This window comes from Solea senegalensis, linkage group LG13 (assembly GCF_019176455.1).
Source record: "Solea senegalensis isolate Sse05_10M linkage group LG13, IFAPA_SoseM_1, whole genome shotgun sequence".
Classification (NCBI taxonomy): domain Eukaryota; kingdom Metazoa; phylum Chordata; class Actinopteri; order Pleuronectiformes; family Soleidae; genus Solea; species Solea senegalensis.
Window position 1 is genome coordinate 8461897 of NC_058033.1, and position 60948 is coordinate 8522844.

General features: G+C 42.0%; 1 protein-coding gene across 1 annotated transcript; it reads left to right on the plus strand.

Annotated features, from left to right (window-relative positions):
* The first annotated feature begins 3983 nt into the window (after positions 1 to 3983).
* Positions 3984 to 56684, plus strand: cblb (Cbl proto-oncogene B, E3 ubiquitin protein ligase). The gene is made up of 19 exons (XM_044042730.1): positions 3984 to 4285; positions 5720 to 5897; positions 6964 to 7214; positions 21304 to 21450; positions 29734 to 29890; positions 33052 to 33173; positions 38641 to 38778; positions 40512 to 40599; positions 41004 to 41135; positions 44627 to 44827; positions 45207 to 45401; positions 45615 to 46001; positions 49685 to 49776; positions 52511 to 52645; positions 52737 to 52801; positions 53791 to 53904; positions 55236 to 55439; positions 55589 to 55699; positions 56343 to 56684. Exons 2-19 carry the CDS (start codon positions 5730 to 5732, stop codon positions 56591 to 56593), a joined length of 2958 nt encoding a protein of 985 aa, XP_043898665.1. The 5' UTR covers positions 3984 to 4285; positions 5720 to 5729; the 3' UTR covers positions 56594 to 56684.
* Positions 56685 to 60948: the final 4264 nt, after the last annotated feature.

The following is a 60948-nucleotide window of genomic DNA, read 5'->3' on the forward strand; positions in this document are numbered from 1 at the left end:
GACCTAAAAATGTAGTGTTCCACTACAAACGAGGCTCTCTTTTCAGTACTCAATGCTGAAACACTGATCTCTTGTCTTACATCTTTGATGTTTCTGGTGTACGGCAAAAAAGAAAGGATTTGGCCTTACTCTCCCCGATACTTTTAGAGAGGACGGTAAATGTTTGAACAGCAGCGATAGCATCTTGTATTAAGTCTCAGTGAGGTATCTTCAAAATAGTTTTTTGGCTGTAATGGTAAAAAAATTAAGTACTCAAATTCAAGCCATAAAACCATCAGAGATGTCTTTTATTACTGAGATGCGCTAAATGATCTCACTTATAACACTTGGACTTCTTATCACGACCACCAGTTTGAGGAAAGTAAGTCACAATTTATACTAAAATACTGTGCTCCACACAGTATGTGGTAATACCTTGAGATTTACCAGAGAATTTTACCCATTCCTGAATGACTGTACTGTACAATAACCTGGATCAGTGAAAAAGCTCCTTTTCAGAGCACACATCCTTGAAGCTTGTTACCACAGAGACGCAGCAGTCCGACCCTGACTGTGAACTGCACGTCACCGAAAACACAGTAAAAAACAAAACAAACCCCCCCCCAGAAAAACCAGCCCTGTCTTAGTCATTCTCTTCACACTCCAGAGCAAACGTAGACATTTTTACTGCAGCATCAAAGGCTTTGCAACATCCCTGACACTGACACACAGCGTTGAATGTTACATTCACACATTAGCAATAAAAGTATAATGGATGTCAATCGAGGGGCCGTTTCTTTTCTTTTTGTTTTTTTTATCCAAGGTTTAGGAGAAAAAAAAAGAAAGAAATTGTACTGACTTATTTGGGGAGGTCGTTCTGTGTTTCACGTTCATTCATAAAACATCGTCCTCTGTCTTCATGACCTGTGTGAAGCAGATAAAAAACACACAATTTGCAAATTACAAAATATATACATTAAGAGCAACTGCATGTATTTACCCATACTTGACACACAGAATACTGTACTGTGGGTCATGAGGGCCACACTGACATAAAGTGCCACAACTACACGTTTTTAATGAAATAACAATCATTAAACCCAAACTTGTATGCAACATGTGTCAAATTTACATTTTAAAAGTAAAAATGCTGTAAAAATGTTTGCTAAATGTGACATGTAACCAGTTTTTAAATAATTAAATGCTATAAATGTGAAGTTGCCAAATAGTTTGGGCTGTATTTTGTAGTGACCGTTGTCTCTTCTTCAACGTGTCCAGAACACTGCTGCTCGGCTTTTAACTGGAACCCACAGACGTGAGCACATTTCTCCCGTACTTCCCACTCTTCATTGGCTCCCTGTGTGTTTTAGAATTGATTTTATATTTCTATATAAATATCTGAATGGTCTGGCTGCACCCTACCCCTCTGATCTGCTTTAGCCATATGTTCCCTCTTGGGGCCCTGAGGTCGCCTGACCTCGGTTGTCCCTAAGACCAGGCTGAAGCTCAGAGAGGATCGGGCATTTGCAGTCACAGCTCCCAAAGCTCTGGAATAAGTTGCCATTAGCTGTTAGGCAGGCTTCTTCTCTTCCTGTTTTGATATCTCTTTTAAAAACACATTTGTTTTCATTAGCTTTTAATCGTGTTTTCATGTTTGTGTTGTTTTATTGTATGTTTTTATTTCACCAGGTCAGATTTTGAAGCAATGTTTGTGTAAAATATGTCCACTCCGGTTCAAATATCACAACCTTGGTCTTTCATTGAGTTGAGTATGAGTCAACTTGGGTTAACCTGTGAGGACGTCGCAGGCCGGATAAAACTGGCTTGAGGGCCACATCTGGCCCCAGGGCCTTATGTGTGCCCAAAGTAGACTAATACATCCATGTTAGGATCAGTTAATACAATGATATCTGTTACACAGTGAATGGTAAACAAATGTTTGGCTAAAATGATGTTGCAAAACAATGACAGAAATATTTTAACAGATTTTCTCACTGTTACTCTACACTCCCTTTGACTCCCTCAGGCCTGGGAGTTTTCATATTTACTATAATTGCATTCCTCCGTCTCTCTCAAAACTCCATCACTGGTGTATTGTGGTTGTGTTGTTGTTGTGATCACTGGTGCCCTAATAACTGTCTGACTCTGCTTCTGCTGCACATTTCTCTGCTTCCTGAGTTATTTCCGCTATTACACTGCAGGTTCTGTCCTCAGTGAGAGAGCTGTGTGGATTTGTTTTGGGAGTGGCCCTTCTCCTGTCACTCTGCCCTGTGGCTGCATCAAGACACTGTGACAGCCAGAAGTGAGAGCCTTCAAAATAAGAGCATGGACTCTGTGGGGTGACGAGTGATTGGCAGAATAGTTCAACTCTGTCTGACAAAAGGACCAAAACACAAACGGTTTTGGAGACGGTCTTAGTTGAACAATACTCATAATACATAAGAAAACAACATAAATCCTCTCCCATGCATGACAACGGGCCGCAAATGTGACAATAAATGTCAGGGACCTGTTTTCTTGTGCACTTCTGATTTTCATTCAAAAATAAAACCCAGTTATCAAACTGAAAACTTTGAAAAGTTCCAAAAAAAGGGAAATATTGCACAAACGTTTTGAGGTAGAGAATGTTGTGTGTTGGTTAAAGGTTGCAAAAAATAGCAGAAACAGAATTCAAGAGGAGATTCAAGTCGAGCAAACATCCTTCCTCGACTTAGTGCAAGAAGGAAATATTACTACTATAATAGATGGAAAGCAGCAATGAAACGTGATCGGTATCAACAGCTACTCTCCATACACTCTTGGATCAAGTTGTGACCCTGAACTTCAGTTTTGCCCCACCTTCTGTTTATCTCGGGGAACAGCAGTCCATGGAAACACACATAAATGCAAACAATAATAATAAAGTGGTTATAATTTGTGATACCTCTTAATGGAGGGCCACACGGTTGGTGTAGTGGTTAGCAACTCTTGCCTTTGTTTGCATGTTCTCCGGGTTCTCTGGTTATGGTTGTTTGTCTTTATATGTGTCCCTGGATCTGTCCAGGGCATGACCCCGCCTTTTGTCAACTGAGATTGGCACCAGTGACTCCTGCGACACTCATGTGGATGATGAAGCGGTAGAAGATGGATGGACGGACCCCTTAATGGAAAATAAGTTAAAGAAACGTACAACATATTTGAGAGCACATGAGAGAAAACAATCCTAAACCCTACACAGAAATAAACACAGATAATAATGAGAAGTGAGACTAAAGACTAAAGAGGATACAAGCAAATATCATGGTGTATGAAGAAGCTAGAGCCACACCCTGATTAGTGAGGGGTTCCCACAAATGTGGACTAAGAGACACTCAACTTAGGGACAAGTTCCACATTGTTATGGAGGTCTATCAAGTTAAAAACAATGTACAGCACATTTTTATATCATTATAAAAGAATAGCAAGCTAAAACAGGTTTATTTTGAAATCATTTGAACGATGGGACTTTCTTTCAGCAGGAGGAGGGCGTTAGTAAAGTGTAGTAAAGGCCGTGACCATCACCAGCGTGGGTCACCACACACCTTATCCTGACACCGGGGCTCATTGTCCTCCTTCAGTGCGTGGAGCTTGACACGGCTGACATCCTCACGGGGAACCAGTGGGCGTCTGCTGGTCACGTCTGTCATTAACTTGGTCGGTTCCTGGAAAATATTGCTTCACACTCCCATTGACCCTCCTACCACTGGAGCAGCTGCGTCAAACTAGCCAGCGAGAACAGGAAAGGACTTTGTGCCTTCAGAGTAAAAGCACTCAACGTAGGACGACTACGTGGAACGGATAACGTACTGAGCAGGTTTATAATAGCGTTATTAAAATTTCATTAGAGAGAAAACACTCGTTAAAAAAGTATGAGTCAAATTTGAAAAGCAATATGATAAATGTATATTGTGGGTAGATTTTTGTTTTATGTTGAAACGTTAAACCGGATGTGGCTTTGTGTGCACAATTTAGCTTTACTGGGGCTGATATCGGCGTAGAAAACACACATACGGCGTAGAGTCAGAGCTGCCAGCTTGGTGTTCACACTTCTGACCAGCTCCTGATTCTCAGCGTGTCCAACATCTGTGGGGACATGGACAGGTCTCTGTGAAGGAGGGACAGGGACAAGGAGGACACTTCAGCGACACTGCGCGCCTCTGGACCCTGTGAGACACTCCTTGGTTTTGTTTTTTTTTCTTCTTTTTCCTCCTCATGTTGATCGCTGGATGTGGATCACAGTGAGCAGGGATCCCAGCAGCAGACTGACACTTTAGTCCCTGGTGCTTTGGTAAGTTTCGCCTCTGGTCGTGGATTCACGTGAGTTCCTGTGTTTAATACACCACAGTAGTCGGTACAGGACTCTGCCCCCAACTGTTACTTGTTCAGGCAGCTGAAAACACTGCTGGATGTTAGTTTTTGTTTTGTTTTGTTCCCCTCCAACACTTTTATGAGAGTAAAACTGGAGCAGAAGTCACACAAAGGACACAGGAACAGATTTTAATGATCTGATATGCATACAGTATAAACCTCAGCATGTGCAGTGTTCAACACATGTGTTAGACTTTATTTAACTTGTGTAAAAACTAAAGTTTTTATTTGTTTGGTAAATAAAAAAGGCAGAAATTAATAAAGCATAACAATCAACCACTGAAACTACTTTTTCTGTTCAGTAATGCAAGTAAATAACTATAATTTGACATCTTAATCCAGTGAATGTGTTTTACTATTTTTTACATTTGAATGTACATGGCTAACATAATAATTATATCCTTGCGTTAAAAATATAATTTCAGTTAAAGAGCTGGTGTATTAACCATGACAGAAACATGAAACTTAATTAATGGCAGCTGTGGCATAAACCTTATATTCAGTAATACAGGGGATAAAAATTATAGATCATTATATTTACTTTAGAGAATATAGAACCAATTTGGTAGCTAAATTCAAAGTGGGGCCCACTTTGAATGTTTAATCGCAAAAATTATAATAAACCATATTGAAGTAAGATGAAGATCAGTCAAAAAACACACAAAGAAAATAGATTTAAAAAGTTATATTAAATAAAATAATAAAATAAAATGTGAGCGTGTCTTCTTGTCCCTGATCAAACGAGTACAACCAGCCATTAGTATAATGTGTGGTCTGCTTATGGTTTCACCACTGAGAGTTGCAACATGAATTTGATCCATGAGGGATGATGAAGATCACAGCATCATGTCAGAGAGGGAGCAGAGCCAGAACAATGAAGCGGCAACCTTTTGTCAGGAGGCGTCCGTTGCCGTCGCGGTGGCAGGATGACGGAGACTGATGAGAACAGTTGGAGTTCAGTGTTGAAACGGGAGCCTCGGAACACCTCAGGCTTCAGTCAAACACACAAAGGCATGTTCAGGTAGCAGCTGAGCAGAAACATCAGGGACCAGCAGGACTAATAACATCGGCATGTGAGGGACTATTTTTGCTAATGAATCACAGAGATGCATCCTCTTCTTCATCGTGTTCTCGCTGGGATCATGTACAAGTATCTGTGAAGATGTGGGAGCCAGAGATTTGGACTTGAGTCATGAGTTTGGCATCAATTTTGTAGGAGCCACAAAAAAGGACAACCATAAGTGATTATTTATTCAAACTGAAAGGAAAAAGAAGTTTCAGGATAATTGTATCATAACAAATGTTTTCCAGTGTATTCAATGCCAGTAATTCCTTTTTTTCCCCCCCCCTTAAGTGTATAGGAAATGGCAACTGCTCTCAGTGGACGGAACCCTGGCGGACGTGGGCCGCAGCGGAGCAAGGGTCGGATTTTGGGCATCATCGACGCCATCCAGGATGCCGTGGGGCCTCCGAAACAAGCGGCTGCTGACCGGCGCACTGTGGAGAAGACGTGGAAGCTCATGGACAAAGTTGTAAGTTTGTTAGTGTGTTAATGCTCGCACGCACGCCTTTCTGCCAGATGGTAGCAGAGGCACATGGGGGGAGGTGGAGCTAAAGCAGAGCGAGCGCATGTGTTCCCCTCCTCGTCTTGTCTAATGGTGTGTTTGATTAATTGGAGCCTCTGTTGTTATGCAGCATGGCTGAGCCATGTTTTTGTCACACTAGAGCAAACTGATTTATTAATCAAATTCACTTCCCCTCAGTAAAAGTACACATGGAGCTCAATGGTGTCTGTTACAGATCTGATTTTGCTGTATTGTTGTGCCAAATGTAGATTCACTCTCTGAGATGTGGTGAACGTGACTAAATGTCCAACCTTGTCTCCCAGAAAATGACTTAGTTGCCACACGACTAATCTGTTTTCGCGATTATATTTGAGAAGCATTGTTGTTGTATTTTCGGAACCAAAATGACTTAACTTATTGCTTGTGGGACTTGTGGCTTCAATGAAATGAGGGTGGTCATAGTGGTTAGTTTTAGGCACAAAAAGCACCTAAGGAAAGGATCAAAAACACACTAGAACAGGGGTGTCAAACATACGGCCCGGGGGCCAGAACCGGCCCGCCAGAGGGTCCAATCCGGCCCACAAGATGAATTTGTTAAAATTTCACACTAACCTAAACATAATGTCAAATGCTCCAGATACCCGTGACTAAATGTTTGTGCCTTTATAGATCCAGTGTGCTGTGTAAATAGTAAATTTAGGCATGATATTGTTGAAATTGCACAATTTCTCAAGAAATTTCATTAAATGTAAAACAAAGGAGAAAAAACAAAGGGGTTCTTGTTGTTCATAGGTTATTATGCTATTATTTTACTATTTTTACTGGTCCGGCCCCCTTGAGATCAAATTGTGCTGTATGTGGGCCCCTGAACAAAAATGAGTTTGACACCCCTGCACTAGAATGTCTTCATAACACTGTGAAAGTCTGCATCAAAACATCTCCTCAGGGTGGGAATGTGAACTTGTGCCATAATCTAAAGGAGAAGATACGATCCTCAGGAAACGCTCATCGCCGGATTTTGTGCGTCTCACAGGTGCGGCTGTGCCAAAACCCCCGACTCCAGCTGAAGAACAGTCCACCGTACATCCTGGATATCTTACCTGACGCCTACCAGCACCTGCGGCTCATACTGGGCAAATACGAGGAGAACCAGAGACTGGCGCAGCTCAGTGACAATGAGTACTTTAAAATCTACATCGACAGCCTTATGAAGAAATCCAAACGGGCCATCCGGCTCTTCAAAGAGGGGAAGGAGAGGATGTATGAGGAGCAGTCACAGGACAGGTAAGGACTTCTCTTTTTACTCGATATAGACTAGTACGTGTACTCATGTTGCACAGAAGTCTAACAGACGTCTTCACCTGTCACCTGATAATGCTGTGAAGCTTTATTTTCACTTTAAAACGCTCACATTTTTGGATCACAGCTGTCTGTCTGTCTGTCTGTCAGATGATCATGGACAGATGCACTTGTTCAGGCAGGATAGATGCCCCGAGGCAGTCTGACAATCTCCCTTCAACCTAGATTAAGATGTTTTCTTGTGATTTTTTTTTTGTCCAATTACTCTGGTGTCTTTTCATGTCTGGATGTCTTTGCAGCACAGGTAGTTGTTGTGGGTGTTCGAGGAGCGATCTTTGCCGAGTAGTTACAGAACTGTACTGTGATTATTCAAAAGTCTTATCTAACGAGCCAAAATGAGTGTAGGCCGTAAAGAGAGTCGGAGGAGGTGCAGAGTTGTTGTTGTCCCTCTCTGGGATCACTTGATCTATATTGCTCTGAAAGGTTATTATTCAATTATTCATCATTAAGAGAGGGGAAAGAAAAGAAAAGAAAAAAAAAATCTTAAAATGGACCATGTGACAGACGTTTAATATATCAGAGTTTTGTTGTTTTAAGCACTAACGCAAGAGCGTTTCCTCACAGTTTTGAGGTCACACCCCGTTCAGGCCACCTAGTTCCAGTTAAAGCTGCGTGCAGGGGATAGATATATACACTGTACTGTAGACGCCGTCGACTCGAGTTGCCACTTCTCTTTTAAAGTGACATAAATCAAACGGATTTTCTCATTTTTCTGCCGGCGACCGCAGTCACTGAGGCAAGACAAGCAATTACAGAAGTGTGCTCACTTAAATCTGGAGATTTTATGTTCTTTTTGTATATATATATATACACATATATATGTCTCCCATGTCTCTCTGTCCTATAGCTCAAATGTATCATCTTTAAAGGCTTGAAACTTACTTCTACAGCATTGATGAAATCCTTTTCTTCTTTTATTTTTAGTCCCACACAATGTTGGAGCCAAAACATACTGTGAGCTCCATATCTTCCACTACATCTTAAACCTTTCACACCTAAGCCTCAAAATGTCCATCTTGTTTTGCTTATTTTAACCAGAAAATGTTCACAAAAGTGTTTTTGCCATTTGTCCAGAATAGCTTTCAACAGCAGATTTTACGTGTTGAAATTTGAACCGTGTGAAACACATTTTAAATAACATTTGTTGGAGTTCAAAAACTGGAAACTACGTAGAGGCGTTTTTCCGACAAAGCCGGCAAAGACGCTGATTTGCCGGCTTCCTGCACCAGTGCGAGTGAAATTACCGTAATAACCAGGTTTTTTTTTTCAGATACGCGTAATTGCAGTGATGCTGTCTGCGATGCGCTCGGTGATGTCAGTGACCCAACTTGAACATCTCTAATTCTGATTTCAGATATTATTACTCATAACTTACTCCCTGACTCAGCCGCGTCATGTTGCTTGAGTTCACATTTTGAGTGTGACGGCTAATAACCTCGATGACAGTGACGATGCTGATCTGTGGCCAGCACTCCTGTCCGTTCCACTCTCCCAGTTTCCTACCTGTGACATTACAAACACATGTTTAAATTCAGTACCTTTTGAATAAGCCCACTGCGGCGGCGGCGGCGGCGATGTGTTCAATACGAGCCTGGCTGACTCAGATTGTGGAGTGAGTGGGAGGCGGAGAGAGAGATGGAGAAGTGAAAGAGAGCAGATTCAGAGGGAGAAGAGAAAGCAGGGACACATTTAGCAGAAAATAAATATTGCAGTGACTCTGGATTATCTGCGTACGGCAGCCGCTGCGGTTGCCTTTTTTTTCCCCATGTATGCTTTATCTCGCCGTGCACTCGACTGAAAATTGAATTCATGTTGAAATGTCACATTGCTGTCACAGCTGCGAGAGAACGCGGTGACATTGCCAGCAAGCGCGGTTGCTATGCTTAGGTCAACTGTGACGTTAAAAGAAAAAGGGGCTTATTTTGGCGATGATGATTGTGAAATGTTCTTTGAGCTGGGAACAGTTTTCCTCTCCTTTAACGTTGACCTCAGGCATTATGATCACTCAGCAGGGCTTATTGACTGCAGCGGCGGATGTGAGGAGAGCGAGACACCGTGTGCAGTCTGGGTTCCACTTAGCAGTAAACTTGTTGTGTGTGTGTGTGTGTGTGTGTTTGTGGATAACTTTTAAGTAAAGGGAGTATAGGCAAATCGATTTGGTGACCAAAACAGACAGAGACGACGTGCTTCTTCTGATAATTAAGGGGTGATTCTCAGGAGATCTCTGTTTGTCATGTGCAGAGCAGAGGGAAAATCCCCCCGGCAACTTAACATCCTGTTATATATTTCCTCTCTGTTTAAACTCTGAAAAAGTCACAGAGCAGAGGTTTTGATCTGTCTATCTGACACCCACTCTTTTCTCTTTTTTCTTCTTCTTCTTTCTCTCTCTGTTTCTCAAACATGATTCTTTTGTGTTGCTTTGAACTTTTATTGTCTCAATCTTTACAGGCCTCAGCCTGGGTCGGCTTCATGTGTCAAATTGTCAACGCCGCTTACAATAAAAGCATTCGTGCAGTAAATAGGAGGGAAGCACGCTCACCTGAGTCTGTATTTGTAATTTAGCAGTTGGGTTGCTGTCCACTTTGATATTTTTATATTTTTTCAGTTTTTTTAACAGAGGTTTTTAGCTAATGCAGAAAAAGATGAGGAGGAAGAAGGAGAAGCAAACCCTGACAGTGCTACAGTCATTTAATATTAGCACAAGCAACAGTGAGCGTAATGACAATAAATTGCCTTTCTCTCTGCAGCCTTTTAGAGGTCTAACCCCAACAGTTTCAATTTTTATGAATAGACTTGGGGCAAAACATTTCTGACATCGTACCACGTCAATTTAGACTCGCACTTGTGAGTTCATACTGTTCCCCCTCACAGCCACTTGCTTTTTCTTTGGAATATTTGACTATTTTTCTGTGTTCCATGTCTGCCACGCTGTACAGCGTTGACTTTCCCCTGCACTGGATGTAATAGAGACTGTGCGGCGGTAAAGATGAGCAGTCAGCACAAAGTACATTCTGACGTGGGAGGATGTGAAGAACCCCCTCAGTGCTTGTTTTTGTTTTTTTGTTTTTTATCAGCAACGCTGCCAGTGAATAAATGTTGTTTTACACACCAGTCATTATCCTCTGACAAACACGCGTGGAAAGGCACACAGTCTCTCTCTCTCTCTTTGAGGAACCAGCAAAGTGATCTCACATCTGGTGTCACATCTGTCCCCAGAGACGCGTGCACAGGCCGCCATATGTGGCTCGCTGCTGGGCCTTTGTTGTGAGCGGCAAGTCTGTTTTCACATGGTTGATTAACTGCGGCGATCGGCCCTCAAATCTTTGCTCAGGGCTGCACTCTGATGTCTGATGTCCATACATCACACCCAACCCCACCCCCCAGTCTCGTTACCCTGTCTCCATTGTCCCAGACACCAAGTCTGACCACCTGATCCCCTCCCACACTCCTTTCTCTTCCATGTTCTGAGCAAGCCACGGATGTGATAGGAATATAAATGAGGAAATTATAAGACAGTTGCAATCAGCTGGTCTGACGGCACAGGAACTTTTCTCTTCCTATTAAAACACTCATGTATTTTTTAAGTTAATTAACGTGACCCTGAAGTCACATAGACTGAAAACAAATTCACCTTTATAGCCTCTTTTGAATGAAGAAAAGACCCAAGAGCCCCTTTCATGTGAGTCTCCAGGTTGTTATACTTAATTAGGCACATTAATCAAGATTCTTTTTTTTTTAATGAAGTCTTTGTGGGTTTTGTTTTTTTTTTCTTTTAGAACAAACGTTTGGCACTGTTACGCTGGCAGTGACAAAATGCCTCCTCTCTGCATTAGTAGAAGAGCAATCAGAGTAGAAGTGGAGTGTCGGGAGGGAGACGTGAGACGGAGGCGCGTGTTGCCAGTTAATGTTCGAGGAAGTGGACATAATTCTGTATTCAGTCAGATTCATAAAAACTGGCCTCAGCAGCGAGACCTGCAGCCACAGCATAAAGTGACATTGACAAACACGGGAGCCGCTGCTTTCATAACTCACGCCGCATTAGGCTGAGCTGAACGTAACGTGGCTCAGAGGCTACTGTACGTCCATACTTTCATTTAAAAACTGCATTTTCAGAGGAAAAACAATCTGCATCCAGATAACTTTCACCTCTGTATCAGACAGGGTATATGTATTGTACATTATGTAAATATCCTGATTACATTTCGGTAATATCTTCGCTTATATTTGATATATTGTTGTTTCTTATTCTTATTTTTAGCATTTTACTGTATATCCTGTTACCATTTTCATATTCTTATTTTTTTCATTGTCTATTCTGCTCTTACTGCTTTGCCTCTTACCCTTTTACTGACGTTACAAGTGGATTATCACAGTCTGGGATCAATAAAGTGTAATCTAATCTAATACTAAAACACTGAAAAACACATATCATGTGACCATGCAGGCACATGAACATGGGGCTGATTCCCTCCTCTGCAGTTGTTTGATTACTTTTAAAGAAAATATTACGAACAAGAACAAAGATCTCTTATGTACGACGGAGTATTAGGGCCAAAGAAAGTTAATCTTTCGGGAATAAACTTGTAATATTAAAAACGTCGTAATATTATGGGAATAAAGTCGTAATATTGTGGGAATAAAGTCCTAATTTTATGAGAATAAAGTCATAATATTGTGAGAATAAAGTCTTAATATCACGAGAATGAAGTCGTAATATTGTTAGAATAAAGTCGTAATATTGTGAGAATAAAGTCTTAATATCACGAAAATGAAGTTGTAACATTACGAGAATAAAGTCATAACATTACGAGAATGAAGTTGCAATATTGTAAAATAAGATTTTAAATTTAAATAATGACACAAAATCTCGTAATATTATTCTCAAACTTTATTCTGAAAAGATTAGATCTGTCGTAGTTATGAGATCAACGACGAGTGGAAACTGAAACCAACTGGGAAGTGGCTGAAAGTAATGGCTTCAGCGTTTTTAAAGGTCTCAGTTTCAGCCTGTCCACACTAAAATATAGCCATGAAGATTTTACGAACGGAAACGTAGCCTTCCGCAGCATCTTTAAAATCTTTTTCTCTAAAATGCCAGACGAGCGCAGATGTGATGGACGTATCTGGAGCAGAAATTGTGCATTTTTAAACAACAGCACGCCTGAATATTTGATGAGCTACACAAAAACAAAATTCCCCAATCAGTCACTTGACGTCAAGTAGAGTAATTACACAATTACAGGCCAATTAGTGAAGTGTTCCCCTTTTTGCAGCACTGTCACACACACAGTGGTTTAATCCGTTCAAGGCTGTGAAGATGCTGGAAATTCACATGATGTATGTACAGTATAATGTTTAAAGCACAACTGACAACAGTGTGACTGCTAACATCTCTGGTGTGTGTGTGTGTGTGTGTGTGTGTGTGTGTGTGTGTGTGTGTGTGTGTGTCTCTTGCTCCTTCCTGTTCCTCGTCCACTGAGCACATGTGAAGTGATTTGCATGGCGTTTTACAGGCGTCCTGACACTGACGGGGGCGACGCCTTCAGCTGCTTCCTAAAGTGATTGTCTCTAAATCAGCTGGATTAAAAGTGCACTTCTTTTGCCAGGAAGTAGTTGCTGCAGATAAAAGACAATCTGACCACTCTTCCTCCCTCCACTCTTTGCTCCCTCCCTCCTCGGCCCATTTACTCACCCGCCCCCATCTGTTTGTGAATAACCCCTGACTCATAGCCCCACTGACATGTTAGAGAAACATGCTCGCTATGTTTGCTATGACGACGATGATGATGATGATGATGATTCTCTAACGGAATTAATTGGGCTGTGAGAATGTAAGAAATGAAGGAAATGTGTTGTAGGAGTCGCAACTAATGATTATTTTTTCCATCGGTCAATCTGATAATTACTAACTCGATCAATCGAGTAATCGTTGGGTCAGCAAAATGTCAGCAAATGTCGATCAGTGTTTGTCAAACTTGGAAACGTTAATGTTTGAATGCTTTCTTTCTTATGTGGAGCAAAGAAGCCAGAAAATAGTCACATTCCAGAAGCTGAAACAGTCATCGACGATCAAAATAGTTGATTAATTTCGTAATCGGAATAATTGTTTCTAGAGACACATAAAAAAAGTAAACTGAGCGGTCCAACAGGTCTAGCAGGTCTTTCTGTTTTTCAGTTCAGATCTGAGGCTTAAAATCTCTTTTAACATTGTAGTTAATTAATTTTTTCATTTGACAATTTTTTGACAGTACATTTTTAACACTGAATTAAGTGGTAAACAATTTTTTTGTTTGTGAACATCCTGTTACCATTACCATTAAGCTACAGGCAGATGGACTGAAGTGTTTGAGTTACTGAGCCGAAAGGACAGGAAGTGTTTCCTGGTGAAGAATCTCACAGCATGTAAACTAGATAGATAGATAGATAGATAGATAGATAGATAGATAGATAGATAGATAGATAGATAGATATTTCAAACACATTTACATCTCCTCACCCCATTCCTATTACACACAACTCAATTTATATGCTACTTTATCCCGTCGCCAAATATTTACATATTTACAGTAGTTTATACAAAGTTCTTAATGTACGTCTGGCTTTAAACACACACTCTCGAATTCTAAAGCAACATGTCTGATTCGTGACGTGGAATGTACTGGTATCAGTTATGTGGAAGGATCCCGCACACGTCCCCACACGCCGGCACGCCTTCTGCGAGTGGTCGTTCTTTTGAAGCGGTGATGTCACGCTTTACCATGGAAGTGAGTGCGATCCGAGATGAGTAAACCTCCTGAAAGTAGTACCATCTGGGTAGGAAGCGGAGCACCAGAGAAGGAAGCCAGAGCCCTTCAGTCAGGAACCAAGAACACGGGGGAGGTGTGTGTGCGTGTGTGAGTGAGCGAGCAAGTGTGTGGTAAGGGTCATTGCTCGGCTTACTCACTCCACTCTGACTCAGGTTTTGTCAGAGTTTGCTGACATAGACTGGAATAGACACAAAGGAATTTTCTATCTCACTTACTTCACAAACTCCCCCTTGACATTTATTTAAACTTTTGTAACCTAATACAGGATTACAAACACAACCGTTAATCATCTCTCTCTGAATGTGTGTAGCTTATTTGATCGCATCAATCTAACCAGCACTGACCTGTCTCTGTGTGTGTGTGCGTGTGTGTGTGTGTGTTCTTCTTTGTGTAGGTGTAAAGTGTTAGCAATTGGCAGTCGTCTAAATAAAAAGAGATCAAGAGGCTGAATAACAACAACAAGTTGTGCACCGCAGCAGAGGACATAAACATTATCGTATATTAACTATGTCAGTGATTGTAAAAATGTAAAAAATAACATAACTATGTAATATCTTTTTTCTACTACTTAAACACACTTTTATTGCGACAATCTCATTCCCCTTTAAGAGTCCGAGAGGAGGAGTCTGTGATTTCCACCTCATTGATCCAGCTTTTTACCAAAATGTCATCATAATTATTGGGTCATAAAAACCCCCATTTTGTCATTTTAACACTTATTGCTCACCCTTGGTAAACCTTGGTATTAATAATACACAATATGATTTTTTTGACCCCAGACTTTCTCTTCCCGCCTCCCGTGAACCTTTTGATTGATGCTCAGTTGTTTTTCTCTTTGTTTGTAAATGAATTGCCTTTAAGAGCTCATCCTCCGCCTCTCAGTCTTAATGGACAGTGTTCCGTTGCTCTTCAGCGGCAAATAATTTGCCTCAATAATTGATGCTGATAATAACAGTGCTTTGAAACAATTAAATCAGCGATGAACGCTGACTGAGCGACCGTCCCCTCCCATCTTTCTGCTTATGATCTCCACCCCCCTCCCCTCCCCTCCACAACACACACGCCCTCTTCATCCATTGCAGCTGCAGCAGCAGTAGTAGCAGCAGCAGCAGCATGTGGAGGATCAAATATACATCTCATTGCTCGGATAGTCCCCTTATGAAGCACTACAGTCCCTCATACTCCGTGTGTGTGTGTGTGGAGGGCAGAAACACAAAACAGATTATAGATATATGTATAACTGACCCTGACCTTGGCAGAAATATCGTATAATCATTATCTCCTTTTTTGCTCCCCCATATGAGAGAAATGTTGCAGAATAAAGTTGGTTTGTGTCAGTGACACAAGTCGCGATTACAGTGGATCATAAAACTAGATGTGGGGATCTGTATATGTGTCATAAGAGTTTGGGATTTTTCATTAGTTTTACTTTTAGCAAGATTCAAAAAGGTCATAAAAAAGTATTGTGTCATAAAAAGCCAACAAAAGATGACATTTTTTAACTCTTCGAGCCGTGTGAGCACCCTTGGTAAATTGTTGCGGTAATAAGACACAACAATAAGACATTTCTGCTACAATTTGAAACACACAATCAGTTTCAGTTAATGATCAGATTAGTTTTTTGTTTTTATTTCAGTGAAGGTTTGTTTTTCTATTTTACTTTTCATAATTTTCTTTGTTTTTCAAATACAGGAAAATGTAATAAATTCAACTGAAACTGAAAGGTTTATTTGGCTCTTCTATGACACATGGATCACCAGTAATTAACCGTCGGCGCTGTCATTTCCCACTTGCAGTGGCCCAAATGTTTAAGGGAAGTTCACATCCTCACCGTTACCAAACAGCTTGTGACAGCGCTATTGTTCAGGTGACAGGAAACCAGTAGAAATAGAGATGGTGAAGCGGTTGAGCAGCGCGACTGCAGGTGTCACCACAACAACGGTGTGACGCCGCGTCGGCCACTGCGAGCATGTCTGTGCTGGAAGAGAGTTTCGCTTTTGTGTTCAGTTAGTTTCAAATATAAGGTGTTTCTTCCACAGAAACCTCTTCTGCCTCCATTTAGACGCTCGTCTGTTGATTACGTGCAGAGAGCAGCTATCGAAGGATTATCTCGAACAATTGTGGGTTAGTCAGCCAACAGCTTCTGGCTACCATGCTCTCACACTCTGAAAGTACATTAGTGCTAATGAATGGGCTGGCTGTCCCGGGGGGGCGCGCGTCAAACGAGCCAAATTGCACAATCAGGCCAGTGGCAGAGAGCATGGCCAGGACACAGGAGGGCGACTAACTAACCAAATGTTACTGCACAGAACTTGGACACACAATCACACAATGTCCTTATGATACAGCGATCAAAGAGAAAATTCTATGCACCAATAATGTCAATACAGCTCAAGTCTCTCTCCTTGACAGTATTCAGTGGGTGAACCCTCTTCCATGAAGGGGCTGAAAAATTGAGATGGCATTGTGCGCGCATCTGCAGCCTCTCCCTCTGCATCCCAATTGAGAGTTTTTTTGGCTGGCCCTTGGTTGATTAGAGGCCTAATGGTGACTGGAAGAGCATGAAATTACTGAGACGAGCTGGCTTTGTTGGTGCTGGCACACACACACACACACACACACACACACACAGCAGAACAGTTGAGTGTGTGCTACCACCACCACGAGGCACAGGAGAGTGATTGTCACTGATTTCACCTTAACCTTTTGTCCCCCCCCTCCCGTCTTCACTTCATTCCACACGCTGTAAAACCCTGTGGGTCATTTGATGCCTCCCTCAGTTTCCAGTTTGCGGTGAAATCCATCTGCCGTCTGTTGTATTTTCAGTCAAAAATTACAGTGATGGAGTTGTGCGATTGCCAGCTAGCTACGCTGCTGTGTGCACAGCATGCAAACCTGTGCGTGAATGCTCCGGGACAGAGAGATTACAGAATCTGCCGTAGTGTAAATAATTTGACACCAGCAAATCTGAGATTGATCCGACGTTTTGAGTCGCCGAACACATCGCCTGTGATAAATAAATCATCCCTGCCTCTCTAACTGAGTAACTGCCATCGAGATGTATTAAAGAGAGACCAGTACAGAATACTATACTGCATTCAGCTCGTTCAGCGTGAGTCAGCAGTCCTGTGTATGTGAAAGACAGTTCATCTGGTGGGTGCAGTCAGATTTCCCATATTTTTTGAAAGACTTTTATTTTGGAGTGCTTGATTCAAATTCTGTAGCTCCTCCTCTGCATCCTGTAAGTTCCTTGACACTTTTTTTTCTCTTTAAGCTAAAACCACCTAACGCAGTCTCAAGGGTCGTGTGTTGGACAACCAAATTACAAGTGTCAAAACCACATTGCTTGGCTACACGTCTAGTCTACACATATATATATATTTCACCTGTCTGTGGCACTTTTGCCTGAAATGAGGAAATAAGAGATGACACCCATTTTCTGGCTGTGACTGTCCTCAAAAAACAAAAAAAAAGTCATGCTTTTTACTCATGGTGTCAGCAATGTGTCATAACATTAAAATACCCCAACGTGTCCTCAGAACAGCACAGAAATGTCAAAGCATTAAAACACAGCACGATCATGGTTTTCCATAATAGCGTGAACATTCTTCTAATTCATCCACACGAAACCCCTCAAAATGCCTCTAAATGCTGCAGTGCATACACCAGGCCTGTATGTGGCACTGTAGCGCTGCTATAGACATACACCAATGCTGGAAAAGAAGACTTCGAGCATGTGCATAAGACATGTGCACGGAAGCAGACACATTGAGGAAGAGCCAGGATGACAAAGGAAAGAACATAAAAGTTATCGTAGTGAACAGACCACAACAATCTCCGAACACAAGAAGAGGAAGACAACGATGAAGAAGAGGCCAGGGCGAGAGAAAAGTGGGATTATAATATTGTGTTCTCAAAGTAGCATTTTGGATGTCCAAACAAAAACGCAAGGGTGGCGTTTTAAGATTCAAAAAATACCATTTCAGTGGATTCACCTAGTCTAATTTTCGTGTGGACAGCCCCTAACCCTCATGAACATAAAATTAGATAGAAATAAGAACTTTTAAATCACTAAATCATGTCAACAAAGTGACCAAATATCATTGTAAGATATAGTTACGGTTGAAATCGTACCTACAATCAATAATCTGTATTAACAAAGAGTAATTGTTGATTCTGTAACAGCTTTAACAGATTTCTATTGACATGGTTAAAAAAACACGATGAAAACACACCAGTGTCATCAACCTAAACACCGACAAATTTGGAATACTGGAATCGCGTGTCATGTTATAATAAACTGTTTTGTGCAGGTTAGAGGGCAAAATTGAAGTTGCAATTATGCACACTCTCTCTCTCTCTTCACACACAAACCTGTACAGACTCACATACACACATCCACACAGGTTGTTATCAGCACCACACAGCCTGTGTGCGTTCTTTGTCCCACACACTCACACCTTGGACAAAGTCACCTCGTAGAAATATGTGTGTGTGTGTGTGTGCTGCACTGGAATGTACCAGAGCTTTATAAAGTCTAATCTCAGGGGGAGCTGGAGACAAATCCCCTTCCCAGTGGACAGGGAGAGACGAATCACCCACATTTAACAAAAAAAAAGTCCAACTCTACTTCCTTCAGGATTTAGGGAAACTGCAAACCTATTTGTGTCTGCTGGGCTTAAGCTCCATGGCCCATATCTAAGCCATTTCACCACTAATCCCACAACGCTCTTTCAAATACCTCATCATAGTCTGACTTCTGTGAAACACATTTGACTTCTCAGGTTGCCCCAATCTCGCCATTAGCTTTCACCATGGCGGTGGAAGCGATCATCAGAGCTTCCAAGTGAGTTGTAGGAGGAGAACCACCACAGACTGGACAACAGCTGCCTTCAACTCATGCCTACATGGATGACACGACCACTCTGACCTCAACCATGGTTCAACCATCCAAGTGACTGTTGGAAAAGCTTCAGGCCAACATCACATGGAGCATGGATTATACTGAAACCCAGCAAATCCAGGAGCATATCGATCATCCAAGGAAAACTGGCAAATCAGAGATTCTACATCAATGAAAGACCCATCGTATTGGCGTCAGAGCAACCGGTCAAGAGCAGATTCAGCAGGGAAGAAGTATTTGGGACATGGAAGGAAGCCAGATCAGCTTCATCATCAGAGCTGTCTATGGTGTTCTTCCCACACAAAAAGTCTGAGCCAGTGGGTAGAAGAAGATCCGCTCTCAAACCCCAAACACTAACAGCTGCTGAACCAGTCTGTCTCAAGGCTGCTACACCTGGAGATCCAAGTCATGTCTTACGACAACTGGTGATGATTTTTGGAGTCGGAAGAATGTCCTCCTTAAACACCATCCCATTTATGAGAGAAGGACAACATCTGATGAAACCACCTCCAAGAGTACAAGCAACTCATGGAAAATATACAAGTTGATTTAGAACAGAAAGTTGTCTTCCCACCGGAGATCCTTAGAACTAATTTCAAGCCGGATCTAGCCATGTCATCACCATCAAAGCAGGTCCTTAACATCATCGAGTTCATGTACCATGGGAGGCTGCAGTGGGTGAAGCACACGCGCGCAAATGTCTGAGATACATGGACATAGCCACTGAGGCGGTAACAATGTGGCTGACACACACACAGATGCTTTCTGTAGACTTTGGGTGCAGAAGATTTATAGCCTCCTTAACAGCCAGGCTCCTCAAGATAATGGGTGTTTGAGGACAGGCGTTCCGACAGGCTGTCAGGTCACTGTCAGAAGCTGCGGAAGGTAACACCGACCTGCTCTAGATTTAGAGGAAGGACTTCAGCTGAGCCACAAAATGTCCGAATGGAAGGGTAAAAGCAGAGGGCGGTCTGGGACGCCAGGTGTCACCGTTGAGCTCTCTAGAGATGACATGGGCCAATCAATGAAACACCAATGAAGGAGGGTGCCTACCTGATGAACCTAATGAAGTAATTACCCCTCAATAAACAAGACGCCAGTGCTGATTCTTGGGATTCCACGATCAAGTCTTATGAGCTCAACTCAGTTGAGAGAATTCATCTCTGTAATTATTTCTTTCTCGGTGGCAGCGCTCAGCTTTGTTTTTTCATGCAATTTAAATGCAAATTAGCATTGGCCCATTGCATAGAGGGATTGGAGATGAAATAAAAAAATCCCAGATAACTTTACAACTTATTAACTGTATCACCAAATATATAAATGTTTGACTCACACAGTGGTGTCAAAGTAAAATATTAGACAGCTTGTACCATTGCAAGTTAAATGTTTCTTAATGGTTGGTAATCTTTCACAGATGAAAACCTAGTTGCCATGATGTTAGATTAGACATTGTCGAAAATAAATGCAATGCCAGTTAGTATTCTTTTTTCTTTTTTCTTTTTCCACATTATAGCAGCATAGAAATGGGACAATTTAGGGTCACCAATTGCTTTGTTTTTGGACTATGAGTCTACATTTATACTTTTATATTTATATTTATACTTAAGTTTGTGTTTCTGTCTCCTACAACTGACTCGTAGAACCCCCACAAGATTTCCAATGTGCCTGGACTGTCTGTTTAAGCACAAATGGCAATAAAAACCTTGAACCTTGAACCTATGAGGAAGACTTTGAACCCAGGGGAAACACACACACACACACACACACACAGAAGTGAACATGCAAACTACTGTTATATTGAAATATATAAATTCAAAATGAAATAAGAAAATATTCAAATTTCAATCATTTATTAGATTACATACGTACATTCATTTGAAAAAAACTCTGTTAGTAATAAATATAAAGTATTGATCCATACTTAATACATGCAATATTTTTCATAAAAAGAATGTGTGTAGTGTATTAAATAAACACTGCAATAAACAATAAATATTCACAGTAAAATAACATTTTATTCATTGTCTATCACTTTATCCTCCATATGAGCCAATTGACCAATGACCAATACTCCCAGTATGGATGACCATACATTTTACATTTTATAAATTCCATCTTAAATTGTCTCTGTACACTAAAGTACTTTGCGACTCAAAGTACCTGAAAGTATCAGGAACATCTGTGTCCATGTTCAACAAAATGTACAAAAATAATAGGACCAGAATTGTGAAGGTCAAATTATTTCCATATGGCGTCCGTCAAGTATTCGAGGTCATAACAGATTGTGTTGTCTTCTTCTCCACAGGAGGAATCTGACCAAGCTGTCGCTGATCTTCAGTCACATGCTGGCTGAAATCAAAGCCATCTTCCCTGGAGGACAGTTCCAGGGAGACACGTTCAGGATCACCAAGGCTGATGCCGCTGACTTCTGGAGGAGATTTTTTGGAGACAAGTAAGCTTCACATGATTTCTGCTTTTTTTTTTTTTCCTTTGGCTGCTCTGAGTTGCTTCTTATATACATTTGTGCGAGGTTAAGATTGCGCTCTGTGATAAGATGCACTCAGGATCTGGAAATGTCAGTGTGTGTGGACGTTTCCTGTTTCTGATCCTAAGGATATGATCTATTTCCTGATGGCTGAGACACATGTATGCTATTTCTCAGTGTAATGACATGAGGGAGAGGTTTTGTTTATTGACAACAAAAGGGCAGAGAACAAAAATCAAAAGTAAATGCTTTAAAATCCCCATCTATGTTTTCAAAGTTCGTTATTTCCTTTTTTGCCATATAACCTTTTATAAAGACGAAACACTGGCTCATTTTTAGGTCTGCTCCCATCATATCTACGGATTTTTATTGTCGGTTCCATGAGTCAAAACTCAACGTGGGAAGATTGCTTTTTAAGTTTGCCGCTCCCTGTGACTGGAACACTCACACAAAATGAGCTAAAACTGACAGCGCTGTTTTCACGGAACACTTTTAAATGGCTACTGAAGGACTTTGGAGGCACTAACGTCTGTCTGCAGATGTTTTTGGCTGGTTTTAATGTCACCACATCTGCATTTGTTAAGTACTTGAATCTATTTGCAGTCCATTTAATGAGGTGGAAGTAGATAAAAGTATTATCTTGGTTAAATAAAGCTTTAATAATAGTAGTATTAATATTGTAATGTAACTGCCTGCCTCCTACACATCTCTGACACATTTCCCTAAATGCTCTCCAGGAAGCAGATGCAACGGACGCGAACAAAATAGACATATGATAGATTCCGATTCACTACAACAAAAACAAAATATATCAGATTTAAGAAGGCCCCAAATCATTTTTATTGTCTCCAAAAGTTTACAGTCTTTCAATTTAAAAAAAAAGAAGATGTAAATCTATTTAATGTTGAGGGAAATATGTTTGAGCAATGGAATGGAAAGTGTCACTAGATGAGATGTATACATAAACATGTGGTTACTTCTCCGTCATGCATTTATCTATGTTTGAGTCTGTGTGGACGTGACTGTGTACGCGTTTGGCAGTGAAAAGTGCATACGTGTGCTCATACACTAAATCTAGTGTGTATATGCATTTCTTTCTTTTTTGTCAACAAGGACATTGACTTTCCCATCACGCACGTAGAGGAATTGGCTTTTCTGTTCTTTCCTCTGGTGAGTCATGTTCAACGTCACACCCACAGCACAGTGGGGCGGAAGTAAGAAGAACAGCACACAAGAGAAGAAAGCACCCTGGTGCCCACTGACAAAATGTGACACTGGTTGTATTTTTATATGAAGGAGAAATTAGGTTTCATTCAGGTAATGAAACCTAATTTCTCAGGTAAAAATAATAATTATATATATATATATATATATATATATATATATATATATATATATATATATATGTATATATATATATAAAACCTGCATCTATTGCAGTCGTTTGAATTCTGATTTTATCTGTTGGTAGTGCAGATGAAAGCCACATTTTAGGGACTGTTATTGTTCATTTGTTTTTCTTATACAAATGAAAAGTATGGGAGAGTACATGCAAAACATGTTTTGAGAGAAATAAAAAAGAATAAAATGGCATGAATTCTGAATTAAAAAGTCGGAATTCTGAGAAAAGAGCCAGAGTTTCTTTCCGACTTTAATCTCAGAATTCAGGTTTTCTGACTTTAATCTTAAGAATTCTAGCTTTCTGACTTTTTTTTTCAGAAGTTTGACTTCCTCTTTTTTCAGAATTCTGACTTCAATATCAGAATTTTGAATTTAATCTCAGAATTCATGCAGTTTTTTTTGTTTTTTTTACTTTCTTTCAAAACATTTTTTTTACATGTGTCTCTAATACTTGTCCGTCTAAACTCAAACCCAAATGATGAAAAACAGTAGCTAAACTAACTGAACTAAAATTGTTTTATTGAAAATAATTTTATCCTTTTAAGGTATACTATTTGCTTTTTGTTCCTGGAATCAATATTGTATACATAATATAAGTAGTTTATGAGCACTTTGTCTAACAATATGCTAAATAATACAAAAATGTTACCTTATAAAACAACATAAATAAATAAGAGACTACAATGACGCACATTGTGGGTCAACAACAGCAGTGCCAATCAGGATGTGTTTCTATGTAGACAAAGAATCTAAAATAAAAATAAAAACAGTATCCCTATACATATTCATGTTAAATTAATTTAAATATGGTCCGTGAGATGTCTGACCTGAAAGTGACGAGGTGAAATATAATGAGCAGTGTAAAGTCTGTTCGGACGACAATTGGAAGTGACAAGTACAACAATTAAATGACGGATGCGCAACCAATTAGAGAATAATGGAAGAGTGGAGGTGGGAGAGCAGGTTGTTAACAGCTGAGATATTTATCGGGACACCTGCTTCTGCAGAGAAGCTCTTACTGTTTTCCGGCTGCTGGAGAGGGGTTTTATGGATCTCAGTGTTTCTTGCCTGAGGGAGGAAGTTGAAAGAGCTTGTGTTGTGGGCTGCATGGCTCTGCTCGCTGCTTGGCCCGGGCGGTGGAGTGCAGTTTGATGATTAATCGTCTCAGTAGAGCGAATGAGTCTGCTTTCAAATGTCCTGCTGTTTGCTGCACTACACCAGACTGTGATGAATGTTGTGAGGATGCACTTGAGGATAACACTGTAAAAGTGTGGCAGGTTCAGCTTCTTGCTGCCGATGATGGGCTTTGGTGATGATGCATTTATTACTCTTGGAGATGATCCAGTCGGGGAACTTGTAACTGTGGTGCTGTTGATTGTGAGTTTGAAGAAAACATTTTGCACTATTGCACTATTGCCTTTGCAGCAAGAAACCCCTGATTTTGCTATGTGAGTTCTCAAGGATTCCCGGGGGCTAATGGTGCCTTCAGACCCTTATTATAACAGTAATTACATACAAATGAGCTGTTTTATAATTGTTTTATTTTCAATGTAACCAAATCAAAGCTCTCTCTCTCTCTCTCTCTCTCAGCCTCCCTGTGTCTGCTTGTATTTTTGAAACTTTTTGGAGTCTGTGGAGCTTCTAGACACACTGTGTTTTAATAAACAAAGTATTTGTACTTTGTTACATTACAACACTGGGTGAATGTGCGTATCTGTCTGTCACAGATGTGTTGCGCAAACCCTGGACTCAACTTTTTAGCAGCCGAGCTAACGGGGATGACTTCTGTGCCAGTCTCTCCCTGGCCATAAATAATACATTATAAAACTGAAGCTGCGGGTACAAGATCTGACAGTGGGCTCATTTTTAGTTCAGGGGCCACATAGAGCACAGTTTGATCTCAAGTGGGCCGGACCAGTCACATAATAGCATGTAAACAAGAAGAACTCATTTAATGAAGTCTCTTTTTACAATACAAATTATGAACAAGCTCAAATGTATTGAAAATATACACAAGGTCAAAATATCCTCACAAAGATAGATTTGTACGTTTTTTTGAACCACACAAAGATACAAATACAAGTATACACAGTTGTGTTTGACTAGAGTGTGTCTCATTTATATACACAACTGAGACACGCTTATAACCTCTGCTCTGTCTGTGTTTGGACAGTTGTGTGTTAGCGCCGTATTACGTTCATGACATGATTTTATTGACATTGTTCTGCTTTTTTTGCCTAAGCTTTATAGACCGTTTAGGACCCATGAGCTGTAGCTTACTGATAAAAAATAAGAGCACAGGAACTTTAGGTTGTACCACAAATCAATCCATCCATCCATCTTATCCTTTGAGGGCATCTTGCTGTGAGACGGCAGTGCCGACCAATTCACCGTTATGTCACCCTCAATTTGATTTAAGAGCATCTGGCCCACAATTACTCAGTAAAGAGCCATTTTACAGTTTAGATGTGGTTGGAACACCTGAACTAACACATAAAATGACCTAAAATCACAGGGAGTAACACAAAATGCTGAAAAATAACACCAAAATCCCAAAATGGTAGCTGCCATAACCTTAGGAAGTACAGTGGGTGTATACTATGTCTTTAATTTCCATCTTAAAGCACATCATTACTTCAGTTTATAGAATGCACAACCTGCTATTTATAGGTGGTTGGGAAAAGAATAAATTAGCACATGTATGATACTTTAAGTGCATGACATTTTCTTTTTTTGGGGGGGTTAATTTTTAAATCTAAACAAAGACAAAAATTTCCACTAGAGACAAATATGTTGCGTCTGTTCAAATGGCTCAGTGGTGATCTATTGTGTCCACAGCCCGATCAATTGTCAATCAATGACTGTTATGGAGTGTAGTTTCCTGTGGAAACAGAGAAAGGATGTGTGCAGGTTTATCAGGAGACCTGCACCCTGTGTGAACCTGCCCGAGGAGCTAAATGAAAAGGCGCTCCCTCCTTGTAAATTACCAAACAGCCAAGGTCGTACAGTGTCGTTCAGTCACAGATGTCCGCGACTCAGCAGAGCCACTCTCACTAAACAGGCTTACTACATTATTAATGCCATGTATGTAAAAAACGTCTCTATATAAAAATGGGCGTAGTTTTAAAGCTGCACTGTGTAACATTGAATATATTACCCATAAGTATGTTTGTATAAGTGCATAATTGTTTAGAATAATCATCTCATCTTTTGCTGCCGTGTTGCCATAGCAGCAACCCTGTGTGTGTGTTACACATTTTTGAAGCGGAAGCTTACTTTGCAAAACATAAACAAGACTCTGCCCAAGTAAACCAGATGTGTAAACCAATCCAATTCCCGCTTAATCCTGGAAATGAATGTGTTTTTCACCAGTGGGGATGTGTTTGAATGGCATCCACTCCCAGGTCAAATGACTCTGCAATGCACATTTCATCTCCCATCAGCACGAGTGGGAACGAGAGACTCAAGGGAACGCGCTAATTTGCTCTTTGTCGGCTCTATTTTTGCCAGAGACGCAGCACAATGCGACAACGCACTCACCTCTTCATGTGTCTCACCTCATCATGTGTCTCACCTCTTCATGTGTCTGATCTCTTCATGTGTCTCACCTCATCATGTGTCCGACCTCTTCATGTGTGTCTGACCTCTTCATGTGTCTCACCTCATCATGTGTCTGACCTCTTCATGTGTCTCACCTCACTCAGTGTCTCTTCATGTGTCTCACCTCATCGTGACTCACCTCATCATGACTCACCTCATCATGTGTCTCACCTCTGCATGTGTCTCATCTCATCATGGGTCTCACCTCATCATTTTCTCACCTGATCATGTGTCGCACCTCACATGCTTGTCTCACCTCTTCATGTGTCTCACCTCATCATGTGTCTGACCTCTTCATGTGTCTCACCTCATCATGTTTCTCACCTCTTCATGTGTCTCACCTCATCATGTGTCTGACCTCATCGTGTGTCTCACCTCATCATGTGTCTCACCTCTTTGTGTGTCTCACCTCTGTGTGTCTCATCTCTCATCATGTGTCTCATCATGTGTCTGACCTCTTCATGTGTCTGACCCTCTTGTGACTCATCTCATGTGTGTCTCACCTCATCATGTGTCTCACCTCATCGTGTGTCTCACCTCTTTGTGTGTCTCACCTCTTCATGTGTTTCACCTCTTCATGTCTCACCTCATCATGTGTCTCACCTCTTTGTGTGTCTCACCTCATCATGTGTATCACCTCTTCATTTTTCTCACCTGATCATGTGTCTCTCCTCATCGTATGTCTCACCTCTTCATGTGTGTCACCTCATCATGAGTCTCACCTCTTCATGTGTCTCACCTCATCAAGTGTCTCTTTGTGTGTCTCACCTCATCATGTGTATCACCTCTTCATTTTCTCACCTGATCATGTGTCTCACCCCATCGTGTGTCTCACCTCATCGTGTGTCTCACCTCATCATGAGTCTCACCTCATCGTGTCTCACCTCATCGTGTCTCACTCATCATGAGTCTCACCTTGTGTCTCACCTGATCGTGTGTCTCACCTGATCATGTGTCTCACCTCTGTGTGTCTCACCTCTTCATGTGTCTCACCTCATCATGTGTCCCAATACAAATATGGACACTGTCACTGTATTGCTCGGTTCAAACTGTAAGGAATAACCAGCTTCTTCTTGAAGTGCAACTTACACATGCTACTTAAGCGTAATGTATGATTCTCAGTCTGTGTGTGTGTTCCAGTAAAGTGCTGTCAGACACAGCAGTGGTTATGTGAGGCTAATGTGTACAGGCAAGTGAATATTAGAGTGGTCAGCGATGAACTGAAGCAGAAAGTGGTGTTCCCATCAGCGCTGACTTGCTTTCTTTTTTTTTTATAGCCTTGATTATCATCACCAGGCATTCTGCTTAACTCCGAGATCATGACGCATCCAAGTGTGCTGCTGTAGTCTCTCCACTCGTTACTATCTCACCGTCCTTCCCGTGGCCCCTCTCCCCTGTTATCTCCCTCCTTCTCCTCCTCCTGCGCTTGTTTCACTCTCCTCCACCTCTGGCTGTGTGCTGCTATTAAAATTTGACAGTCTCCTCTCCTGCTGTTCCATCTGGCAGCTCAGGCGCCGTTGTCACCGCAGCTTTCATCTCATTTTTGTGTTTTTGGCATCGTCGTATCCCCTCTGAAATTACCTCTTAACTCCGGCTGTCTGTCTGTGACAGCACTGTTTCTGTGATATGATTCATACGTCATAAATCTATTCACTGTGTTGAACATATGGCTGGTAATTGTTTAAAGTTTTTTTTTACCGCCGCTTTTAGATGGGCTGTCAATTTTTATATGACTTTAGATGACAAGATATTCAGGTATTCCAGCTACCCCCCCACCATAAAATCTCAACACCTGTCCACACACGGAGACAATTCATTATTACTCTTACTGTTAATCATGAGGTTGAACACTCACTCAGACTGTGACACCTCCTCCACTGCTTCTCTGCAGTGGAAAGCTAACGGCTGAGTCCACAGATTTGTTCATTACTTTGCCGTCTATGGTGTGGAACCTTTAATACTTTCACACTCAGGTGCTTTGGTGTCACGATTGTCCACTCAGGAGGACGGTGTGGTTTTTTTTTTTTTGATATTTTTGATATTTACAATAAAAATGAATAGATGTATTCATTTTTATTGTGAAGTATAAAAAACAAGCACTTTTACTTTCTAATTCTGTGAAATATCATCATAAGCAATCTTTATTGCAATCTGATGATGGAATATTATGTTATAATATTAACTCATATTGACCACCCACTACTGAAGTTATTTTTTTTGCCGTGAGCCATTACCCCAGTGTTATAAATAAATTGAAACATGCAAGAGAAACACTATAGCGTGCTTTTACTTTGAAACAGGATGTACAGGATGTGTTCTGTTTGGGCTGTTCATCAGAGCTGAGAGAGCCAAATTAAAATTTAGACATGGAGACAGCAGAGGAAGTCGGTTGGTGTCACAGTTTGTTTTCTTAAGACGTGCAACTGAAAAACAAGCTGGAACAGAGCCCTGAGACTCTGCAGCTGTCAATAAATGTATCGCTTCATTTCCTCTCATCATAATCCAGCCATTGATCGCTGTTTCTGTAAAAACCTATTTGCTTTTACTGCGACTGAAACGTGAACAAGACAGAAAGTGAAACAGGAGCAGTGGAACTCACACAATTTGGCAAAAAGCTGCATTACATTACATTACATTACATGTCATTTAGCAGACGCTTTTATCCAAAGTGACTTACAAAAGTGCATTTAAACATTTGGGTACAAATAAGAGCTAGAAGTAAGTAAGAGCTTCAAGTAGAACAAACTATGAAGTGTGTGACTTCATGCATGATATGTTTTCTAGTGCACTGTTTGTGAATCTCAATGTGTTCAGTGTCCAGAGTTCTTTTTTTTGTGCGGTTTAATCCAAAACTAATGATGAAATTAAGGGAGCAAAAATAAAAGCTGTGTATGGATTAGATGAGTGTGTTCCGCATGTTCCGTCTACCCTCTCATGTGACCAGTCGACATTTTCAGTTCTTTGCTTTCGCTGTGATAGAAGCTTGCCTTTTAACCATGGTTGGAAGTGAGATACATTAGTGTGAGATTAGTTTCTTGTGTTTGACCACAGCCGCGGCGTGTGAAGGCCACTTTTTTTAGTTTACCACGGTCCCTTCAAATCAGAGTTCCTGTCTCGTAGGTAAGACTCTTGACTCGTTCTCAAACTCCGATGGGACAAAAACACAGTACGAGTCAGTCTTCTGCCTTGTTTGTACTCGTGGGATTGAAAGATAGTGATTTTTGATTGGACTTGTTGCTTGTCTTGCAGGACGATAGTGCCGTGGAAAGTCTTCCGACAGTGCCTTCACGAGCTGCATCCCATCACCTCGGGCCTGGAGGCCATGGCCCTCAAGTCCACCATTGACCTCACCTGCAACGACTACATCTCTGTGTTTGAGTTCGACATCTTCACGCGCCTTTTCCAGGTTGGTCAAAACAGATCCGCGCTTCAAACCGTGCGTCAAATCATTTCCTCACACGTAGCTGGCACCAAGTTGTTGTACTTGAACTCCCTTACAGCGAGGTGCAAAAGGTTTTGAACATTTGTCGTGTTCATTTTTCTTCTTCTAACATCAGGTCTGGTCTGTGCTGCATTTTAAATCTTCCTTTGACGTGACACAACAAGGGATGGGCATGACATTTTAAAAGAGACATCATCTTTTCTCAGAACCCAGAGGATTATCCAGAAACAAAAAAAAAAACAACCTAAACAAAAAGGATTTTGGAAAAGATCAGTGTTGTCGTTGCATGCATTGACTCATTTACGTGGGTAAAACGTCACCTTGCACCGTAAATACTCATGACTATAGCTTTTCCAGTGCAGGTATTTTCCCCTGCGGCGATTTAGAGTTGCCTAATACTGCGCGACTGTATTATTGGACCCCACACACACACACACACACATGCATGCATATATTTCCCCTATCAAAATTGTGTTATAGTGGTATTTACACTGTTTCCACCATGGTGGTAATTGTTGGAGATGAACCCACGTTTTTAGGATTGTTAAGTGTTTTTTTTAACTGATCTACAGTTCTCCATTGTTTGGTCTCATCAATTTAGCGTAGCAGTGCAACTGCCACTTTGTCAGAATTTCACCATAATGCTGTTTTGTCACATATTTAATCTTCATTAAAACAAAATGCAGCGTCTTTTGATTCAGACATTGCACTTCTGCAATATCTGATTATTTTGCAATTAGTTGTGCAGTCGTTGTCTAAACCAGCCTGAACTCGCCTCACCTTGTGCAGCTGTTTCAGTCGTTGCAACTGCACGGTTGATTTGTTGCTGTCACATTTCATCTTTTTATAACACAGGACATGGCTCTGTCTGCTATATATCAGGGTATTCCTAAATAAAAGCATCCGAGAAAAAGCCTATTTCTCTGCACTACTATAGAAAATACTGCCAAAACATGTACAGGCATCTGTGCGGCTGTTAAAGCATCTCTTGTGAAACTGGATTTTTGGATCCTATTATCCTCACATCAGAAAATACACGGACTGAAACAGGCTGACACAGCTGCACATATAGATCAGAACCTTATTTACGGGTTTATTGCAGTGATTTAACGGCTCTGGGAAAAAAATAAAAAATGTTTTCTGTTCTATTTTTGCTCCTTTTTGGAGATTTGTGTATGTGGCTTTCGCTGCCTTCTGTTGACAGATTTCGGGGCCCATGTGGCTTCAAGATGTTGTGTGGGCGGTGAGGCCTTTAAGTGATGCTTTACTTTGGCACAACCTTTGTGCTTTGCATGCTTCCCTCGAGCAGGAAAAATAAGACTGGTGGATGCTTGCGAGAAGGATTTTTTGTCAGGATCGGTGTCACAAGAGCCGCCGCTCGCTTTCTTCAAAGAATTATGAAAGAAAACAATGTGAAAGCTATGATTAACCGCCGCCTGCTCATGAACTCATGGCTTGTCAGTGTGTTCCGACGGCCACATTCTACTAAAGTAAACACAGTTGTGGGTAGGAGTTGCCAGTGACTCTCTCTCCTGGGAAGCCTCTTCAGGCTGGTGCAACCTGAATGTAGGTTGACACAGTCCCTTGTGGTCAGCCTCATGCCCTGGACATGTTGATTCACTGGTTGGGAATCCTGGTGGGAGGCAGGGAAGGGACCAGTGAAGGAAAGAAAGAAAGAAACTGTGTGTTAAAGCCTGGACTTTTGTAGGGTGGGTCAGTTCTTAAACTGTAATTATTCAGGTTTACAGCCTGAGAGATTTTTGGTTGCTGTCGCTTTTTGTGAAATTTTAAAGTGCGTGTTTTGGGAGCATGGCGACCGGAGTGACAGAACTGCATTTCACTTGCTTTGGAGTCTGTCTCCAACTCAGTAGTTAAGTGTTTCTTGTTTTTTTTTATTCTCTGGGCAAATATTCAGTGTACTGCACAGATCAACAAACTCGCAGAGTGGTCAGCGCTCGCTCCGTTGCCTTTACAGGCAGAAGGCCAGCAATTCCTCCAACAAAACCGACCATACAGTTACAGCAGCCCATTATTATCCCCGTAAGCTCCAAGCTAAACGGGGCCGCATGGAGGTGAATGACGTGGCACTTGGCACCACGTGGAGCCAACTGGCAAACCCAGTGATCTCTTCCAATGAAATGGGCCAAGGCTTTTTGCTCTTAATTCGGGGATCTGATGTAAATAGCTTTCTCTGCCAATGCCTTAATGTTCCTTTTGTTCAAAAGAATACTTGGAATTAAAGTAACATAATGCTTCAGATAACACCTCCAAAAATCCTCTGGTTGATAATACGCTAACTTGTAATTAATTACATTGTAAAGCCATTGGTACCAGTGATGAACAATGAACAGGTTACATCTGGTTTAATTCATAGACAAATGATTTACATATTTGAAGTTCAATATGTAACATGTAGGAGGGTTTATTGGCAGAAATTGAAAAACACTACCCATAAGTATGTTTGCGTAAGTGCACAGTGTCAGAACCAGCCTTGCTTTTTGGACGCTGCCATTTTGAGTGTTGTGCTTCCGAGTGTCGCTTTGCATTTTTGAAGCTAGGAGCTTATTACGTGTTGTTGTATAAGGGGGGGAACTCACTCACTTCAATAAATACGCAGGGTCAGATATCGCTGTCTCTTGTACTCGCACGTTTTGTTATTTTTTATAACGCATCTTTTATTAAATCTTTCCCACTGAGCAGTCATGTAAACAAACTCTCCCCCCCTCAGCATAATGTGAGGCTGTCTCGCTCTTCCACATCAAACGTTTTAGCATCTGTATAATTCTTGTTCCGCAGAAAGCCACAAACCAGCTGCAAACAAAGCCAAACACAACTCGCTTACAGTTCAAATTCTCCCCCCCCAAACTGGCTGGACATCAGAAAACTCAGCATCTGCCTCCCCCCCTGACAGCCCCCTCCCCTCACTTCCTCATTCGGTGGCAACCAGAGAATTCTGATTCAGCTCAGTCACATGCCCTTCAACACATTCCTGTGACAGAGGCGCTGACTCAGGATGATTTGATGTTAATTAAATCATATTATTAATATATTAAAGAGAAAAAAAGTTAAATGTACGATGCATAATTATCTGCTTAGTTAAAGCAACACTGGGTGGTCTCTTTCAGCCTTGGGGATCAATTCTGAGGAATTGGAATTTCTTGGCAGTGACTCACCCCGGCTACATGGCCTTCCTCACCTACGACGAAGTCAAAGCCCGACTGCACAAGTACATCAACAAGCCTGGAAGGTAAGTGACTGTGTCTGTGTGTGTGTGTGCTAAATATCTGAAAATACACTGTTCTCAAACTGTGGTATGTGTACCATGAGTGGTACACAAGCTTCCTCTGCTGGTACTTAATGGAGAATCAGAAATACTGTTTTACTGAATATAAAAGTGTATGTGATTGACGTGGAGCTGAGGAATTCTGACCGGATTGCTCCATCTTAATCTAATGTTGCTATATTAGTGTCTGAAGAAGGGCCACGTGGTTGGACCTTTCTGCATGGAGTTTGAATGTTCTCGCTGTGTGTGTGTGTGTGGGTTTTCTCCAGGTTTCCACAGTCCAAAAACATTCAATATGTGGATTAGGTAGCTTGGACACTGGCAGTCTGTCCCCCTGTGAACCCCATGTGGAGGATAAAGTGGTAGAAAATTGTTGGATGGATTGATAGTGTCTAAAGAATATGTGAGTAAGAGGAGGAGGATGGTGAGAGAGCAAATGATCTTATTGGGGATAAATCTGCCTCTTGGGGAAAGTCTGTAGCTGGCTTTGCTCGGCCTATTTATTATATAGTATTTTAACATTCAGGTGTTACTTGGTATAAAAAGTTAAAAGGTGACATAGAATGCTTGTATCACACATATATGTTAGTTATGGAGGTCTACTTACATATATGAACTTGTTTTCATGATTAAAAACCTCCTAATCGCTGCAAACGAGCCGATCAAAATATCTCCTCACTGACGCTCTCGTCAGCCGCGCTGTTTCAGACCAAAACCACACCCCTAGAATGTGGACTGTGTTGTGATTGGCCAGCCAACGAGAGCTTTCCCACTGTCCTGTGATTGGCCAGGTACCTGGAAGTGACGTAATAGATAGGCCAGCTCTCAGATACACAGCTCCCCCTTCTGGCACGGTGGATGCTCTGCATCTCAGCAGCTACAACGAGAGTAGTTCTTCTTCTTCTGCGGTTGAATGTACGCAACCGGATGTGCCCGGACTAGTGCCCGCACCAGGAGGCGCTACGGTGGTGAGAGGAGTGGTGAGGATTTCTGATGACGACATCAAATTACGGAAGTGCCGATCCGCTTCGCAGAGCCCAGGAAAACAATACGACACTATTTTCTCAGCAGTGGCTGAACTGTTTGTTCTGAAACTTTAGGGTTTCATAAACGAGGTAATGACACAGATACACACACAAACGCAGCGTTAATTGGAGCTTCCGGTCTATGTGTGCTTTAAGAACCACTCATCTAGAGCAACAGGTAACCCACAAATACACCATGTTAGCTTCTATTTCTGAATTTCCTCAATGGGGGGACCAATAAAAGTACATCTTATCCTGTCTTAATATCTCCTTTTCTATTGTCTTCTGTGCAAAAAGGTGTGCACATTATGTGCTGTTTGAGAAGGATAGTTAGAGATACTTGTACTCATGACTGTGAACTATGAATCAGATTTGAATCATGTTTAAAGAGTGTGGCTGGTAATCTGCATGTAGCCCAACACTCACTTCACACTTTAACCAACTTTTGGCGGCTGAGGAGAAAAAAACAGTTATGCTGCATTCACACCTGCGGTTTTGCAGTGTTTCTTTTTTTTGCAGTGTTTCTGTCACTAAGAGCGACTTTCACACACTGTTATATTAAAGTGCAAATAGTATCATGCCTCCTGTTTATGATTTGCATTGTACCTAAGTTGTTGGTTCACATCTGACTTAGAGTAGGAGCTAATTCACACAAGGTAAATGTGCGATAATGGAAATAGGTGAGTAAACAAGGTTAACAACCTTGTGCTGTGGCAATGACATGCTAAGAAGTCAGGATTTGACTTATCTGAGCCCCTCCCACCCTCCTGTCACCTGCAGCTTCACACGTCCAGGTCTGGAAGTCAGCAAGTGTCTCCAGAATCCAATTGTCATGGATACAAATCCTGATCTCCTCCCTCTGCTCTTAGGCACATGAATATTTACAATGTTGATCACCGCGGCAACGGCCTTAGCGCTCGGGCTCAAAGGCAACAGATATCACGCGGTTTCCATATTTCCATTTGGGATTATGGCTGTCATATATGTCCTGCTTCTTCTTTTTTTTCTCTCGTGTCTCCAAGCACAACGTGGACTGCCTTCCCAAGGCTCCTCATTACTGTCGTGTATATTCATAAAACATATTTTTTCAAACCTTAGAAAAGCAGCAGAATGTAAATAATAACATGAAGCAACATTTTCTTTTTACTGAAGGTAATCCAGATGCTTTAGATCAGGTGAGACAGTAGTGGAGTAATGAATCCACTATGTAGCTTAGTAGTTGGCATCTGTTATGTTGCTCCTTTGTCCTCAGAGCAGAGTTAAATAGAACAGAGTAGAATGGAGTTCTGCAATGATGGTGGATACTGATAAATCAATGAACTTGGGGCTCACCTGACTTTCCAGGACCTGCCTTACTTTGTGTAAGTGTTTGGCTTTGGCTGACTTCCTTGTGACCTCCTCTTGGTTTCCATTGGCCAGTGGGATCTTGACGTATTTTGAAGCTGTCCAGAGCATCTGCAGTGTTGCCTTCAGTTCTGATCATCTTCCTTGCCTTTGATTCCGTCCAAACCACACTTATCTAGTCCGAATCACATTCAGATATTGTCGCTGTAGCTTCCGGCGATGTGGATAAGTGAGTGGATGTCTTGCACGCTCCAGGCACACAGCTCGATCCACAGCCATGCTCTGTAACAATCTCAGAGCTGTAAGTCTTTGCATGGCAGGTGCCTCGGGTTTAGACAGTTTGTTTCGGGTGGATCAAATGTCTAAACCCTTTCTTCACCACACCTGTAACTCTAAGGGCTGACGAATGACGCTTTTCCATTCTATAGTTCCAGCTCTTCTCGGTTTGGTGTCAGGCACGTCGTTATCTATGGCTGTAGTACCTCCTCAACGTGGGACACCAGACCCTTCTATTAAATAGTGAGATTTTAGTCATTTCCTCGCTAAATGCTAATTTAACCCTAACCCTAACCCCGCATGTTTGAGGATCTTTAACTGATCTACATTTCGGCATTGTTCGGGTCGATTCTCGTCATGACTCTTCCAGTGACAACACTGTCTGACCAATCAGTGGCCGGCAGTCTGTTGACGTCACACCAGGAACCAGGTACTATCACTAATGGAAACAGCAAAAAACAAACAAAACAAAAAAGAGGCATGTCAAGCCAGTGCTAGAACTTTAAATATTGAGATTTTAGAAATTTCCTTTCTAAATGTTGGAGATAAACGCACGTTTTCTGGATTTTAAAGTCTTTTGAACCGACCTACAGGTCGGCATTATTGTCGGTTTGATTCTCATGTCGGACGTCACGCTCACACATCTTCCAGTGACAACACCCTCTGACCAATCAGTGGCCGGCAGTCTGTTGACGTCACATTCGGCTCAGCTCACTTGGAACCTCGCCAGAGCAGCTACCAACAAAAAAGCACCAGGAACCCTAATGGAGACGCAAAAAACCCCAAGTATAGTCAAGTCGTGTCGAGCCAGTGCTACAACTGTATAATGGAAAAGCGCCATAACATCTATCCACGTTGCCTTGATCTTGGCCTCCAGCCTCCGCCTACTCCACGGGCGCATTGGCTCCTCGAGACACCGTGACTTATAGCCAAACAAGTCCAATTAGGGATCGTAAAAGTGCTGCATTTACATTGTCTAGCAGACTCTCAGAAGGCACTTTGTCACACTTAAGCAGCCCCCGGGGGGCCAGGTGCGCAGCAGCTCGGTCATGATATCAAATCTCGATTCATTGTCCCTTGTGTTAAGTGAGCCTGTGCCCGCGTGCACGTTCGTTGCCGAAGGGTCTTTTTCAGAAACACCGCTAATAAAAACTAAAGTAAGCAGCTCGTGTAGCCTGGAGCTGAGCTTTCTTGTGTAGCAGCGTGGAATAGTGTAGATAACAGGACAGGAAATGTGTGTGTGTGTATGTGTAAGTAAGCGTCTGACTGAGTATGCAAATGCAAAGATCTCCCGATAACAACATGTGAATCATGCAAAATACCATTGTTATGAACAGCGACTGGAACAAGCACACACACACAGCTGTGTGGGCAGATGCACTGTAATTAGATGACCTGTGACATTTCACCACTTTAATTCACTCAGACACACAAGCATGCGACCACGCCTGCGCGCACGCACACACGTTTATGCACAAACTGGGTTAAATCAGATTTTGCAGATTGTTGAGAAATCACCTCAGGCTTCACTGAGTGTATTTAGCTGGATGCCTTTTGTTGCAGGTGGAAGTGGGATCATACTGTGGTCAGTGCATGTGCTGGACTGCATTAATAACACCTTTATCTGTTTCTTCACATCTTCCAGATTTCCACCATGTGCTGAACTGATGTCTTTGTTCTTCACTTGCACAAGAAAATGTCTCCAATGTCACAATAAATCAAGAACACACTCCTTACGGCGGTTGCAGTTGAGATTTATTTAAAAAAGGGCAAAGATTAATAGGAATAAATCAGAAAAATAATTTCTCAAGTTCACGAGTTAGAGTTATCTCGTGTGTTCCACCATTAACTGGCCATTTAGGTGTCTTTGATAACATCGGGCCGCTGCAAATAAATCACAAAGCGGTATGAAGAGGTTATTAGTATTAGTTACAGACGCAGAGAAGCCGTGGCGGTTGATGAAATGCTTCCAGAAAGTGATAAATAACATGAACATAACATTTTTTATTTATTTATTTACTTGTTTTTTTTAATAAAGCAAAGCCAAAGGACGGTTATGTGTTCGAATGCTAATAAAACACTGTAACTTTTATATTTTGCTCACAAACATCCTCAGTCAATATGTTCCGTATCCGGGGAATTGATTGAATTGGCCTGTTGATCGTCGCTGCAGTGTCTTCTCCCTACATTATTGCTTGTTTGTTGTATCTTGCCTGTTGTATACTCACACTGGGTTGTCCTTTATATACTGTGATGAGGAAAAGTAAACACTCTAGAACATCTGAAGACTTCTTTCTTATTTATAGCGTTAAAATGAGCTTCACTCATATGTGTTGTGATAGATTAACATTCATTTGGACAAACATAGTAACATGTATGACTGTATAAGTTGTGTTTTTATAAGTTATTTATGCTAAATGTTGTTTTTTTTAACTAATTTAAAGGTCCAGCGTGCAGGATTTAGGGAATCCATAAACAGAAATGATATATTTTCATTGATTTCTTGATGATTTTCATCAGATTATTTCAAACTGCTTTGTTTTTGTCCGTCTCATCCCAGATGTGGTTCCTCTTCCACATAATCAACCATTTTAGCAAACCACAGTAGTCAAACACTGGCTCTATAGGGAGGACTTTTCTTGTGTTTTTTTGTTGTTTTTTTTGCGAGTGGAACTTAATACAGTATTTCAATATTGAAGTCACATCAGTTTAAAACCTTGTGCCGCTTGTGTCTGTCTATGAAAACATGCACATTCAGCGTGTCCTCTCTGTCCCTGTCCCAACAGTTACATCTTCAGACTGAGCTGCACACGGCTGGGCCAGTGGGCCATTGGTTATGTGACCAACGACGGCAACATCCTGCAAACCATCCCCCACAACAAACCTCTGTTCCAGGCCCTCATCGACGGCTACAGGGAGGGCTTGTATGTAACGCATCACTCACTCACTCACACGCTCGTCACTCTCTCTCTCTCTTGCCCGCTCCCTATTTGCATATTGATACGTCTTACTCAGCCCACCTTCTACCGTGTATGAGCTGTATACAAATGTGAAGTGACTTTTCTGAAAGCCACTTCCCTGATGAGTCGGATTGTGTTTGTTTGCATGGTTGTTGTTTTTTGTTTTTTTTCAGTCTCAGCCAGAACAGAGCGTGTCCTTGAGCTTCAAGTCATCCTGAGAGGCCATCTGTTTCTATCATAGCTGATAATCTGACAGGCCCCCAGACAAATCAAACATGCTTCCTTCCATTTAGTGCATAACATCTCGTTATCCTCAGCCGTCAGTCTGGCTGGCTGAGGCTCATCAAGGATGACGGAGTATTAGTGGCGTCCAGTGGAGAGGAGAGGAGAGGAGAGGAGAGGAGAGGTGGAGGGTTCTGTTTGAAGCACCTCTGTTTTTAATCAAGTCAGGGGGACCCCCGCAACTATAGAGGAAGTGAATTCTGTCTCCCCCCCGTCTTTTTTGCTCCTTTTAAGTCATCCATAATGTTAGACTCAGCCTTTGAAAGGCAATCCAATCCAATCCACTTTAATCTACTTTAAAAAACAACAACAACAACAGTTGAAACAAAGTGCTGTACATTAGAGATAAATAAAACAAATGAAATATGAAAATGACCTAATAGACCTAAGAACAGACAATAAAACAATACAATACTGTAGAAAGTATAACTACAACACAAATGAACAAGTCATACAATAAAACTATAACAAAAAAGATAAAAACCAACGTGTCATACTGGGTCAAAAGACAAAGAGTAAAAATGGGTTTTAAGATGTGTTTTAAAAGTGGACAGTGAAGGGGTGTGTCTAACATGTTTCTGCACAATAGGCTTAAAGTGGAAAATAGGAAATACTCCAGCAATCATAGGCTTACTGACCACTTTATTAAGTACACATAACCCCTTACAAGCAGGGAATAATAATAATAACTCGTAGGTTCTCATTTAAAGTTGATATTTGTTGAAAATACACAACAGTGAACGTTGGGGGTTGCCAGATTCGTTACGGCGTGTGGGTGTTGGATTTTTACGCGCCGACGACAGGTGGCGCTTGAGAGCGAAAGTGTGTAGTGCTTCAGAGCATCACTTAAGAAGTATCACACGCCGAGAGGAGATCGACAAGGCAACAATAAATGAACCGTAAATACATTATATGCATTGTACTAAACTTTGCCGAAGTTCTTCTGTTTCCCTCTCTTTAGCTTTCTCTCCTTTTTCAGCCGGATATGTCTTAACGCATCTCCACCGCAGACTTTGTACTCAGGCCTAGCTGCTCTTGTCTCGCTCTCTGCTCTAGGTGTTGAAGTGTAGCAGTGGGTGGCACAGGGTTAGATTTTCAGATTTTCCGCCCGGTAAAATGAAACTTAAGTTTGTGTACTGGCTGCACCTTTGTCCTTGACACTATAATGCATTTCTCATACAGTATACAGCACCTTCAAGACTTTATCATCCATTAATTCATGATGTTTTTGGTTCAGACAGTTCAGATGTCAGCATTTTATTGATTTCTTTCCTATTTACTGGTAAAGAATTCCATAGATATTACATTTATTATACTTAATTTTAGTGCAGACAGTGAAATGCATTATTGATGAAACTACTAAAGAGACATGATTTATTTCTGTCAACCTCCCCCCCCCCTCCCCCTACTTGCAGTTACTTGTTTCCTGACGGTCGCAGTTACAACCCTGACCTCACTGGTCTTTGTGAGCCGACGCCTCATGATCACATCAAAGTGACACAAGTGGGTTTGTGTGTGTGTGTGTCTGTGTCTGTGTGTGTGCGCGCACGCATGCGGTCATGGAATTTGTTAGCCTCACAGAGCCAGTCAGTCTTCCACATGACATTTAAATGTGGAAAATGTTTACTAAGAAACGACTGACCCTGATTTAATATGTACCAGCAGTCTCAAAAAAAAAAACAACATTATAGAATTCTGTACTTGGATTTAGCAGCTGGCTCTGTGGGACTGTGAACGTCTGTGTTTTTACAGAAAAGTAAAGTGATTTAAATAATGCAGGAATACCTCAGTTTCACAGAGATTTTCACTTAAACTGAACTCAAAATCTGTAAACCTGTAACCTTGTGAACTGTGATTTGTGTATTCCTCCACGACTGACTGATGCTGGGTTCGCTTTATCCGCACAGGAGCAGTACGAACTCTACTGTGAAATGGGCTCCACCTTCCAGCTCTGTAAGATCTGCGCCGAGAACGACAAGGACGTCAAGATCGAACCGTGCGGACACCTCATGTGCACTTCCTGTCTGACATCCTGGCAGGTACTGTAACATCGAGATCCCTGACTGCATTTGACGTGATGTTACGTGCGGGCGAAGAAGAGAACATGCACATCCTTTACGAAAAACGTCTGTTTCCATTTGCTGCACTGTGTTTACATCCAAGTCGTACCTTGTTTTTAATTTGCTATTAAGCGACAGATTAATAGAAGCAGCCTGTGGTTAAAGATCCTCCCTCCCTCCTTCGCTCCCTCCCTTCCTTCCTCCCAGGGTCCTTGTGTCCGTCCTAATCAAATTTCCATACATCTCTCATTAGAGGAAGTGAAAACTGAGCGTGTGCGCACACACCGTGCTTCCTGCCAGTTGACGTTTCAAGCAGAGAAGCAGAGTGTTTAGCACACACTCTCGCACTTCTTTGTGTATCGCAACCTGTGTGTTGGTGATTACCTTCCTTTAATGAGTCATTAGCAGTGAGATACTCCAGATACGCTGTCTCTCTCCTCTGCCCCCTTCCCTTCTTTGTGTACCAAGGACATCTGAGCTGTAGTCACAGCGTGTGTGTGATGGCTATTTAGACCTCTGATGTTATTGACCTCTGACACACACACACACAGTCACAGAGAGACTCTGCAGTCCTGGACACAAGCCCAACAAACCTTTCTTGCAATCACAATTCTGTATCACATACTCCGGGTCTGATTTAAGGGCATTTTTGAATCCGCTGTGCATGCGTTGACCTCATGTGTGCAGACTTGTGGTTCCATTTATACTAATGTGCCTACCTGGAGCATGCACAGTTGACCTTACACATTTGTTGTAATGGGGTTAGTCGGACTTTACTCAGAGATTTGATTATAGGAGACGTGCCAGAGTATGTTTTGTCTTCTCACATTCAACTCGTTTTGGTTTTTTTGTTGTTGTTTTTTTTGATGTATACACTTTGTGCATGTTTGTCAGTGGAGCTTGTGCGAGGGAGGACCTGGGAAATGATTCAGAGGTTTTACTCATGAAGTCGATTGCATTTTAAGTGATAATAGTTTCCATCCATCAAGTTTGAGTCATCTCAGTCAGGAGCGCTGACAAACATTCAAATGAAACAATGCCAGGTTTATACCAGCCTGCATACATGATAATTCATTGTGATATATACTAACGGCAAGACTAACAGTGTACTTTTCCAACACATCCATAGAAGTCTTTATTTCTATTCAAGGTTTCATTACGGTTTCCTTCCCACATTTCCTAGTCCTGCTTTAAAGGTGCGAGCACACATACACACACACACACTGGTGTCTGGAGGTCCAATTTCAGGGTTTTGTTTGTATTCATTTGTTGGTTTTGCTCCAAATGTAGCCTGAACTTTAGCAAATGGTAAACACTCAGTGTTTACATATGCATGTGTGTGTGTGTGTGTGTAATTTCCTCCACATTAATGAAGAATTGAGTCAGAGACACACGGGGAACCCTCCCACCCTGTGACACTAAGCAACCAGCGCAGGTCATTGACTCACTGGTGGTTCCCTGAGTCTCCTCTCTTTCTGTATATTAGTCAGCCGGGGTGGAACAGATACAGGCCGCCCCCTCAGAGCTTGACTGATGATCTAGGCTCTTCCACATCCTGTGTGCTCTATTGACCACGTTTGATCTCTGCAGAGTGTGGGGGCACATGGCAGGATTCCCTCGTTCCGCCGATTTAGTTTGATCCTAAATCAATGCGTTGAGCGATTTTACGCGCGCTTTTCCCCTGGCATGTCTTCACCAGACTGTGGGAGACGTCTCATGTACGGTGTGGTGTGTCTGTGTGTGTGTGTGTCATCAGTATCAAGCATTAGCAAGCAGTAACTAATGCATTCCACAAAACAATACACATATAAACGTTTTTTGGGGTTTAAATACATTGTGAAAGTCAGTCAGTGTTGCAGCTCATCTGAGGTTCTTATCCGTGTTTGAAGAACCATCTGTTCCTCTGTTTAAATTTGATTTAACCTTTATTTATACAGGTTGTCTCATTTTCTCTCGACCTGTCAACCTGACATTGAATTATCATTGACATAACACAGAGTGTATTTAGTAGAATTTGACAAACCTGACTCGTGGTTAGCACTCGAGCCTTTGCAGCAAGAAGACCTGGGTTCATGACCAGGTCGGAACAAGGAAGTTTAATGTTCGACGTGTAAGTCCCGACAGTATTCTGAGAGGGAAGACTGCTGTCAGTCATCAGGCTGTCTGCAGCATCATGGATGAGATTGATGGATCCATATGTCCAGCTGGCCCAGCCTATGTAAATACCACAGCTAAGAAAATAAAAGAAAAAAAAGAAAAAGTCCTAATCACCCAGACATGCTTCAACAACTATTCTGATAATCAATTAATCGGTTCAAAGCTTTTTTTCGTGATTAAAACAAGATTTCCGATTGTTTAAGCTTCTTAAGTGTGAGTATCTTCTTAATTTCTTGGCTCTGGATAACAAAGACATCCTTAAAAGTGAACCATTTTGGTTTCATCATCATTTCCAGGTTTGATCAACACCGCTCAACATTTTCGACATTTTATGGCCCAAGCGATTCATCGATTAATGCAATAATAACCTCCAGCAATAAGTATTCTGTAATTAAAAGTCCCACATGACAAAATGACTACAGTTCGTCCAAAATTCAAAAGTCCTGGTGCTGCTGTGCCTGTACGTTTTTTTCTTGAGTTTGCGAGCAGATTGTTGTAGTTTGTCACTTCAGGCATGTCCGTTGTTCGGCGTCCATCACACTATTCCCCTCGTCCCTCTGGGCTCCCCCTTCCTTTTAACCTTCCACTCCTTCCCCTTCCACCCACTCTGATTAGGATTATGTTTCAAACATGCCTTTGGTGGGTCCCCCACAAAGTCCCCAACCATATGGCTGCCACAATTGCAGCTTTGTTCTCTGTAAACATTGTCTGACTTTGATTGTAGCCAGTGAGTCGGCGGAGAGAGAGACAGAGAGAGATGCTCTGAAAACCAAAACCCCCTTTAAGATCTTATTTTTAACCTCTGTTTGACAGCGGCTGCCATGTGGAATAAGTACATGTGGCCAGTGAATGTAGTGAATTTGCAGAGCAGTTTTTTTTTTTTCTTCTACTTTCTACTGAAGAGGATCTGCGCCAGCATGTGTCCACTCCTTTCATGAAAGATTAACAGATGAAGATACAAGCAGTGCATGATATTAAACACATGTATCCCAATTCTTTGCAGCGACAGCTTTCCTAATTCTTCATGTTTCATAAAACGCAACAGATGCAAAGAGTTTACAAGTGCAATCTCGGTGTCTTATTTAATGGCAGTATTGTGCAGTTGTTGTTTTGGCCCCTACTGGTGTTTGCAAGTTTCTCTTGACGTAATTTGTGGTGTGGTTAGTTGCGTCATTAAAGACAGTGAAACGGGAAGTTGTAAAGTCTCTCAGTTATTGATGCGCGACTGAGTACATGTGTGTATTCGTGATGGATCCAGTTTCATGTCATCTCTCCCCCCACCCCCACTCTCCCCACAACCTCTTCTTTTCCAGGAATCGGACGGTCAGGGATGTCCGTTCTGCCGCTGTGAGATCAAAGGCACAGAGCCCATCATTGTGGATCCCTTTGACCCACGAAACGAGGGCACCAAGTGCTTCTTCCTGAACCGGCACAGCTGCCACATGCTGGACCTGGACGACGAGGAAGACCGAGAGGACTGCCTGGTCATGAACGGACTGGCCAACATCAGGAAGGTAAATAGTTGCACTTAAATCAAGTCGGCTTTGCGGAGAATGTCCACAACATTGAGGCGAGGAGATGAGAACGTCTCACATGCAGCTCCCTTCGGACACTTTCTGGAAAATGTCTAAACATCGATGCTGCTCTGAAAGCAGCTTTAGAAAAGTCGCATGATTAGGAAACATTAACCAATCACACTTTGACTGAGGTGGATAACATCGTGTACTGTATTTTCAATTCAATATCATAATCCAGCACAAACTGCGATGATTTTCATCTGTTGTTTCTGTTGTAAAGTCAGCAAAGATCTCATTTTAAGTTTGTTAGGTAGACTTAAATATAAACACCTCTCTTCCAGCCGCTCCTAATTACTTATCTTTTTTTCTCTCTCAGCACTGTGCCGAGCGCCAGAACTCGCCAATGGTGTCGCCCAGCTCTTCACCTGTCAGCCAGCACAGGAAAGCCCACAGTGGAGACACTGGACACTGCGTGCAGCACCTCGGCCTTCCCCCCGTCCCTCCACGACTGGACCTCATTCAGAAAGGTGCCATCCGCTCCCCATCTGCCAGTCCCACCGGCTCCCCGAAGGTCAGTCGTGGCATTTCCCAGATAAAGAGGAAACAGGTTGCTTGACACATGTTCAAATTATTGTAGAGAAAGAGAAAACAATAACATATGAAACAAATGAGATGAAAAAGGCTAAATAAAGTCTTCCTGGGCTCCAGCATCCATTAAAACCCATTAAAAAACCCAAGTATAGAGTTATTTAACAACCAGTCCCCTGTCTTTCCTTTTCTCCAGTCTTCACCAGGCATGTCCAGGAAGCAAGACAAGCCTCTCCCAGCTCCACCTCCTCCCCAGAGGGATCCACCTCCACCACCTCCCCCGGAGCGTCCTCCTCCCATCCCGCCAGAGTCGCGCCACTCTTGGTTCCCCACTTCCTCCTCCTTGTCCTCGTCCATGTCGTCCTCCACGAGCGCACTGTCAGACGCCCAGATGCCCCCCGAAACGCGGCCGACCAAAGACAGCCACTCGGCAGACGCCCACAGGAGCGGAGTGGAGCACCAGCTTCAGATGGGACACACTGGCCACTCCCTCCTGAACGGAAGACCACTAAGTTGTCCGTCTGCAGGATTCGGAAGGTTACATCACAGAATGGAGGGGGCAGGAACCACAGAGGGCTCCAAGGTAGGGCTTATATTTAGTTTAGTTTTTTGTTTTTTTCCCCCACAATAGTTTGTTTCAACATTTCATGGTAGTTGCTCACAGCCGAGGTTTTGACTCAGCCCAGTAATCCCTACGTAATGAAAAATATTCCAGGGACCCACTCATGTATTTCCCTGTAATACTCTGACAATGAATTGTTTGATTAGAGAGTAATCTACGAGCTTACGAAATAGAAATGAATTTAATATTGATTGCACTCCAAAGGCTTTTTTTATTAATATGTGAATATATTAGGGGGTGGGCATTTTAAGCAAAAAAAATGCTTTTCGACAGTCACAGGGGATTATTCTATGGATATTTGTATTCCCAACTACACTCACACCCGCAGCAGCAGCAGCAGCAGCAGTAGTGTGTGCTTTCTTAAAACTAATTTCTCCATGGTCTTTAAGAGGGGAGAAGAAAAAACAAAAGCTTAAGTGTTCTGGCAAATATACACAACAGACTTTAAATTCAATTTCTACTCGGGACATCATTTTTGTCAGAGGGCAATTCTCCACTCCAAGAGAACAAACAAGAGCAAAGAGCATGTTGAGTTGACACAAGCGGCTTCAAGATGCATTCAAGGAACCTTGTAAATGCCATCTCTTCCTCAAACCCGTGTGCAGTTCACAAGGCAAATATTACTTTCTTTGGTGTATTTTTGACTGTAATCCTGAATAGTTGCCTTAACCATTCCCAGTTTCTATATTTTTTTAATCATAACAATTTTAATGGAAGAATCTAAACAACGTTTGACCACCTGCCATGACGGTTTGAAACCCAGTTGTACAGTCAGTAACGTTCTTTAATCTTTACAAGATTTTAACCAAGAACAAAATTGCAGTATGAATCAGTGAAGCGTGTCATCGATTGTCGACTGGAGACCCCTTGAAGTCCAAACTGATGGAACGTCTGGAGTCAGTGATGAGTCAAGTTGAAAGACTTTATTGTAGACAGCTGAGATCCGAGGAGAACTGAGACAGCGCCTGACATCCGAACAGTAAGACATCATCGCAGACTCTGGCGAGCAGCGTGCCAGGTCTGATACATATTGTTAGTAAGACAGATGCCTGGTGCCTTGGTATTTAAGGAGGGAACCTTGAAAGGCGCCGAGTTTGGGTCTTGTCATACGTCGTTATGGCTGTTAATACTGTACAGCAGGTCTGGTTATTAAGAATATGTGAGTAATTAAACTTAAAGCCACTGGTGACACTGGTGTTGATGGTTGATGGTGACCTGATGAAGAATGAGGGCTCATGATGAAGAATGAGGGCTCATGATGAGGAACTGGTTCCCGAGAGGCGAGATGGGGCCAAACCATTAAGAGCTTTAAAAACCAACAATAACATTTTAAAATCGATCCTAACACGAACAGGAAGCCAGCGGAGAGAGAGTGCAACACAGGTGTGATGTGGTCTTTCTCTTCTTTTTTTCCTGTTAAAAGGCGAGCGGCGGCGTTCTGGACCAGCTGGAGTCGAGGCATATTATTCCCACATGGAAGACAGTCTTACTATTCTGAATTTGAATTATTATGTCCATAGCTATACATAGTATGAGTTACACACTGGGTTTTATAGCAACTTGTTGTTATTGAATTCCTCAAGCATAAATCTCCACCAAACCTGAGAATGAAATCTGTGTGTGTGTGTGTGTGTGTGTGTGTGTGTGTGAGACACTCGCTCTGTAGATGAGGCATGCTGAAGATTCTCTGCAGTGTGTGGGACGGAATATAAATAAGAAAAAAGAACAAAAAAGTTCCCGTGTTATAAATAATTTAAAAAAAAAAAGGACCCGCGATTTAAGTGAAACTCACAGTTTGAGCCGACAACTCAAACATGACTAAGCAAATCCCTCAGCAGTTACCGGTGTGTGTGTGTGTGTGTGTGAGAGAGAGAGAGAGAATGCTACTGAGGCTGTGCATAATTTCCACACTCTCTCTCCACTTTATCATTTGAAGTGCAGTGCACGCACCCGTGCACACGCGGCCAATCACTTGCCATCCCTCGTGAGACGCTCTTTGATCACAAAGTGCTTCCCGTTTGCTTGAGGAGAGCATTGTCATGTTTGGTCACTTTTCTGCAAGGTGACACGGTCATTTGCATACTTTGTCTTCCTGAGAGAGGCAGGTGTGCTTTGCATATAAATCACACTGGCTGAAGGTCAGGATTTTCCGAATTGTCCAGGAAACAACGTGGCTTCGCGGATAGGACGGTATTTCTGTTTAGAGTCAGAAACAGTGTTGTCACTGTGAGATGTGTCTCCATCACAGAAGATTTGATCTGGATCAAACAATGGCCCGGAACAATATAACGCGTCTCAAAAGAACATTTGATTGCACCGCCGTGAAGCAGATTTAAGCCGCTCTGAAAACGGCACAAACACCAATTTCCAATTTTCCAAGTTTTGATCAAAGATCCAAAATCCAGATCAGATTACTTCTGATCAACCGGGCCTCAAACGCACCACGCAGCACTAACATATTTATGCAGATGTTGGAGAGTAAGTCAGCCACACACGGAGTCGGCTGTTAACGCGTTAACAGGTCCACACCTTCTCTTGTAAATGTTAATTATTCTTGGCAGTGGGTCAACGTTTATGTTCATTTCAGAGGAGCAGAAAATATCTGCTGCATGTTCTCGACGGAGTGCTTTAACACTCACTATTGGCACTTACTGTACTGTAGTGTGTGCTCGTATGTATGTGTGTATGTCTTTGTGTGAGGTCCAAAATAACATTTTTATATGGGTCCTACAACTTTAAAGAGGCTTTTTTTAGGGTTAAGACTTGTTTTTATGTTCAGGATTAGGGTTAGACACTTAGTTGTGATGGTTAAGGTTCGGGTAAGGGGCTAGGGAACTGCAACCTCCTCTGCAGTGGCTCCTTGTATCTTTGTAATTATTAATATTACTAATGTTTTTTATTTTATTTAAATAGATAAGTAAACACCTGTTATTTAGAGATCAAGGCGATAAATAAATGTGTTTTAATATTTTGTGCGTCACATCCAAGTTCTATGTCAAATTCGAAAATAGAAGTACACGCATGGAGTCCTGTCCATCTTTGGATCCACTTATTTATTATGCCAGCCAGGTTTTCTCATCATGCATAAACGTTTTATAAATTTTATTTATTTTCCACAAGCGATGGAAGGACTAGGTGTACATGATTCTATGGTTGGTTATAAACGGCAATGAAATATCAACTGTTTTCTGTTGTTTTGCAGACCTTCTATTCAATAAATCCAACAAAATATTGTTCTTTTTAAATATAGTTTACCCGTATAAAAAACTTTATCCATGTTATTATCTTAATTTTATGGGTTTTGTGGCTCTAGATTAATTATATTTGGGTGGATTTTCATAGTGCATTATGCCTATGATGTGTCCTCAACTAAGACATAAAAACAAGTTTCTGTGGTTTTTCTCTTTATAATACAGCATGAAAGTGAGTCTACCTGCTAAGTGCACTGCTTCCTGACCCACTAAAGAAATCTTTCATTCTAGATATGAATGAATCAGCAACAATCATTTTTAAGACGTTGCCAAAAGATCTCGTCACTGCCGGCAGCTTTAAGTTCACATCATCATTCTTTCATCAAATTCTGTTTACAGTGAACCCAATTTTAATTGTCTCCTGTTCTCTTTTGTGTGTGTGTGTCTTTATAGCCTTTCTCTAATGGCGTTCAACTCGGCGAGGAGTATGACATCCTTCCCTCACGGCTCTCGCCAACTCAGTCCTCACTCACCAGTAGCCACAAGTGAGTACACACACACACACACACACACACACAGGGTCAAATGGTAAGAAAATTGACAAAAAGTTGATGTCAAAATCCTGCACTGCGCTTCACTGCGTTTCTGTCAAGTTGTATGAGTAAAAGATCTGGTAAAAATTAAAAAAAAATAATAAATAAATAATAATAATGAAGATAAACTGGTCAAATTTGGTTGAATTACACAAACACAGCAGCGTCATAATGATTTAATGAAGTTTATTCTTCATTAGACGAAAGTGGGGAAAAAAGTGGCTGAAACAACCTGAATGTTAAAAGATGGATTTTGAATTTGATGGCGGATGGGGGAACTAAAGAAAGCCGTGTGTCCACTGAGTAGGTGGTCCCTCGGTGTGGCCCCCGAGACGTCTCGAGCACTGTTTGTGTCCGCGCCGCTCAAAGAATGCGACCACGTGCGTCCCATGCAGAGACCACCTCTGAATGCGGTCAGCGCTCTAACACCTGTGCACCTGTGAGATCGTATCTCGCCAGAGATCAGGGACCGTCTGTAAACAGCAGTGATAAATGTCCTCTAATGTGAAGTTCTGTCTCTTTTCTTTGTGACCTTACATATACTATACATATATATATATATATATATATATATATTTATATAGATGAGTGAGCTCCAGCAGCCTCGGGGAAGAGTCCTGGTTTAGGAAACGGCTTTGAAAAATTACAGCTGAACATCAAATAGCCTTTTAGCTGCAACCAGAATTGGATTAGGTATTTCTGTGGATAGAGCTGCTGTGGAGGCAGGGGATGGAGCTGCCACTTCTAATGAAGCTGAAAGAGGAAGTTCTGCTTCTGCTGAATACGATTTACTGTTGTAAAATATAGTGATGTTGTCAAAGCAACACACACACACACGCACACACAGATATTTGTACAGCACTTCATAGACATAATGCATTCTCTAGCCCTAACCTTAATCATCACACCTAAATGCCTACACCCGATCCTGATCCTTAACCTTACCCAAAATACAACCCTAAAAATAAGAATCAACCCTCAAAAATCCCTTCACAAATGTCATCTTAAGCTCTAAACTTAACCAGTCCTTAGAAATGAGGTTCTTCTTCATTAGAACCAGGTTCTGGTCTCCATGAGGACGACTGGTAATAATAATTTTGATTTTTCATTAGTTTTCGATTTTATTTTGTTTTGACTTTTTGTTTTTAAAATGAGTAAGTTGTAGTTTAGTTTGTATTAGTTTTAGTGTGTTTTAGTTTATTGTAATGTGAAGTATGCTACATGCAAAAAGTATTGTGTCATAAAAACCCAACGAAAGATGCCATTTTAACCCTTCATGCTCACACAACTCCTTATATTATAAAAAATAAATACACTTCATATGAACCCAAAAGGATCGTGCATGAAATACATTTACAAAGATGAAAACTAAGCACATTTCCACAACAATTTTAGTTATTTTTAGTTAGTTTTGTGAACACACAATTCAGACAAGGTCAGTGCTATGCTTTAAAACACACACACACTTCATTACAGAAGAGGCCACAGCTGACCCGCACCCATAAATTCCATAAATTATTTGCGCGATCACTTATTCTACCACACACAAACTTTACGCGCATGTTTTATTAACGCACATATACATTATAAAGAGCCTCATTCATCCTCATAAACTTTGTCTATGTTAAATAACAGTAGTTATAATAGGGACATGAAGCTGTGCAGGGTTTTCTTGGTATGTATTGGCCAAAGAGAGCAATGCATCATTCAAGGTAGATGGAGTTTTTTTTTGGTCGATGCTGGAGTTAATACCATCGCAGAATAATGTGATTGTACTGTAACACTGGAGTTTTTGTTTTTAACTCTTTAACCTTCCAATAAAGAACAAAAAACACTCCACGGTTTGTTTCCTCAGGGGAAAGTTACCGTCTGTTCAACTTCCTCTCATCCCAAATAGACAAGATATCACAGTTAGTGACTATTGGACTACTTTATTGTCTACATGAGTTTTGTGGGTCACTGGATTCAGTCTCAGCTGACCATTCACACTCATATTCACACCTACGATCAATTTAAAGTGTCCAATTCACCTAATTCCCACTTTTGCACAACCTGGAGTAACCCAGGTTTACTTGCTGCAAGGCAACAACACTAACCGTCACCCCTAGGTGTCTTCTCTGCTTGTTTTGAGCACATGTTTTTGGCAGTGATCCAACTTTCTGTATCTTTAGTGATCTGCTAAAATGTTTTCCTCTCCTCGTCTCCCCCCCCCCGACTGTTTTGGCATCCCCGACGGCACAACGGCTACTTACCATCTTCACTTTTTTAATCACAAATACAGCCGGCGAAGAGACAAGTTGCCCCGTGACATATTGCCTGTGTATATATCTTGCCCGACGCAGCACGTCTATAAATTTGAACAGTTTACAGGATTGTGTGACGTCAGCTGTACCAGTTAACTCTCTCTCCATTATTATATAAACTCCTCCTTCATCCTCTGCTGTCGCATGTGTCAGGATGACAGGCTGGGGGAATGCAGAGAGTCATGTCACATTGGTGTTTTTAGGACCTTTGTAAGATCTCTAAAATGCAAAAATTAAAAATGCACCATCAGTGGCCCGTCCTTACCTCACCAGTGACAGCCGTCCTCCTCCTCCTCCTAATTGCGCCGTGAAAAAACCTCATAAATCTTACAGCAGGCGGAGTGACACTAATGGAAAACTTTGGTTGCCGTGCGTCTGTACAGAGCCCCCAACCCTTTCAGCAGTCCTGCGGTGGAGCGACCACAGAGGCTGATGGAGCGGGCGGACGACGACTATCAAGTCCCGTCGTCCAACATCTGCCTGAGTCAGACTCCGCTCTGCATCTCCGTGCCCGGCAGGTACTAACACCCACCCTCACATATGTACATACAGTGGGTTACTATGGCGATACAGCAATTAGGATTGAGAGTTTGATGCTTTGTGTTTCAGACACTTGGATAACGGCTCACCAGAGCCATCCAGTGAGGAGAAGAGGCCACACCCACCGGAGCCTGGTGAGTCTTAACACCATTAAAGATGACGGACACGTCACTATTATTGATACATTATATTCATTCCTTCTTTTTTTTAATTCATGAATTTACTGACATAATCCTCTAGTGCAGGGGTGTCAAATGTATGGCCCGTGGGCCAAAACTGGCCCACCAGAGGGTCCACTCTGGCCCTCGGGATGAATTTGTAGCTAAATGTTTAGTGGCTTTTGTAGAGCCACTGTGATCTGTAAGTTGTTATGCATGTGTGCGAATGGTAAAACTTAGGCAAAACTGGTTTTGTATAGGTTGTATACTATACTATTATTTTACTGCTCCAGCCCATGATCTAAAATGAGTTTGACTCACCTGATCTAATGTCTTGTGGTGCCCACTTCCATAGGAAGGTTTACTGCTGATTTCCATAAGAGTCAATTCGATTTCATTAGTTTTTTCTTAAAAGCAAATATCTGGATGCCAGCTGAGAGATCTGCCTTATTCTGCCATGTTAAAAAATTGGGGAAGATTAGGGAACACGTATTCACCATCAATTTGTTGCTTATTAGCATGCAAATTAGTAACATATTGGCGCTTAATTAGTCATTATTAAGTAGTTTTCCCTCACTAACCTCAGAATTGTTGCTTATTAGTAGTAAGTAAGGAAGTAACTACCACCTTATAAAGTACATACTAAGCAAAGTATATTGAGATTGTAATTCATATACAACAACTTCCTTACTTACTACTAATAAGCAATAATTCTGAGGTTATTAAGGAAAACTCTTAGTTAATGGCTTACTGGTTGTATAATAAGGCTAATGAGTACTAGTAATGACTAATGTATGACAATATGTTACCAATTTTGCATGAAATAAGCAACTAATTAATAGTGAATATCTGTTCCCTCATCTAAAGTGTGACCAAAAATTGATGTGCTGAACCCGCTGTGCCCTGCTGGAGGCGCTGTTCACGTCTCAGGCTGCTGTTTGCTGAACTCTGCGTGTGTTCCACAGGTAGACACTCAGACTTGGACAGGGGTTTGGTCCCGGGGGCAGCACACGCTGTCCTCTGCCCCTTCACCACCAAGCAGTCACCGTCCGACTATGACATTCTGCTGCCGCCCCAAGGTATCTCACCCGAACCTGAACTCACGCCCCCCACACCACCACCAGCCTCACCTCCCCCGTCAAAACATCAAAACACAACATATCCAACAGTAAAATGTCCCTCTTCTCATGTCCCCGCCTCTCCCACTGCCACACCAGTGTTCCTTCAGGATAATAATCTTATTAAAACTATTTTATTGTGTGAATTTGTCACTAATGGATCACGACAAACGACTTGTTTGCCTTTTGCTTCCTGCTGCAGAAGCTCTCCCCGAAAAGCGCAAATGCTCAGGGGAGCCAATTCCCATGATGCCATGCTGCTTCCTGGCATTATCACACTCTAATTATTTTGTTATTGTTTTGACCAGTCACAATCCTTATCAAGGACCCATTATTGTAATTAAAAAGCTCAATCAGATGACTTTGCCATGACTTCATTGGCTCATTTGAACTTATTTAAGTTATCTCAGGCCAATTTTGCTGCTTACTTGAGTGGGAAGTTGTCATTCTTACAAGGCTTCAGTTTAAATGTGACTTCTGTTAGGATAGGAAACAGCAAATCAAGCCTTTTCTACTTAAGTATTAATCCCTAGATATATATTTATATGAATTTTAATGCAGAATAAAGGAGGAATTAGGCCCAATCACATTTCTGTGGTTTTTCAATCAATGTAAAATAAAAGGTGTTTTAAACAATAATACGTTCTAATCTCTATTTTAATTTCATTTGTAAACCTACATGAATGAGTAGTGGCCTGAGCGAGTGGAGACAGACAAATGAGTAAACAATAAAAGAAGGCAACAATAAATCAAATGGCAGCCTTGCACATTTCTCAGCACTGATTAACTCAGTCTGAAACCAATCGAGGCTGCCCTTTTCTCTCTGACTGCACTTAGATCTTTAGGCAAGTAATCCATCAGAGGCAACCATGTATATTTATATATATACATATATATATATATATATATATATATATATATATATAAATCTTCTTGGCACTTAACACCGGAAGCGCTCTGATAAACTTCCTTATACCGCTTCATTACAGTGCTCGTCATTGATCCAATTAAATGATACACATGTTGTCGCCAAAAACAGAGTTTCCTTCAAAAGTCTGGCTCTCATGCTCATTCTTATTGTTTGTCTTTGATCATTTCGACCATGAACAAGCTCCCTTTGCCTCTTCCTGTCCCCGTCTCCCCCCCCCCTCTCTCTCTTTCACAGCATGCTCTTCATGTAATCCAGCACGTGGCTCTGATTTTAATCGTCTGCCATCCGCTCATAGAACAAATATATAAACCGGGGCAGAGGGGAGATCTTAGTCTGTGCCTTCTTGTTGTGTTTCTTTTAGCATCAGAAGATCTGTTCAACAGCCGCCCTCCATCCCAGCCTCCACCGCCTCCTCCTCAGCCACCAGCGCGACACAGCTTCACTGACCTCTCCTCCTCTTCACTGTCCTCGTCCTTCAACACCTCCACGTCCTACTCGTCCTCCTCCATGGTCACGCGGCCACACAGGCCGTCTTCCGGACACGAGCACTTGCTCTTAACCCCCGGTGAGCTGATGAACTTTCATTTTGATGATTTTCCTTTTTTTTTTGTGCCCAGTGCAAAACTGGACGTCACGTAACATCATGTTGCTGAGTGACAGGTGGCAGCAGGGGGTTTGTTTACCTGACTTTGTCTGTGTCATCCTTTGGTCTAGACACAGTGTTTGACATGCTGAGCAGTGCCGCTCCTCTGCCTCCAGTCAGACGATACACCGAACACCTGAAAGACTCGAGAAGCTGCCGTCTGGAGTACGACCATTTACCTGGTAAGAGAGTAACTAAAAAGTAATCTAAATGTGGACTGAACACAGTTTGTAGATTTAACTGGATTAAGTCGGAGCCTTTGAACGTTCTGGCACCAAAGAGAGTATTTTAATTCTTTAGAAAATCTAATAAACATGTACAAGAACAGGAAGCCTTGAGCAGCTCTTTGGACTTGATTTACACAGATGTGCAAAGTTTGTCTGAAACTTTGAATTCTGAATTTTGTATCGAGTAGTTTGTCTTCTAAACCCTGTTTTCAGACCTTGAAAATGGTATTGAAATTAGTCTGCGCAGCCTCCACCCCTCATCTAGATGATCTGCTCATCCTCTTGCTGACAATCTCCTGCTCCTTTTTTATCATATTTGACAAAAGTGTTTGACACTAGTTTTTCATAGTTCATGTCTGAAAATGCTGCTTCAACTGTTTCTCCTGAAGCAGACAGACGGCATTTAGGACCATTTTTACCACAATAGAAGTTTTGAACTCTGAATGTACTGGGAAAAAGCAGCTGTTGTCCTCTGACAAGCAATGATTGCTTTACCCACATTTCCCTGCTCCAACAAGAACACTTGCTATCTCCCATTTATTCCCCCTGAGAGTCGTTTTTATACTGACGTTATTTCTCCTCTTCTCTCCGTCCAAAGTACTGATGGACTGCTCGCAGGCTCCTGCCAGGCCGCCCAAGCCACTGCCAAGGAAGATCCCCCCAGACATCCAGTCCAAACCCCACGGCACGGAGTCCGAGACCGTGGACGCCAAGATCGCCAAGCTGATGGGGGAGGGCTACTCCTTTGAAGACGTGAAGCGGGCGCTGATGATCGCGCAGTACAAGGTGGACGTGGCCCGAAACATCCTGCGAGAATTTGCCTTAGTGGCCCCGAGACTTAACCTCTAGTTTTTTTTTAGAGACAGGGAAAAGAAGGGGGCGGGGCGTGGGGGAAGCACAACAGCGAAAGCTGTGCCTCTGAATGGAATCTTCAAAAAAAGGGCTTCTTCATCATTCTGCTTGGCCTCAGATGAGTTATGAAAACACATACAAATGATCAACAGGAACATTTCAAGTTCAAGATTTCAAGGGACTCGCCTTTTGTTTGCCGAACAGAGATAATGACGCACAACAAAACGGCTAAAACCAAATCACAGCGGCACACGGAACAAGAGACTGGGGAAAAAAAAAAAGACTGTGTCTGTGAATGATTTCAACCTGTGAACAAACGAACCAGGCTTCTTCTTCTTCTCGTCGTCGTCGTCGTCGTCGTCGTTGTTGTTGTTTACGGTTTACAACCTTTGCCAGTGCTGGCCTCTGGTTTTCCAATGCTCCCGTTGGTCTCGGGGCCTCCGATTGTTTGTTATACATTTCTCCACCTCCACGTCATTTAGTAACGTGTGCATGTTTCGGAACAACATGCATATGCTTTGGCGCGTTCGCGTGTGCTGCCGTCGACATTATCAGGTGCTTACGTCTGGATGTTTTCCTGGTTCTCTGTTGAGTAATATCACCCCCTTAAAACATCCTGGCATGAGAGGATTGCTTGCGTACGTCGTTGTACACGACATCATTCATCTGCACTAATCTCATTTTCTATACATTTATCGGTTACAGTTACAGTATTATGTCGTTTATTTTTCCCTTTCAGGAAAAATGCAGATCCGGTCTAATATCCGTCTCCCACGAGTAACCGTGTGCTTTTGAAACGGACTCATGTCGTACGACAGCGACGCACCTTTGCAGGTGTTGGTTGTCGTCGGTCCGAGGAATGCACTCAGAAATCCAGGTCGATTGTAGAAACGTACCAAAGTGACTGAGTAAAAGCGTTAATCCTGCCACTGCTGCTGCTGCTGCTGCTCTCTTCACATCCTTCCTAAGCTGTGGACTTTCCTCTGAAGGGCTTCTCAAAGAACAAGGCGTTCCCATCCCATTTCAGCCTTTCACATGCTCATGCAGTGAGATGGGTTCATTTCAACACACAGCCAGTAGGGGGAGCCAGACTCCACAGTTTCTTTCCCTCCACAGTCTTTCTTTGTCAAGGGTTTCTCGTCTGTCTTCTTTTGCCTTGTGTGTGTGTGTGTGTGTGTGTGTTGCCCATTAGAGAATCCTCCAGTGTTTGCACAGAGTCTGGCTGACTCGTAGGTCTTAACAAGGTCTGGTGTGTTGAGAGCAGTTAGACAGAGCCAGAGGATGCCTTATTGATTCACTCGTTTCCCCCAGACCTTGAGAAAACTGCACGACAGCTTCCAAGAGGAGCGCTCTTGTTAGACTCTGTGTCTTATTTTGACACGAGGTGCGAAGCCCAAAGAGATGCGGAGGAGGGGGGTTCTGCTACCGCGCTTTGTTTGTGGTTCGCAGGCCAGGGGATGAATCAGCAGAGGCCTTTTCTTTTTTTAATTACATCCTTCATCTGAGAACGGCGAGCCTATGAATGTATTTGTTCTGCATGAGCGAGCTATACCTCTGTACTCTGCAAGCTCCTCTGAGGTTCAGCCTTACCCTAAAGCAGTTAAGTGGTTTAAATAGTTCAGTAATTGCGGAAAGTGTTCAGTTCCTCCTCCTCCTCAGTTCCTTCACATGAAATCGCCAGACGATGGTGCCTGCGCTTCCAACCGTGGACTGGTTATCACTCGAGCTGCAACTAACGATTATTTTCATCATCGATTAATCTGTCGATTGTGTTCTCGATTAATCGTTTAATCATTTGCTCTGTAAAAAGTCAGAAAACCTTAAAGGTGACATAGAATGCTTGTATCACACATATATGTCAGTTCTGGAGGTCTACTTACATAAATGAACTTTTTTTCATGATTAAAAACCTCCTAATCGCTGCAAACGAGCCGATCAAAATATCTCCTCACTGACGCTCTCGTCAGCCACGCTGTTTCAGACCAAAACCACACCCCTAGAATGTGGACTGTGTTGTGATTGGCCAGCCAACGAGAGCTTTCGCACTGTCCTGTGATTGGCCAGGTACCTGGAAGTGACGTAATAGATAGGCGGTGGATGCTCTGCATCTCAGCAGTACAACGAGAGTAGTTCTTCTTCTTCTGCGGTTGAATGTACGCAACCGGATGTGCCCGGACTAGTGCCCGCACCAGGAGGCGCTACGGTGGTGAGAGGAGTGGTGAGGATTTCTGATGACGACATCAAATTAAGGAAGTGCCGATCCACTTCGCAGAGCCCAGGAAAACAATACAACACTATTTTCTCAGCAGTGGCTGAACTGTTTGTTCTGAAACTTTAGGGTTTCATAAACGAGGTAATGACGCAGATACACACACAAACGCAGCATTAATTGGAGCTTCCGGTCTATGTGTGCTTTAAAAAAATCGTTGATTAGTGTTCGTCAAGCCTGGAAATGATGATGTTCTCAAGTGTCTTGTTTTGTCCACAAACCAAAATGATTCACTTTTAATGATTTCTTTGTTATCCAGAGCAAAGAAATGAAGAAAATACATCGGAAATCTTGTTTTAATCATGAAAAAATCTTTTATGAAGATAGCTGCCGATTCATTTAGTCATCGATTAATCAGTGGATGTGGTCTCCAGGTTGCATGTTGAGGGCTCCTATTGGACGATACCAGCTAATCACACTAGTGTCCACTCAGAAAAGCTGAAACTAGCATTTAAGGCCATTTAAGAACTGACTTGCTCCCCTGTATTTCACTGCTACTCCATCCTCGGCTCCACTTTTCTAACCCAGTCTATACAGTCTGTCTGTGATTTCATTTCAAGGATTTTTAAATGACAGCGAGCCCCAGCTCTTGAGAGAATGGTGCTCAGGAGACGTCACGTCACGCTCCAGCCTCCTGTCTCTGCGCTTCAATTCCACATGCATCATGTGCTGAGAGTGGACTGATGTGCCAGGGGAAGTCGCTTAAATTACGCCGCTATTGTTTTTATTTATGCACAAAATCCTCACATAAACACAGCGGCGCTGGAGAGACTCGGTGCAGAGTCCGAGCGGCAGTGAAGCCTCGCACGTGTACCTTCATATCATCTTAATGGAGATATCTCACCTCTGCGTCGACTGGATGTGGTTAAACGGGGGGAATGGACTGCTTTCATGGCGCTTTTATGATTTTAACGACCACTCGAAGCACTTCTCATTACGGCTGAGATTCACACACACACACACACACATGCGCACATATATATTCATGCAGCACTTGTATATCTACTCCTTTTTGTCTATTACTTTCACATCCCATTCAGGCACAGGCAGCACAGCCGTCAGGAGCAATTTGGAGTTCAGTGTGTTGCCCAGTGATGCTCATGGAATAGAGAAACCAGGAATCAAACCAGTGACCTTCTGATTAGTGGACAACTTGGACTTTTTTTCCTCACTGCTTTATTTTTTTAAAGCTTTTGGGGGCGCGGTGCATGTGTGTTTTTAGAGAGACACGCTTTTATTATCTGTCACTTTCATATCTCAGTTTGATTCGGGACTTTGGTTTATGTTGCTGCTTACTTTTTTGGTCACGATGAAGTGGGAATAAGGAAGCGACGAGGTCTTAAAAGAATATTTTTAGGCTGTGTGAAGTTATTGTTGTCGGAGCTACTGAAAACATCAGTCAGCGCGGCAGTCGAGAAACTGCCCGAGACACACGACGGTCACTCAGTGAAAGCCACTTAAGTCTAATATCTTTTAAAGAATATGTGGAGGTCACAAGGTCATGTAGAAAACCGGCAGTTTTACATGATTTAATTTTTTTAATCCACTGCTGCCTCCGTCAGTGAGTTCGAACGTGTCATCTTGGGACTTCAGTGTTTTGAAATCATTTTTTTAGATTTTACCAAACAAGGCAGCAGCGGCAGGGTCGTCATTTCGAAAAGGAGACTGAAGTTTCTTTTCGCTTTGTAAGCCGATGAAATAGTTTCTCGTGTTTTCACTGCACCAAGGTTATAATAGTTTTGGTTAGTTTTAATGTTAGTTTTTTTGTAATCTGGAGTATTTGCCACCGACTCATGTGTCACTACCTTGTACGACAAAACTGAACTCGCCCTTTAATTCCCTCCTTCTACCTGACATTAAATCTGCTAAACGTGTAATATAACGTGATGTTTGCGTCCCGCACAAACAAAGAAATGTCGGTTTACAGCAGCGTCGGAAACAAACTTAAGTCCGGGAGACGATTTCTTCCTCGCTGACGCTGCGATGTGATGTGTTGACATGATGTGGTTTAAACTACATTACATTACATTACATGTCATTTAGCAGACGCTTTTATCCAAAGCGACTTACAAAAGTGCATTTA

What these genes read in the sequence shown, in the direction of transcription:
- cblb (XM_044042730.1), top strand. Translation starts at nt 5,730, where the DNA reads ATGGCAACTGCTCTCAGTGGACGGAACCCTGGCGGACGTGGGCCGCAG. An exon ending in AGGAGATTTTTTGGAGACAA is followed by an intron (nt 21,451 to 29,733) that starts GTAAGCTTCACA and finishes CTTGTCTTGCAG; the next exon opens with GACGATAGTGCCGTGGAAAG. An exon ending in GACTGGCCAACATCAGGAAG is followed by an intron (nt 44,828 to 45,206) that starts GTAAATAGTTGC and finishes TTTCTCTCTCAG; the next exon opens with CACTGTGCCGAGCGCCAGAA.